This window comes from Cygnus atratus, chromosome 11, assembly GCF_013377495.2.
Source record: "Cygnus atratus isolate AKBS03 ecotype Queensland, Australia chromosome 11, CAtr_DNAZoo_HiC_assembly, whole genome shotgun sequence".
Lineage (NCBI taxonomy): Eukaryota > Metazoa > Chordata > Aves > Anseriformes > Anatidae > Cygnus > Cygnus atratus.
The window spans coordinates 19,958,713-20,028,356 of NC_066372.1; the positions used below are offsets into that span (position 1 = coordinate 19,958,713).

Consider the following 69,644-nt stretch of genomic DNA (forward strand, 5'->3'; position numbering starts at 1 on the left):
GGCAAGAGGTGTTCTTAGAAGACCAGGTTAAAACACGGCAGATGGATGCTGGAGAAGGCCATGTGAAAAGCGATCTCCCAAAGTGAGGCCAGAGCTGGCAGCGGGGCAGGACGTGGGAAGCGTGCCCCGAAAGCCACTTTGTGCTGGGTGCTGCCACAGGGTACAAAGCATCTGCAGCAGCTTCAAGAAAAACCACCATGGAAAGTGTTTTCACCCTCACCATCCACATATATCTGAAATATGTCTGTCTCTATCACGGACGCCGGCTCTTGCTTCAATTTGATGGAGCTACGAGCAGCTCACAAAGGCAAAGCCTCTCGCCACGGTGCCAGCCTCCTAACGCCGTGGTTGGAGCTGAGGGAGGGATGATGAAACGTGTTCCTCTTTAATCTGCCTGGATTAGGTATGTTTCATTGCTCACTGGGAAGAACCTTCAGCGGGATCAGTGATGTTAACAGCAACTAATCTGATGGTGCCAAAGCAAGTTCCTACAAATCAGTCACATGAAGCTGGGGGAAGAGGCAAAGCCCGGCTCCGTGGGGAGGGACGGCGAGCACTTTCCCAGTCTATCAGCTGAAATACACAAACAACACGCTTTGAAAGCCAAAGGCAAGTAGAAATGTTGATAGTGAAGGCACCGGCCAAGCAACCACTTAAGAAAAAAGCAGCAAGTAGAGGTGACCCACCACAGGGTCAGCCGTGGGGTTTCCTAACACCATCGAAAGGCAGCTGCTATGTGGAAATGACACTGCTATGCCTTCGTGTTGAAGGGGATGCTAGCAGAAAATGAAACGTGTAGCTATTGGGGGATTTTGAGTGGAAGAAATATGTTGTTTTAAAAATCGCTGATTTTCAGTCTCGGTTCTATTTTGAGAAGAGGGGAGAAGGGCAGGTGCTACTTAATGGTTTTTGAGTGCTTGGAGTTGAACATTTGGCTTGTTCTGTTTCTTGTTTCACCAAGACACCTGTTAATTTTATAAACTGTAAAAAGGAAAAGGACTAAACCCCTCTGATCTTTCAGAAATCCATTCCAGAATGGCACCTGTACTCGGTGTTCAGCCTTTTCTGTTGGTCTTACAGCTGTGCGTCATTTTTGCGTGCATCCCATTCCAGAATTGTTTCTAGACTCTGCTTTCAGCCTCTCTAGCACAGATGCAGAGAACTCAGTGGCTTCAGGTGTAACTTGGAGCAGGATCTGGCAGGCAGTCTTCGTCCTTTTCTGCTTCCTCGGGAGCTGTGGTGCTCTCTGTAGGTTGGATGCTGCATCTTTCTTCCCCGCTAAGGCCAGCATTTGGCTTGGAACATCCAGAGCAGTTGGGTTTATTAATGGGCTGCTTCTGGAGCCGTAGTGACTCCGCAGAGGGGACTTAGTCTGTGCAAAACAAAACAGGAAAGGAAAACAACGTGCAACCGTCCGGAGGGGCGCTCAGAGGTGGCATTGCTTCACCTCCCCACGCGAAGCAGAGGAGACCTGAGACGGAGCCACCGCTGCTGGAGGAGAGCAACGTGGCCCTCCTCGGGGATGCTCTGTGGTGGGAGAAACAGAGGAGAGGGTTTAGGACTGAAACATGGCTCCTTCTTCACAAAGCGAGGCCAAGGCACTGGCTTATGCATTCAGCAAGAGAATAGGAGGGGGAACTCCACGGGCAGCACCTTGTTCGCGAGGTGAGTGCCAGGCAGGGAAGGCCGGTACCTTTCCAGGCAGGGAAGCTCTTTCCCTCCACAAAAGTGCCCTGTGGCTTTTAAGCACCACTTAAACACGAGTTTTTGTGTGGCTCCTCTGTTCAGGAACCCATTCACTCCTTCTTTGCCCTCTGCCCTTGGTTTCCATCCTTAATCAGCACAGCTCCATTTCCTTGCCGTACTCACAGCTGGTGGCCAGGTACTTGCAGACACCAGGAGACACTTCAGCAGGACAGCAGAGGAGAAGGGCAGCAGGACAGAGGAGAAGGGCAGCAGGACAGCAGAGGAGAAGGGCAGCAGGACAGCAGAGGAGATAGAGAAGAGCCAGGTGAAGACACCAGCCGAGCACCAGGCAGGCAGGCGGCTGTTCCTTCCAGGGAGCGTGGGAATTAACAGCGCCTCTCAGCCAGGAGAGCCCGGGAAGTGGGATGTTGTTTCTTTTTGCCACCGGTGTTGTGTTTTCGTGAGTGGTGATTATGACTTACACGTCTTCTTCCCATCCCGGCTGATAAAGATATGATAAACAGAGAAAGTGGGATTGCTGCAGCTCTCCAAAGTAACCTGGAGCTGTGAAACACCAGAGAGGGTTGTTCACTATAAAAACAAAGCGTGCAGCTTTTCCCATGGCAGGGAGATTTCCCTAGAAATGTTCTTCATCACAAAAAAAACCACCATCATCCGGCTCCTGCCTCTCCCCTCTGACTAAATATAAAATATTCTTCACGTGCCTCGTTCCGCTGGGATTCTGCAGTGGTTTGAGCAGAGCTGGCTTTTTTCACTGCCATATTTCAACATATGCCCCTTATGACAGACAGCAATGTGCCTTTCATCAGTTTTAGCTTTCTGCTTAATTTTGCATATGGAGGAAAAAAAAGAAAAAGCTGTAAACGTCCCTCGGACAGGAGTGCTGAAGTCTGAGACGAGTTTGGGGAACTACAGTATTACAAAATGGCACAGACTTTAGCAAGGTATCCTAATGGCATCTTCAAGATCCAGCAGTTCCAGTAAGGAAGCTTTATGAAAACATTAAATCTGGGATAAGAATGGATTATTGGCAGCTCCAAAGTCTTTGGGAAAAGGTTTGTTCTACTTCTGAATTGAAAAAAAAAAAAAAAAGTGGTTTACAACTTTTCTGGGAACTGAGGGTTTGAACAAAAACGTTTTGGTTGAATGCATGGTTGGATTTGCTCTCAAAACTTTGCAGCGTTTTTAAAAATAGAAAGAAATGTCATTTAGAAATGGAGATTATTTCACCTCAAAGTACCAAAAAGTTTCATTTTGAAACATTCGAATTTTCTTCTAATAGAAATTCAGCATCCATATTACAAGGAAGTGACCAACCTCGGGCTGGTGCATGTCTGAGACAGCTAATTTTGGATCTTTAGCTTAAAATCACTCATCTGGGTGGAGGAGCCTATGACCCATCACCAGCGACGTCTGCGGGAGCGAGAGCTGGCGCTGGGCACCAGGTAGGCTGCAAGGCAAATTAACTCATTATGCCACGGCTCGTCAGCTCATTTTGCTCCCTTTGAACACCATGAGATTCCTCCTTGTTAGTCATCATTTCTGCAGTTGGGCCCAGATTCTTTCTTAAGCATTCACATATTTTATGAAGTTAGAAAGACTTTCAAGTTGCAAAAACCCTGATGTTTTTTATGAGGTTAACAATAAACAGGCCGAGCCCAAAGTGCGCGCAGTCCTCGGGTGAAACCCGCACCAAATTTCCACTGGCCTCAGCACAGAGGATCTCGAAGCCCACACTTTCACTTCCAGATCCTGCAGGGATGGTAGAAAACAGGGTTTGTAATGAAGCTGCACTCACAGATGAAGAGCTGCGGAGTTTTTGGGGTGACTCAGAGCCTGCTGACCCACAGCCTGTCCGCTTGGCCTGGACCTGCTTTGGTTTGGTTTATGGAGGAACTGTCATGCTCCGTGTGTCCTGCTGGTGTCCAGGGCTGCAGGGATCTGGCAGAAACTTCCTTCAGACACCTTTACATTTAACTGAGGCAGCTCAATTTTTACTCAATGAAAGGAGACGCCACCCACGCAGCAGGGGTATCAGCACCGCAGGGAGAGGAGCTCCGAAGAAAGGGCTGGCACTGAGCTGAGGGCTCTCACTCATGCGAGGGCAGAAGGATCCTTCCAAAAGCTTCATAAAACACAAAATGAATCTTCAAGCATTTATTGAAAGCAAAGTTTGAATGTTAATTCCCTCTCACACATCGGCAGCGAAACAGATTCTGGAGATGAGGAAATGAAACCGCAAACCCAGTCAGTGATCTGCCTGGGGCCTCGGCCGTAAATCAGTCTCTGAACTCGAGAGCTGCTCGCTCTGCTCCTCCGGCTCCTCTCCTGGCTCCGCCGTGCCCCCGCGACAAGGCAAAGGGCTGCGCCTCGTGCGCCTTCCCCTGCGCGCGCCCGGGGACAGCAGACACGCTGAGGCTCGATGGCATCCAGATGGTGCTGAGCCCACCACCATTTTCCTTGGGCAGGCTTTCACAGATGTGTTCGTGTTGCCATCCTCGGCATCCCACATGTGCCGGGGTCTGCATCTGCGAGTTTCAGCCCCAGTGCTTGATTCGAAGGGCCGCTCTGAGCCGCGTCCTCCAGCCCCGCTGCGAGTGGAGGGGCACAGAAACACGGCAGCTGCTCCCGGGCATGGCTCAGGAGCTGCGCGGGCAGGCAGTGATTCTCTCACACTCGGGGCTGGATTTCAGGCCTCGGTTGTGCAGCGAGGGGTGAGCCCTGCAGTTACAGTTAGCCCTGCGAGCACCAGGGAGAGCCCCAGATGTCGTCCCGCTGAGCTGACGTGCCCCGTCTTCTGCTTCCAGCTTGTGTTTCCGTGCCCTTATCAATGAAAACACACCGGAATTTAGTTTAGTAGGGTATTCTGTGTGATTACTAGGAAGAAGGATTGGTGTCAGCAGTTGTGTGCTGAAAAAAGAGATTTTTCATCTATTTTTAACGTCTTTCTGATTTTGCCCAACTCTTTTGTGATTTCTAAGCTGGGTGGCCCAAGCCCTATGTGCACAACCAATGCCACCAGTGGCCACCAGTGGCCCAGGAGCCCCGGTTCTCCTCCGGGTGACAAACCCACCCATCTCTACCTCCTTTTGCACCGAGCGGAGCAAACTGGAGAAGCTGAAACGACCCCAGCGTGGGGGCTGGCTCCGTCCCTGAGCCGCGCGGGGCAGATGTGCCACCGGGGCCACGTGGGACTCTGCAGATAACTCGCCTGCGCATTACGAGTTGTTTACCCCGTGCTTCGAGCAGGATGCTTTCCTTATCTGCCAGTGGAGTAAATTCCCCCCAGTGCTGTCATTCCTGGCCCGCTCCTGACTCCGGCGCGGCCGAGCGCTGGCGGTGGCTCTGCGTTATCTCCGGGCTGCAGCGAGACAGACCCTGCCTGCAGCAGCCCCGGGCTCTGCACCGCGAAGCCCAACGTCTTCAAAGGCGGAAAATTGCTCTGTAATTTGAATCTTTAACAGCACATGGAAAAATCTACAGGAACTGGCCTGTATCATGTCTCCGAATGGCTTCATAAATATAACACTGAGGAATTTGGAGACTCTCGAGTGTGTCGGTGATGGATGTTTGCGTCCTGAGAAATGCATTTTCTGCCTTTCCCTATCTCTCTGGAGCAGCTATAACCTACTGTGCAGCTCCTTTGCCCGTCCCCTGGGTACCTCCAGTCCCTGCCCAAGTCACCAGCCATCGCACCAGCACCAGAGGGCAGGATTTAGCCCGTCTCACCAGTTCCCAACCAGCGGGCTCCAGGGGCCCCTCCTGGGCCACCTCTATTGTTGTCAAGCCCCAAGCCCCATCTGCCCGAGCCCCAGAAGCCACATGCAGAAAGTTCAGATACAAAAAAGCTCAATGGAATGTATTTATCTGAAAACAATAGTGTGTCTGGATGGAAAATCAGTGTTTTACACCAGTCATGTGGTTGCTATTAATGTTTTCCAAAACACCCAGAGGTACTTGATGTGTTAAGTACGAGCAGGCAGCGGCATTTCACTTGAGAAGCAAAGCGTGCATCTCTGCACCCAAAACTGCCCTTTTGCTCCTGCCCTGCATTGAGGAATTGCCCGTTCCCCAGATGTGCCGTCGGGGGCTTCATTTCAGAGCTTGATGCTGCCACAAGCCCGCACCGGGGCGTTTCAAGGTTTCTCCTCCGTTCCCTTCCTGGAAGCAGGAGAGCGCCAGGGAAGCACAGACGGAGCCGAAAGCGGAGCCGGCAGCACGGGGCGAGCTGGAGGCTTTGTTTCCTCGGCCGCAGCTCTGCCGCAGCCCCGGGAACCGAAGATCCGCTGATAGCCATCGAGCAAGGATTTCCATTTTTGGTGTGAGCTCGGCCTTAAAATAGACGGTCTTCGGCGAGGAAGAAACTCTGTTGACAGAACATAGGGAACATTCTTGCAGTGTACTTTTGCCGAGGACTATCTCCGTCTTTAATCTCCGTGCCGTTTCCTGCAGGTCTCCTGGGCCCAGCTTCCCTCTCATTGTTAGTGGTGCTGTTGGAAATGACCTCAGGCGGTTTGCAGTGACTGGCGACCCACGGTCAGAATGACTAACCCGGCCTGTCTCCATCCCTTGGACATGTCCCATTGACTAAATAAATGACAGGCACTGACATGTGAATAGAAACACAAACAGCCCGACGAGTGAAATCTTAACTCTTTGTAGCAAAGAAACGTCTGGGAAGCAGAGGGGAAGGGCAGCAAGCCCTCGGCCAAGCGGAGGGGAAGGGCAGCAAGCCCTCATTTGGTGGTCAGAGGGGAAGGGCAGCAAGCCCTCGTCTTGTAGTCACAACTTGGCACGCAGCGGGGGCTGGCTGGCCTCTCCCAGCCACCCAGGACACATGCGGCTGGGGCAGCCAAGCGCCTGGAATATTATTTTTAATTGTTGAAAATTGTTTTCCGAAGCTTTTTATCTCCGCACCGCTCTAATTAAAAGCGCAGCTGGGTGTCTGCCTGCCTATTTGCCTGTCTGGCTTGGGCGTGAATAATTCCAGCGAGCGTTGGCAGCAAGGGTTAACAGCGTGAGTGCGGCTGTGGGGCTGCGACCCTATATTGTACCTACAAGGAGCTCTGCAATTGTACCTACATATATTGTACCTACACATATTGTACCTACACATATTGTACCTACACATATTGTACCTACATACCTCTATCCTGTACCTACAAGGAGCTCTGCAACCAGCCACACGGCAGCCCACTCTGGGGTCCATATGTGCTGATGCCTCTCCTAAAGTCAGGGTCCTCTGACCCCGACTGCACCCCAAACTGGGGTCCCCATGATGGATTTCACCAAGATCCTTCTGGCCCCCAGAGCAGCCATCGCAGCCTGGGCTGGGTTTCGGGCCCAGACTGGCTGCCTTTGAAATCTAACAATAGTCTCACCAATAAGAATAGAATTAGTGTTAATAAGCTACATTTGTGGATTTTTTTGGTCGGAAAAGTAGGAAAGTATTCTCTTTAATATAATCAAAATGTATTTTAAACACGGTAATTACAATAATTAATAATGCTGCTTAGCAGTTATTAGCACTCAGTGCATTGTTAGGATGTCTGCATTAGCTAAGGTTTAATAATGAGCTCTGTATAAATCCAGAAGAAGAAAATAATGATACGGGGAGTGGTTGCAGCACTGTGGTCTGAAGGCTTCTTGCTTTAATGTAAGTAACAAATAATTCCCTCTGGCTCTCAGCATTTGTGGATAAGGCCATAAAAAAAAAAAAAAAGAAAAAGAAAAAAAAAAGGAAAAAAAAAAGGAGGAAACCTCAGCTAATAAAAATGCCACCCTTGCTTTACGACTTTGAGAGAAACGTTTGTTGTTTGGCTAACGACAATATTAATAACTCGTGTTGGGATGGTCGGTGTCATTCCTGAGCACGCATCTTTGGGACGAGGGTGCTGGGGCTGCTCAGCACCCTGCTCTCGGTGCGGGCAGGCGAGGTGGCGCGGGAGCTGCTGGGGGACAGCTCTAACCTGGCTCTGGGAATTTCTCTCTTTATGCAACGCAATTCATTATCTCTCCTCCCAAATGGTTCTTGTCATTAGCTGTAGTTAGGGCACCAACATAGGAGCGAAGGAGCTGCTGCTCCTGGGTCCTGGGGTGGATTTTAGGATGGTTGGCTCTGTTACAGCCAGCGGTGCCAATGACTTCAGGGCAAGCTCCTTCCCTCCCTAATCCCGCTTTCCATTTTCACATTCTTCTGCGTGAGCAAGCCCTGGAGATCCTGCAGCCAGCCGCCAGCAGAGACACTCAAAACACAGCTTCAACACAAAAAGAGATGTCGTCGTGGTATTTCAGTAACGACTGCCTCTGGCTGCCTCCGGTCCAGATTCAAAACAGAGAAGACACTCTTCTCTTCTGCCTTAATGATTTTCGCATCCCCATTTCGAGGTTGCAAGAAATCTGGGGAAGCACCTGAGCAGAGCACACTGGTCCCACAGACCCATCCCAGGACCCCTCTGGAAGCCTGCCTCCTTCTGCCCTTGCTGCCTCTCCGGCCCGTGACTCAGTCCCTATTTCTATTTCTATTCTCTTCCCACTTCTGTTCCTCCTCCTCTGAAGTTTTGGTCAGTGGCAGCAGCTTTTGCTAATGTGTCTTGCGGCTGCTGTCTCCGAGTTATTATTGGAGATGACTACGAAATAACAGTGCTGCTCTTTAAGTCGCTCCTGCACCGCTGCAGAAAATATTTACCCGCGCCGTGGTAAGCAGCTCTCTGCTCGAGTGACTGGCGTCTGCTCTGGAGCGGCCCAGACGCCAGGCACTTCTGCAAAGAGCTGCTGCAACAGGACAAATTGCCCAGGGCAGCAGATCTCGGGAAGGGAGAAAAGCCAGCAGCCCAGCCTGTCTGTCGTTGTGTTTTCTAAGGGAGAAAAATTATCTTTTTACAAGCCTGCCCTAGTTGGCTCTGACCAGCCCTTCCCAGAAAATGCCATCGTAAATAGAAGAGCAAACTATTGCACAAACGGACAGGTTGCCATTTATATCTGACCTTTCTCAGCTCTGCTTTGATGTCTTCGTCAACCTATGCTTCCTCCTCGTCCTGCCACCCCGCGATTTGAGCTCCCGCTGCTAGGAGAGCACCGCTGGGCGCACCAAACCCCTCACAGCCAAGGCTGGGCCATTACCGTCCCTTTTGGACTTCCACCTCTACTGCCTCTTTTATTTTATTTTTTTTGGACCAGCTCCAAAGGGAATAATCTTGTTTTAATGCTTCCCTCCCGGGGAGCTTCCAGTTTTGTGTTTGCAAATTGTGTGGGTAGATATGGATAGGGGTAGAGATATTCTGCAAAGGTGTTGGGCTCTTTGTCCTCCTCGAAAATGGCAATTCACCAAAGCCAAGCCCCAAAAAAAAGTAAAGGGCAGTTTCAGAACTGGGTGTTATCTGCCTGGAAAAGAGTCCAGCAAGGCAGACTGTCTCCACAGGCTGCTGAATAAATGCTGATAAAGAGGACAAACTCCTGTGTTTGTTATGGGTGGTGTGGTTTTCAGACGTAGCCTCTGGTGGGTGAGGGAGGCTGCAATTCCCTTCCTACTGAGCAGAGCATCTGTTTTGTGTGATATTGCTGGGCTCCTACAGCCAGGACAGGACAGGACAGAAGTTCAACGGCTAGCCCTGCTAGCCTCCTTTTATTAGTAGTACCTCCTTTGTACCTCCTGTACCTCCTTTTATTAGGCTGCGAGTTCAAAAGGGCACTGAAAATCACTGTCAATGGCATCAGGAAACACACGGAAAGCTTCGGTGGCAGGTAGATCCTCCCCGTGATCTGCGGTCTGGTTCCAGAGCCCCAGGAGAAACGGCGCCTGTCATCTCCCGCGCCCCACCAGCTCCCCGGCCGCTGGGCGCACGCAGGTGCTGAGCGAGCAGTGGAGCAGCGGGGCAGCTCCTGCGTCCCAGCACAGCCCTCGGCGTCCATCCGAGGGCTGTTTGCAGTGCAAGCCCTCCACATGAATACCGGAGGGGGTATATATACCCCTGGGGGACGGCATCGCGCGGTGCCGGTGCCACCTGCGCTCAGGAAGCACGTCGGCTTCTGGAGGCTGAATAAAAGTTATTGATGTGAAGTCTGCTGAACCTTGGAAAGAGTTTGGCTGGGGTTCAGTTAGATCAGGCGGCTTCTCCTCGTTCCCTGGCTGCCTGGAGCCTGCCCGCTCGGACCTGCCGCACTCGGCACCGCACCCCGGCGGCCGCACGCCCTCGGCCATCCGTCTTCTGCCTTCCTCTGGAGCAGGTCGGCCCGTGCGGTGCAGGGGAGCTCTGCGTGCCGAGGCCGTGCTGGGTTTTATGGAGCCGTCTGCTCGAGCCTGCTCAGAGAGAGGCGATCTCAGCACCGGGGGGATTGGTAGAAGAAAAAAGGGAGGGAGAGAAGCCACGGGGAAGTAAGCATAGTAAAGCAAGAGCAAGTAGGAGAGGTGGAAATACAGCTTTTTTGGATGGGGAATAAAACACCTGTGAAGGCTGGCATTGGGTCCAGATGAACACGGTCTTTCTGTCCTACAAAACCTGAGACACCGGTGCTTGCTTTGGGTTGCATCGGGCTCATTTTCAGTTCATTTTCCTAAAAAAGTGAAAGCAGCAGCACAGGGGATACCCCATACTCATGGCCCTTGCCTGACAGGTGGGTTAAATGCTCCAGCTTCGACTCAAACCAGGGACCCGAACCCAAGACCCCACATCCCAAATGGGCGCTCACATCTCTGGGCTGGAAGTCAGACTCTTCCTCCCTGGATAACTGCTTAATTGCTTACACAAACAGGCCCAGCTCTGCACAGAAGGGATTTAAAGACTGGGCTTCTCCTGGGATGGGAGCGTTTGTATCCCAGTGTCCCCGTGTCCCTAGGTCCCTGTGTCCCAGTGTCCCTGCTGGCAGCCAGGGACCTCTCCAGGGGCTGGGAGCAGTGTGGATGGGTGCCATCACCTGCAGGTGAGGGCCTGTTGGGAGAAGATTTTACCCTGGGGTTTTGACTAGAAATCCAGGCTCAAGCACAGGCAACCTCCCCAAACAGCCCTTCGTGGAAACTGATAGGTTGCTACAAAAAAAAAAAAAAAAAAGAAAAAGAAAAAAAAAGAAAAGAAAAATTTGGTTTTGCCACACTGACATTTTCTGACACAAGAAAACATGTTGTCAAAAGCTTCCCAACCGCTCTGCTGGGAATGTGCTCTTTGCCATCAGTCCCCAAGGCTGGAGCGCTGGGGTGTTGAAATGTTACTACAGCCCTGGAAACTGTGAGTCAGCTCGTCCCACCCACAGGAGATACTCGTGGGAAGGGCCTTGCGGAGCCCGGAGAGGCGGCAGCCGCAGCGCTCGCCTCGCGGAGCTGCCATTAACCCGTTCTCATTAATTGCAGGTCGGGCGAAAGGCAGCGTTGGGCTGAATTCAGTGGAATTTTGTTCTTTTTTTTTTTTTTTTTTTTTTTCCCTTCCTGGTTCCTCACGAGATTTTGCAGCTTCCATCCCAGCCTGCCCCGAGCAGCCTCGCTGCTGCGTCCCCGGGTCACCCTCCGGGTGCCACCACGGCACGGGACGGGGCCACCTGGATGAAAGGCGCCCGAGCAAATTCGCTCTCGGCTGTACCCACGTGCAGGGATTTCCACAATTCCTCATGCCAGGAGGAGGCTGGGGCAGTGCTCTCCCACCTTTATTTACCCCTTTACTCTGCCCAGCCCCTGCATGGGGACGTGGGCACGGATCGGTGCGCACCATCCCCGCCGGCTCCCCACCACCGCGGGTGGCGAGCTGGATGGGATGCTGTGGCCAAAATGGGGTGGAAAGGGTGAAAATAGCAAACACAGGCTCCGAGCCCTGTGCGTGCTGGTGGGCAACAGCCCACGCGTTCCCTCGATGTCCATCCTCTGGGCTGGGATCACATCCTGAGCCCAGAGGATCTCCAGAAGCCGAGGCCTGGGAGAGCCGAGCCCAGCGGTTGTGAAATTCGCCGCAAAGGAGAAGCCTTCAAACGGTTTTTGGGTTGGGTTTATCCAAAGGCCTCGCTCTGGTTTTAGCTTTTTCCATCCTGAAGACCGTCCAAGGTCCTATCACAGTACGTTGCGGCGCAGAATATAACATTTGCAAGAGTAACACGAAAAGTCAGCCTGAGCTGGAAAATCGCGGCGATGTCATTAAAACAAACGAAACGGGACATTCTGGTGCTGTCAGAGCTTTTTTTTTTTTTTTTCTCTGGTTCCTTTCAAAATCAGCTTCCAGCAACACCAGCCTGATTTTACGAGGCCTTGCAGCTCTTGGCAGAGCCCCCTGCTCAGGCGCAGCACTTGAGCCGTGGTTGCTCCGGCCGGGTTCAGGTGCTCGGTGCCTGCAGGCACGGGGTGAGACGGGGCCGCGGGGTGTCCCCAGCCTCTGCTGCCCCCTGCTCGGGCCACCCAACCCTCGGCAGCCAGCACGTGGGGTCCCCACCTCAACCCCATTTTTAAGGCATTAGAATGACCCAAGAACCAAGCTAAGTGTTTTTTTTTGTTTGTGTTTTTTTTTTTAATATATGACAATTTTTCATTTTGTGTTTTAATCTCTGCGCCTTTCTCTTTGACCAGAAAAAAAGAACTGGAGACCAAGAAGCTAGAAAATCGGATATTGCTTTTGCGTACTGAAAACCCAAAAGCTTCCCATCCTCGCCTGCAGCCCTGGGCTCTGCCGTCGCCTTCGACTGCTCCTCCCCGTGCCCTCTCCCTGCTGTCGCCCCATCCCGGCCGTGTTTTGGCTCTCGGAGGAGGTGAGTGCCGGGGCCCTTGCGGCCACCCACGGTCCTCCGGGCCCACGAGGATTTGGCTTTATATAGCACCTGGGAGATGCATGTCAGATAACGCTGGCAGGCTTTCAAAACCTTCTCTGCAGCTTTTGTGCCAAGACCTATAGGACGTGTTCCAGAGCATCTCGCAGGAATGTTTGTTATTATGGCAGGCCAAAAAAAAAAAAGGGGGGGGGGGGGGGAAGGCAGTGCAGGAGCACATCGCTGTTAATTACCAAAAATCCTTTAATAACCGACATTACTATAAATGATGTGTGCGTTATGGGGAGTACAATTGAGGGCTCTGTTTTTCTTGCCCCGCGTTGGGGCGTGGAACAATGTCCCCTTGTTGCCCAGCCTGAGGTGGTGGCACTCCTGGCGAAATTGGGACTTCTCCATCACGTACCTGTGCCCACCATGAAGGCCCCATTGTTCGTCGTGCCATCCTGCACCATGGCTGGGTGGCATTGGCCACGCAGCGACACGTTGCTGGCCGGAATAAGAGCCTGTCCTCGACCCAAATGGCGCTGTATTTAAGATTTATATAGATTTAAATGCTGGTAATTGCACATTTGTGCCATTTTAATTCAGATGGCGGTTTGTAATAAGGTATTGGAGGGAAAAGCGTCAGCTGCTGTCGGGAGACAAACCTTAGGGCCATGCAGGACCGGTCGGTCCGTGTGGATTTTAGGTGCTGGAGCCTCTCCGGAGCAGCCCGGGGACGGGCAGGGATCCGAGAGCCAGGAAATCCCGATTTCTGCCTCCACACCTGAAGCCGAGCCCTTTCTGCAGCCGTCCCGTGCCTTTCCGTGTATCTTCGTCCCACCAGCACGTGGCTGCCCCGGCTGGATGCTGCCTGGTTCCTGCGCGGAGCGATGAGCGGCGGTGCCGTGAGGCTGCTGCTGGGGCACCCGCGGGCTTCCAGCGGGGCCGTCACGCGACGTTACCTCCACGCAAAGTCCGTCAGGACATTTCTGAGGGGTTAGAAGGTTTGCCATTAAAAAAAATGGGACTCCACTGACCCAAAGCTCGCTCTCAGGTGTGCGGGTGCAGCCGGGGCTCGGGAGCACCGCAGGCGCCAGCCTCCAGCTGCAGCAGGAACTGCCCAAAAATGCTGATCAGAAACCTGCCCAAACCGGGATTTACAATATCTTCATTGACAAATTTTATTCATTTCTTTCTTTTTTTTTTTTTTTTTTGCTTCCTGGGGAAGTTTCCCGGTGCTGTGAGGCTGGGCTGCCAGGTGAAGGTGCCCCACTGCCCGCTCCCCTTTGGGGGCACCTTCCCGGGGCACCTGTGGGACCAGGAGCCGCTGCCTCCAGTGCATCCCGACTGCCCGATATCCCCGATAAATCACGGGATAGCCACGGGTTTATGGAGGCATAAAGGTGTTTGGGGGTAAAGGTGTGGGGGGGATTTTTATTTTATTTATTTTATTATTTTAATTTATTTTCTTTTATTAATTTTTCTCTTATTATTTTATTTTCTTTTATGATTTTCTTTCTTTTATTATTTTATTTCCTTTTATTATTTTAACTTATTTTCTTTAATTATTTTATTTTATTAAGTATTCTATTTCATTTTTTTACTTTATTTTATATTACTTTAATTTATTTGTTTATTTATTTATTTTGCTGAAACGCCAAGTTCGTGCGGTGCAGCCCCCCCCCCCACCCCTCCCGGTGCCCCCACCGGGCCCTGCCCGGGGCACGCCGCCCCCCGCCGGCTGCTCGCCCCCCATCGCCCCGCGCCCCGCTCTGCCGCCGGCGGGCACAAGGACCCAGCGCGGGCCCCGCGGCGCGCCTTTCATTCACGGCCACGCCGCGGCGCGCGGAGGGGGGGGGGGGGGGGCGGAGCCGGCGCGGCGGCCTGGCCAATGGAGGCGGCGGGGCCCGGCGCGTACACGCGGCGGCGGGCCAATGGGCGCGCGCCGGCCTGAACTTTTGCCACAGCGGGCGAGTCGCTACAGCGCGGGGGCGTGGCCGCCCGGCGCCGCGGATCCGGCGGGAGGGGGTGGGGTGGGGGGGGTGGGGGGGGGAGCGGCGTTAACCCTTTCGCTGCCGGAGCGCCCCTTTAACCCTTTAAGAGCGCGGCAACCCGAGCCGCTGTTTGCGCAACGGGCGGCGCGGCGCGGGCCGCCGGAGTGTCTAGACTGGCACATGATGGGCGGCAGCCAATCGCGCCGCCGCTCGCCAGGGGCCCCGCGTGCGCGCCCGAGCCACACAAAAGCCAGCGAGGGCGGGCGGAGCGCGGCGGCGGCACCGGCGGCCCCGGCAGCCGGCACCCGGCGGGCCGAGCCGAGCCGAGCCGAGCCGAGCCGAGCCGGACCCGACCCGACCCAGCACCAGCAGCACCCAGCGCCCCGCCCGCCCGCCCCCCGGATCCTCACAGCTGCCATCCATGTCCTGAAGCCGGCGTCTCTAGTTCCAAGCCTTTTCCTTTTTTTTTTTCGCTTTTTAATTTTTTTCCTTTTTTTTTTTTTCCAATTTTTTTCCTTGTTTTTTCACGTTTTCCATTTTTTCTCCTTTTCCCCTACCTTTTTTCCAGTGTTCCTTTTTCCCCCTGATTTTTCCCTAATTTTTCCCGTTTTTTCCCTAAATATCCCCTAATTTCCCCCCTTTTTTCCCTAATTTCCCCCCTTTTTTTCCCCTAAACTTTCCCTAATTTTTCCCCTTTTTGTCCCTAAATTTTCCCTTTTTTCCCCTTTTCCCTCCCCCTTTTTTTTCCCCCTTTTTTCCCCCTTTCCCCCTTTTTTCCCCCCTATTTTTTTTTTCCCGTACCCCGCGTATTTTCCCTTTCGGCTCCCGGCACCTAACACCCCCGGGCGCCGCTCGCCCCGCCGGGCGGCCCCCCCCCTCCCCTCGCCGGGCCTCCCCCCCCCCCCCTCCAGTTTATGCTCGGGCTCCCCTCGGCCCCGTCCCGTGCCCCCGGCCTCGCCGCCCCCCCCCCGCCGCTCCCTTCGCGGCCCCGGCGCGGCGGCCGATGGCGGAGGGCCCGGCGCGGCGGCCGTGAGCCCGGCTCCGGGAGCGCCCCGCGGCGCCGTCTATGCCCGCCCGGCGCCCCCGCCCCGCCGCCCGCCCCATGGTGCAGCCCCGCCGCGGGCCGGGGGCGAGTCGCTGCGCAGGGCTGTGGCGGGGCGCCGCACGGAGGAGCCGCCGCGCCGGGGAGCGGGGCCCGGCCGGGAGGGAGCCCGCGGCGGCGGCGGGGCTGAGATGAGATAGAGGCGGCGGCGGCCGGCCACGAGCCCCCCCCGCGGCACAGGGGGCGGCGAGCGGCGCCGCCGGCCCCCGGCCGCCCGCGCCTCGGCGTATGTTCAGGTCCAAACGCTCGGGGCTGGTGCGGCGCCTCTGGAGGAGCCGCGTCGTGCCCGACGGCGACGGCGGCGGCGGCGGCGATGGCAGCGCCACGAGCGGCGGCCGCGAGCCCGGAGCCGGTGGAGACGGCGGCGGCGACAAGAGCCCGGAGCGGGGCCGCCCGGCCCTAGGGAGCGGCGGCGGGGCCGAGGAGCCGCGAGCCGGGCCGGCGGCCGGGGGGCGCCGCGGGGTCCCCCCGATGGCGGAGCGCCGGGGGGCTCGGCTCCGCGCCCCGCAGCGCCGGGACGGCACCGAGGGACCGAGCCCGAGGCGCGGCCGGGAGAGCGGCGGGCGCGCGGTGACCTGCTGCCTCTTCGGCGAGCGGCAGCCGGCAGCCCCCCGGGCCGCCCCCCCAGGCCCCGACGGCGGCGCCCCCGGCGGGTCCCCGGAGCGGCGGGGCCGCGAGGCGCGGTCGCGGCTGCTGGTGCTGGAGCAGGAGCTGAAGGCCGTCACCTACTCGCTGCTGAAGCGGCTGAAGGAGCGCTCGCTGGACAGCCTGCTGGAGGCGGTGGAGTCCCGCGGGGGCATGCCGAGCGGCTGCGTGCTGGTGGCCCGCACCGAGGTGCGCCTGGGGGGCCAGGCGGCGCCCCCCCACCTCCTGCTGGGGAAGCTCTTCCGCTGGCCCGACCTGCAGCACCCCGCCGAGCTGAAGCCCCTCTGCGAGTGCCAGAGCTTCGGCGTCGCCGACGGCCCCACCGTCTGCTGCAACCCCTACCACTTCAGCCGCCTCTGTGGGCCAGGTGAGCGGCGGGGGGGCGGGGGGGGGGGGTGATGGGGTTTGGGGAGGGGGTCGTGAGCTTTGGAGAGGGGTCCTTTAGTTTTGGAGAGGGGGTCCTGAGGTTTGGAGAGGGGGTCCTGAGGTTTGGAGAGGGGGTCCTGAGGTTTGGGGGGGGGGCCTGAGTTTTGGAGAGGGGGTCCTGAGTTTTGGAGAGGAGTCCTGAGCTTTGGAGCGGGGGTTCTGGAGTTTGGGGTGGAGGATCCCGAGGTTTAGGGATGGGGTCCCGAAGTTTGGGAACCCCCCCCCTCCCCCCCCCCCCCCAGTTACCCCGTGCCCAGCCAGGATGAGACAGGGACCGGCGCTTGTGAAACCCACGCATCAACCCCCTTTCCCCTATTTCCCCCCCCCCCCCCCCCCCGCGGAGGTCCCCCTGCTATTTAGGTGCCGAAGGGGCGATAATGTGCAGTTTGCATCCTGCTGGCGCCAGCCTGGCTCGCCGCTTCTCGGGGCGGCCGCGGAGCCGGGCAATTACCGCCGCGCCTCGCAGCCGCAGGGCCCCGCGCAGCCCCGCCGGGGGCTGCGGGACAGGGGGGGTGGAACCGGGGGCAGCCGCAGCCCCACCGAGCCCTGGGCTTGGCTTGGCTTTGCCCCCCGCTTTTTTTTTCTTTTTTTTTCTTTTTTTTTCTTTTTTTTGATGCGGATGGAGAAACCCCGGAGGATATCGGAATCCTGCTCACGGTCCCCTTCTTGGCAAGAGCTTTGATTTTATTTATTTTGCAATCCGGAATCCTGCCTCGCTTTGCATCACTTGGTTGAAAGAAACTTCTGTGCTCGGCACGCAGCGCCGGCGCGCTGCTTCCCCCAAAGATCGCTAGAGGCTGGAAGTAGCTTTTAGCTTCGATTGGAGGAGATGTGCGTTTATTTTAGAAGCGGCCAAAGTTTCCAAGCCGCTTTCCTGCAGCGATGGCTTTTTCCCAGCGCTCTGCGGCTCCGAGCCCCGGGCGCTTCTGGCGCGTTCCTGCTCTGCAAGGGGGTCCCTGGACCGGGGCCCCCCCAGTTCCAGCTCTGCCTCTACTGGGGAAAGACAGCGGGAGCCCCAGCACGGCCCTGGTGCCACCACAAATGGTGCCCCTGCTCTGGCCACGGGTGCACCTTCGTCCCCAGTTCCCCGCGGGGCGATGTGATGGAGCAGCACAAGAACTCAGCCGTGCTTCGAAGAACCACGCCGTGGCACCGGGTGCGGCTCTGGCAGGGGACCTGCTGCTCCAGGGCTGGACGTTGGCTCCGTTTCCTGTTTGTTTTCTTTTTTTTGGAGGCTGTTAAGAGCCCGCGAGGAGAGCATCTTGCTGCTGGCAGCCTGCTTGGTTAGGCCTTTCGGTGCCTGTTTCAGGATGAGGACGAGGAACCTTTTCTTTTTGAGGGGCAATAAGTGGCCAGAGGCCACGCCAGAGCACCGCAGAGGGGATGCTAACGTCGTTTTCAATGCAATAACTCAATGTGAGCTGCGGTCGTTACACCGAGGGACTGGTCTTCTGCTCAGTGTGGGAGCTGAGGAGCGCACGCTTGTTGGAGAGGCCTGGGGTCAGCGTCCTGCCTCCAAATTTCCAGTGCAGCGCCTCCCCAACGTCAGCCCAGCGCCGGGGCCGTCCCGCAGCCCAGCTGCCTGCACGCGGCTCAGTTGCAGCAAGGCCGAGTTCTAGAAGCAAGCCATGATGGAGAAGAAAACCCCACCTCTACCCCGGAAAGTGATGGAGGACCTTCCCCAGCCCGCCGCGTGGTCTTTCCGCTTCCAGGCACAGCAGGAGCCGGGTCGGTGACCCAGTTCAGCTGGGTGCTTCTGGGGACTTGCTGCAGGCACGTGTCTGTGGATGTGCTGCTGCTGAGCACCGGGCACCTTTGCGGGGCCTGGGCCAAACTGAGGACCACGGGAGCCCCCCGAGCAGCCAGGTGCTGCTGGACACACCAAAGTGACTTCGGTGGCTTTTTGGCCGAAGCCAGCCAGCCCACAGCATCGGGCTGTCTGTGCCAAGAAAGGAGCCTCTCGTCATCACCCAATGCCTGTTTTTCAGTCTTCGTAATGCGGTGTTTGGGGAGCTCTCGCTGGGCCCCCGCACGTGGGTTGGAGCCGCAGTGGTCTCCGGCACCTGGGAGCACCGCAGCCCGGAGCATGGCTCATGCTTCGGTTGGGGTGCCCGGGCTGGGAGGCAGGATGGTGACATTTCCACCCATAATGTCTGCCTCAGGAGGTCAGGGCTGAACCCCTGTTCTGCAAAGATGTGGACAAGGCTTGGTGTAGAGCTCCTAGTGGGTTCCCGTTGCGAGCGGGCGTTATCCGTCGCGTGTTTGCAGCCTTCTGAGTGCTCCTAACTCGGAAGAGGTTTCATTTATAGACTGAACACAACACTAACGCAAACTTTCCTTTTTTCCAGAGTCTCCACCACCTCCTTACTCTCGGCTGTCTCCTAATGATGAGCAAAAGCCACTGGGTACGTGTTTTCCCTCTTTTGATCTCCTGCAGCTCTCGTGGTGCAGCCCCGGTGCTGGTTACCGGCACCTCTCGGTGGCGCGTCGGGCAGCAGGCGGCATCAGGGATTTTCTGCCTGCTCATTACTTCTGAGCAAGCATCGGCTGACGGGTTTCAAGCAGTAAATGAACGCCGGTTTATCATCCCAAATTGCCATGCAGGCGCATGCAGATTTTTCCCAAATGACACGAAGCCCTGTTCTCCGTGGGGGCGTAATGAAGGGTTCTCGGGCGCCGTGTTTTGTCTGCGCGCGGGTGCCGGAGCGCGGGGGGCGTGGGAGCTCCCGGCTGCGCCCCGGCCGGCTCCTGCCCTTCCTGTGCTTATTAACCCGAGACGGAGCCTCTCCGAGAGTCACTGCTCTGTAATTTTGGAAGGGCATTTTGCTGCTCCTAATGGATTAGAAAAGCTTTGGAAAGGGAAAAGCCCACCCTAGCCTTCGCGTCCAGCGCATCCTGCGAAGCAGATTTGCTGGTCATGGGCTGGTTTTGTTTTCCTTCTTGTTTTTTTTTTCTTTGTTAGGTGTGGGAAAAAACAGAGGGGAAAAAAAAAAAAACTCGTCCCTCCCTGCTCTCCCCACTGCGGGGTAATTCCCTTCAGAAACTGCTGGTGCTGCAGGGAGGGATGGTAGGGAGTGACACGTGACTTGGTTAAAACAACAGCCAGGGCCTGAAATCTGCTTCATTGGCTTGTTTGATTGGAAAAATAATAGTTAATCTGTGAGCAAACAGTTGAGCGCTTAATTAGAGGGGTGTAAGCAAGAGAGAATAACAAAGACTCTTAACTTGTTAAAACAAAGTTTCCTTCGCTTCAGCAAAGAGGAAGGAAGGAAGGAAGCAAGAATAAACAGCTTCAAGAATTTTAATGGCGATAATTAAGTATAGTAACTATGAATTGTTTAGAGGCTTAATGTAACCTTATCCAGTAAGCACCAAGTTCCTACTTGTTTGATCGACTTCGCTGCAGTTATTTCTGTGGTCGAAGCGATTCAGACTTTGCACGGTGGAGGTACGAGGTTAAATGCTGCTTTCTGGCCCGGCAGAGAGTTTTTCGGGAGGTATGGGCAGGGGACAAGAAGCAGAGGGGCCCCGGGCATACACGTAGAGCTCGCAAATGCGGGAGGATTAAAAGCTGTGCCTTTTTTCTTTTCTGTCTCTTTGCAGATCTATCGGATTCCACGTTGTCTTACACTGAAACAGAGGCTACAAACTCGCCCAACGTCACGCCCGGAGAGTTCTCAGGTTGGCAGGCGCTTGTGCTCCCGGGGAGCTCGGGGGCTGGAGGAGGAGGAGGAGAAGCAGCAGCAGGAGGAGAATGGGGGTGGTTGTGCTGCGCCCTCCCTGTGCTCAGTATAAACAGGGAGAGCGAGGGGCAGCCGCTCAGGGCGGCTGCTCGGAGACGTCCGGGCTCCGCGGGCTGCGATGAGATGCTGCCGGTGGTGGCACGCGGGGACGCTTGGGTGGTGGCCGTGTGTGGCCACGTGTGTCCCTGGGGTAGGCATGGACCTGCTGTCCCCACTGGGGTGGCGGTGAGGCTGTATCCACCGCGGTGCTGCCGTGCCGTGCTCTCGGGGTCCGTGCAGCACAGCCTGCCCTCCCTGCTGCAGCCGGGCCCTGCGCTGCAAGCTGCAGAGCCGTCGAGGCTCCCAAGCAGAGCTTTGCTTAGTGAGGCCCTGGCTTCGCTCTGCCCCACCCCTGCACCCTTTCTCACGTTTCGTGGTGCGCAGGCACCGCCAGAGGCGGTTTTGCCTTGGAGCAGAGGATCAGGACTTGGATCCGCGTGGTGCTAGGGCTGTGCTTGTTGGTCGACCTTCTCCGGCCGGGGCTGAGCGCCGTGCGGCAGGGAGGAGGCCGGAAGGGACCCGTCCGTGGGACCTGCTTGTTTCCATGCCAGAAAGGACTTGGTGCGAGGCAGGGCCTGGCAGCTAGGGTCGGGGTGCACAAACCCACTGAGCTGCCTGGGGCTGAGCACCCGGCCAGGTTTGGTGCTCGCTGGGGCCGGTGCAAGCAGACGGGGTGGCGGTGACTTGGCTGGTTCGGCAAAACCCACTCCCCGAGGATGCTCAAGCCTTCAGGCAGCGTGGCGTGGTGTTGTTGTGATTGCATGGCACGTGGCCCCGTGGGCATTTTTTCGGGATGGTCCGTATGGGAGGCTCCCCAGTGGCCACAGGTCTTGCCGTGTGCATGCCGGGGTCTTGCCATGTGCGTGCCGCGTGGCACTGCCAAGTGGCCACGGCAGGGGAACAATTGATAGGAGCGAGGTCGGCCGGCGCTGTGCCGCGATAAACGTGTGCTCCCAGCACCCAGCAAACATCTCTCGGGCTGGATCCGTCCCCATGCCCGTGGCTTTTATTGTAACTTGATAATAGCCATTAATTATAGCGGCGGAGTTTTAAAAGCAGGGTTCCTGAGGATGTAATGGTTTAGCTTCTATCACAGCTGAGTTCTTTATGGGACATCTGGTGGGTTTTCTGGGCTGGAAGGGAGACTAACTTTTACTCGAACAATATAATGATAACATGTGACCAGGATCGGGCTGAAATCGGATCCCTGCTCTCCCCCTGCGTGGTTTCAAATGGTGTAACTTTTAATAAGAGTCTGGGGCTGCGTGATTTATTTTTCCCCAGTGCTCCTGATGGCTGAAAGAGGATAAGAGCTTCAGTGAAATTAACCCATACTTGTCATCGCTGCAGAGTAAAAGGGAAAAAAAAAAGCACTTAGGCCGTGGTCTCTGCCATGTTTCAGTTTGTTTATTCTCCATCCCAACTTCTTTAATAGGCCAGTGCAAACGACACACGAAGCACGCGGCCTGCCCTGCCCGTGTTGTGTGTACCGAAGGAAGGAACTGTGCATTTAGCTCCCCTTCCAAAAATAAGGACGTTTTGGATCTAGCATCAAGCCGCTACTATTTATTGCTCCGGCTTTGATCATCAAAAAGGCTTTTCCTCCGAAAACCACAAAATTCAGTTTGGGGTAACAAAGAGCACCATTCTTGTGCTGTTGCTCGTTTGCTTGACGGACTTCTAAACAGGAAGCTTTAGCGTGAAGTAAAAAGATCGTCTCTTCATACGTACAAAAACTAAAAATGCTGTTTGAAGCAGGCCTTTCCATGGTTATAACATGGATCTTTACAGTCTGAAAGGCTGAAGCCTGAGGTTTAGGCCACAACACAGGGTCGTCTGCCCATGGGTAACCCCGTGGAGAGCGGGTTTTGGGAGCGTATGTGACTGGGTTGGGGGCACTCCCCGCCTCTCAGTAAAGTGCAATGGTCAGGAAGGGCCTGGGGTGGTGGAGGAGGCACTTGGAGGTCTTTGATCCCAAGTTTCCAGGAGCTGAAGCAGCATCACGTTTAGGCACACAGGAGTTTGCGGGGTGTCTGCCTCTTGCATGTGTGAGATTTACCGTTGCAGCCGGATCCTGGGGATCCATCGGGGCTGGTCCCCGGGGGGATCTGAAGAGGAAAACCTGGTGTTTCGTGGTCCTGTGGAGCCCCCGCAGGTTTCTGTGGGCAGGCTCGCAGGGACAGGCAGCCACGTGGGGACACCCAGGTCACTGCCCTGGCTTGGGGCTGCCGGCGGTGGCTCCGTGCCACGGTCACCCAGAGGGGGGACGTCCGCAACCCAGCTCACCAGGACGGGGCTGGGGAAATAGCAGGGAAAGGGCAAAATCCAGCGAGGCAGAAACAAAGCTCAGCCCCGTGACTCATAACTGGTGGAACATTTGTAGTAATTTCTCTCTCTTTTTTTTTTTTTTTTTTTTTTTTTCCCCTCTTCCCCTCAGACTTGGCTCCTCCAGCAGTGCCAAGAAGCTGCTGTACCCGTTAGACTCGCCAGGCTTGTAGAGGGCTGCGCGGCTCTGCAAACTGGTTCGGGGTGCTGGGGCCGGGCTGCAGCGGCGAGCAGCCCGGCCCCGGGGGCTTTGCCGTTCCCTGCCTCCCCCAGGGCTCTTCCTCACCCTGAAAGACCCCGTTCCTCGCCTTCCCAGTGGACAAAGCCTCGTAAATTTGTATGAGCAGCGATCCCAAGATGCTGTGGTCTTGTTCATGGTGGCGTCGAGCTGTCCAGGGGCTGTGTTGGAGCCAGGGCAGGAGCAGGGGCAGCAGTGCTGCTTGCCAGGAGCAGTTTATGGAGCAGTTTGTCCATCCTCTGGAGGCCGCGGGAGCGTGTTGGGGCATTGCTTTTCCTTGAGCAGCTCTCAGGACGGGGAGGTCTGAGCCGTAGGAGCAGGCAGCAGCCCGACGATGCCGCGTGCAGCTCCCGCGGCAGCCGGTGCCAAGCCTTTGTGCTCGCTCCTCTCCCCCGAAACGAGCCGCTCGTCACGCCACCTCGCCTCGTGTGCCGCCGCACGCCTGCTCCTTGTTCCTCGCGTAGCCGGGAGCCGTAGAAATGTTTGCGCGGAAAAGTTGCATTGTTCGGAGGGAAAGGCCTTTGGGAATCGGCGCTGCCTGCGAGGCTCGAGCCCCGTGTGTGGCAGGGCTTTGCAGCGGGGAACGGCTCCTCGCCATGCCTCCATGCCTCCCTCCTGCACGGTCCCCTGGCTACAAGCCCTGTCGAGGGCTTGTACCTGCAGCCAGGGGCTTTGCAGGAGGCGCCGGGGAAGATGCTGCGTTAGGTGTTCCAAAACTGGCGTGCTGTTCGGTTCAGAAATGAATTCGCTTCCCCTGTGCTCAGGCTCTTTGAGAGTTTCAGCCCTGGTGGGCTCGCTCGTAGCATCCAAAAGGTGCGGCTGGGACACTGATAAAGGTCTGGGATGAATTTGGGGCATTTGGGAGCCTCGTCCGAAAGGATGGAGCTGGTGCGGAAACACATGAATGGATCCAAAACCTGGAAAATGAAGGGCTTGTGTGCAGAGCTGGGCTCTGCCAAAGGATGCGCTCTGCATTACTCCGACGTTGGCAGAGGACAATCGTGAATTAACAGAGAGTGGAGAAACTGAGACTGAGTGGGCCAGAGCTCATTTAAATCATTTTTTTTCAAGGCTTGGGAGGCCGGAGGAGCTGCTCGTGGTGGCGGTGGGATGCGGGGACGGTGTCCCTGTATGCCTCGGGGTGGCTGAGCCCCCCTGCGGTGATGCCCCGGCTACAAAGGGAGAGCTGCAGGGTGGCTTTCTCTGCTTCCAGCAGCCTTGGGGTGATCTTCAGGAAGCATATTTCCAAATGCACTGAATGGAGAAAGTGAGCGTCTCCCTTCCTCTCCCCCCAGAAATAACAGGCCGCGAGGATTTATGCTAACAAGGAAATTTATGAAGATCCTCTGTGTTAGGGATAGGAAAAAAAAAAAAAAAAGCCTATAAATATGTAAGGCGGATGTGTGTGGAAACTGGGCAAACACTGCCCTTTCCAGACTGGGGGAGAGACTGGGAAATTACCTGCTAATAGAAAACCTGGTATTTTTCTCGTTAGTCGGGTGGCAGTTTCTGCTGGAGGTGATGAGGCGGGGGGGGGGGTTGCAGTGGGTTTGGGAACATTTTGGGGCTGGGGGCTGAAGCTGGGACCAGGCAGCATCGCCGAGCCTCTTCCTCCTGTCTGCCTCCGTCCTGCTACAGCAAACAGACATCCCTCCTAAAAAACGAGCGGAGCGTATCTGTGCATCCAGCTTAATCACAGACAGATGTTTATTTGGGCCAGTAATGGTTTTGGTTTCCTTTTTCTTTCATATTTAACTTAAAGCTCGCTGGCGTGTGTGACTCGGAGCAGTCCATAACAATCAGGGTTTGGCTAAAAGGTTCTCTCGTCGGAGGAGCGCGCGCGTTGCCAAGAGCTACTTCTTTGATGCAAAAAAATACATCCTGGAGGTGCTTTGTCAGATGTTTTTATATTAAACATTTTTCCTCCATAGTTTTAAGTTTGCCAACGGGAAATAAAGTGCATCTATTTTCCAATGTGCTTCAAGAGAGGAATTCTGCGCTCCGCGTGAAGGTTTTCCCCCACGGCCCGTGGGCTGCATGGATGCTGGAACGCAGATCAGAGAGCGCGGCCGCACAGCGTCCTTCCCTTCCCTTCCCTTCCCTTCCCTTCCCTTCCCTTCCCTTCCCTTCCCTTCCCTTCCCTTCCCTTCCCTTCCCTTCCCTTCCCTTCCCTTCCCTTCCCTTCCCTTCCCTTCCCTTCCCTTCCCTTCCCTTCCCTTCCCTTCCCTTCCCTTCCCTTCCCTTCCCTTCCCTTCCCTTCCCTTCCCTTCCCTTCCCTTCCCTTCCCTTCCCTTCCCTTCCCTTCCCTTCCCTTCCCTTCCCAGGACATCGCAACACCAAACCTCGCTGTGGGTGCGAAGCCTCCAGCCCTGCCTGGCCCCGACATCAAAGGCAGCCCCGAATCGCCGAGCGAGCCCCGCAGGGAAGGTGGGGAAGTCCTCGGGGATGGCACCCCCAGCTTGCAGCACTCATCCCTTTCAGAGACAGAGGTGTGCAACAAGTGTCCTCAAGCTCTCTGGGCTGGTGATGAGTCCTCCGGAGCCTGCAGATCTACAGGAGGGTCCTTGTTGGATTTATTACCTTGGGGCTTGCCGCAGCGGTGGCTCCGGTGGCAGCTCCTGGCATGGAGCTGTTGGTTCCTGCAGGGGCAGAAGGGGAACGAGGAGCGGTGCCCGGAGGTGGGGCAGCACGGAGACCTCGCCGGCCTGCAGCTGAACCCATCTGGAGCATCAGGACTCAGCAAACACAGCCTCTGGGGCAAGATCGATGCGTGGAAAAAGCCCTTTAGATCCAGGCTGCGGGGACTTTCCCGCGTGCGGAGCTCCCTCCGGTGCAGCGGGTGGCTCGGGTCGGGTCCCCGGCCCCGTGGTGTGTTTTGGGGTCCGCAGGAGCTCGCCCACATTTTGTTGCCCGTGCACCTTCGTCTCGCCTTGCACACCCAACGCCCCGTGTGGAGCAGTGGGGAGGTGGTGCTGAACCCATTGGCAGGAGGAGGATGAAATTTCGGCGGTGGCCACGCAGCTGTGGAAGGGTTTCTAAGGCGAGCACCACCTGTTTGTAAAAATATCGTGCGGGTTACGAGCTCGCAATGCAAGCCTTTTGGGTTTTGGAATTGATTTCTGAGCCGGGCCAGGTTAGTAGTGTGGGGAGGGGAAATGAATTTCAGAAAGGGTGAGGGACTGCTGGGGAATTCGCTGGAGATGCGAAGAGAGATTTGTGTGTAAGGAAAGGGCAGTTGGCGCTGCGGGCATCCCAAGGAGGGATCTCAGGGTCTGCAGCTCCTGTGCTGTGAGAGGACATCACCGGCCTCCAAAAGAGCTGTCCTCCAGGAGGAAAGGTGTCGTCTGGGATGGAAAATGGAGAAGTGTCAGCGATGCTCACAGGCTCAGTGGGGCAGTGGAGCTGGAATCAGCCCCATCACAGCCCACCATGTGTGTTACTCCACCTGTAAGAGCATCCTTCCTCTTCCATCGGTCCTGCTTTAGCAGGCAGCACTTAGAAAAATGTGGACAATCAGAGCTGTCCCTGCTCCAGAAGAACAGAAAAAATGGGAGCTGGCTGCCAGAGCCCTGGGATCGTTTGTCTACGGCAACACAGCCCGCGTCTTGCACAGCCAGTGGCAGGAGGTTGGGCTCATCGATATTTGGCCCCATGCCTGCTGCGGGATTAAAGCAGCTTTGCAGACGGTGCCTCTGCATTCGGGCATGCACACAGAGCTCCCCGGGACGTGAGAAATCGCCGTGGTGGAGCCGCTAGGATGCTGTAAAGCCAATGTACTGGGGTGCCTGGGGTGCTCTGGGAGCAGCGCCCCGTTGCAGAGGGAACCGAAGGCAGTGCTGGGGATGGGGCACTCGGTGGGTGCCTGGAGGACAAAGCCCCAGAGGTGTTGTCCCTCTGCAGCAGGGACTGTTCTGCAAGGGGACAGCACGAGCAGCGTTTAGGGAGCAGCGTTGTGCTGGGGACGCTGCGTTTTGCTGTGTGTGTTGCAGAGGAGAGACTCAGTCACTCAGTCGCCTCTCCTCTTCCTCCCTTACCTGGAACCGGGCTGGCTTTCAGCAGCTAGCCGAGATGTTTTCAGCATAGACGTTCTTGGAGTGAGTACAACACCCAGATAAAATATGTTTTTGTCTGTGGTTCATTGAGTGGTTATGATGTTTGGCCTTGAATCACAGAGTAATCACATCCCTCACTTCTCCAAGCACCTAAGCATCACACTTGGAAAAAAAAAGAAAAAAAAGAAACATCAGGAAGTAAGCAAGTTACTTAAAAGTAAATTAGTTTAATCTTTGTAGCCAAAACACTACATTCTTGCACCCTATTAGGAGTTGGATACAGCTTTCTAGGTAGTAAAAGTCCTTTTGATGTAACTCCGGTTGTGTCTTTTAAGCAGTGCACATCTGATGGCACGGCTTTGTTTGAACTCCTTCTCTGTGCGTGTTTTACTTCTTAAATGGATTTGCTGAATACTGGACACAGTGTATTGCTGACCTTTGAAAACGGTGAATGTTTTGAAGGGGTATTTTGGCTTCTTGGAGCGACCTGTAGAGAGAGGCTAGCATTCAGAGTTACAGTAATAGATTTTTTTTTTTTTGGTGGCACTTTGATGAATGAGAGGTGTTTATAGGCTTGATTCATAACCGAGTTACTAAGGTTTTCCACGGAAATAACTTATTAAATCTGTGGCGCTTACCGAAACGATTGAAGTCCGTCGATTTGCTATTTATCAAAGGCACCTCCTTTCCTGGACGCCAGTCCCTAACTCAGCATTTTACCTCTGGAGGATGCTCAAATCCAAGCGGGGTGTGCGGTGCGGGAGCTCGAGACGTGTTTAGGTAAGAAAGAGAAAAAAAAATACCCCAAGACAAACTGGAAAAAAAAAAAAAGAAGAAAAAAGACTTCGGGAAAAACATCTCCCGTCCCTCAGAGCGGCTGATGGCTAAACCTGCCTCTCTGGAACACTGCTTATTTGTGTGGATTTCACTTCGCCGCTCAGCAGCCGAAAAGTACATCCCTTTACTGCCTCTGGCCGGGCTGCTGCCGGCTTTGAAGTGCCTCGCGTCCCTGGAACCACAGGTTAAATCTGCTGGCGAAGGAGACTCGGCTCTTTGTCCTCCCAAAGTGCTCGGGATCGGCGGGGATTAGGCACACGGCTGTTCCTATTCGAATCATGGCACGGGGTGAAGCTGCTGCCTGGAGAAGATGCGCCGTGCTGGGAGCGTCGGGCTTGCAGGGTGCTGTGTTTGCTCACCCACCCATTTTGTGCCTTTCCCTTGGTGGCTTCCCCAAAAAGAGGGTGGTTAGCCTGGAGAAAAGCCTTGCTGTAGGGCTGAGAGCACGGAGAGGGGAGGGATGAGACCTGGGCTCCTTGTTGAGCTGGTGCTGGATAACCATCCCAGGTGTCGTTTCTTTCACACCCAAGATGACCAGACCTGAACTCCCCCATGCTACAAAACCCGTTCCTGCCTCTCCTCCTGGGTGCAGACTTGCTCTGGGAGCAGCCTGACTGCCATGCTTTTCATGCGGGCGGTGCTTTATGTTCTGGGTTGTAAAAGCCCATATACAGAACCTGCTAAAAGGTCAAATTCCCAGTGATACAAGAAAGGAGTCAGTAGAGATTATTTACGTATCTATGTATGCATTTATTCATTTCAGCAGTTTTTCATTCCTGGGGGAGCAGGAGGCCTTTCCTGGCTGTCAGAGGGCCCCGTGCAGCAGGGTCGATGTGGTCCAGCCCTGCAGCATCCCCGCTGCTCTCCTCCATTAACCTCGGTCCTGCAGCGGCCTCAACACGGGTCGGGGCGGGTGGGGCCAGGCTCTTCCCTCTGCCCTGGGAAAGCAGGAGGCATCCAGAGGATGCCGAGTTCTTCCCAGTGGTTTTTCTTTGTTTGTGTCCGTCTAGAGGAGGGGAGCCTCCAAACGTGGCTTCTGGCACCTGCAGGGGCTGTGCCACCTCCACCAGCAGCTGCTCCCTTCTCCTTTTCCTTCCCTTCCCTTCCCTCTCAGAGCATGGTTCCCAGAGCAAACCCTGGACCAAAACCCTCGTTCTCTCCCCAGAGTGCCATGTATCTGTGTACCCTGTCTCACATTTGCTGTCCCAGCTGGACCGATGGCAGATTCATGGTCTCCACACTTGGGTTTTGTAGAGCTGTGCCGGTGGCCGTCCTTCCCTTCCTCCGCCTGCGTTGGGCTTTATGGATTTGGGGACGGTCCTTGCCCTACACAGGAGGATCAGGCCGCCCTTCCCTGGCTCAGCTGGGCTTCAGAGGCTGGAGGAGGAGCAGGAGGCTTCGTCCTGCTGCAGGGCATCTCCTGATGCTGCAGTGCCCACGCGCGGTGCCCATGGGGGTGCCCCCATCGCTCCCTCTGTGCATGGAGCGCGGCTCCCAGCTGGGGCTCTGGTTTTGGCAAGGGCACGCTCTTACCCCGTGGGGAGTCAGGAAGAACAAAAGCCTTTAACTTTATGAATCGGTGCCGGATCCAGCAAGCGCCGTGCCGGGGATACCTGGGAAGGATTCCTCGCAGCAGCGCTGAGGAAGGTTCAAGACACAGATGTGTCAGTTTTATCTATATATTCCATTAGAAGGAGCGAAGTGTGCCAGCAGAAAGGCTATTTTTCAGCTCTTTCCATTTATTAAGGTCTCGTTTGCTAAGATTTTTCCACTCAAAGAGCCAAAGAATGTTAAAGACTTTCTTAAAGGAGAAAAAAAGCCAGCTGCTTTACTCTTTCACACATAGTGATGCAAACCGCTGTTGACTATTTTAAGAAAGAAAAAAAAATGGATATAATAAAGAACAAAATGCATTTCCTGGTTCGAAAACCAGCCTGGCAGGCACCTGAAAAGAGGTGTCACACTTGGGGCATCTGCTCGGTGGGTGCTGACAGCGCTGTGCCATCTCCTATGTGTTCACCCTGTCTCTGGAGGGTGGGGAGTGGCAGACGTGCTGCTCAGAGCACGTCGCTTTTCCTTCGTTTCCTTGTTTTTTCCCAGGCCGTTACAAAACGTGGCCAGTTCTGGTGGAGGGGAGAACGCCCAGCTCAGACAACGGCCGCTTGTGAGCTGCCGCGCCGGGCTGTGCGCTGGGAAGAATGGCGCGGTTGATCCGTCTTCCCCCACCACAAGGCGCTGCGATCCCTGACCGGCTGTCCCCGGCGTGCCCGGGCGGCAGAGAAAGCAAACATTGACCGTGGTGGCTGTAAACGCTCCTGGCTCTGCTCTCAGCTCCTTCTGAACAAATGCCATTGTGTCCCTGCTCCTCGCGGTGGCTGGGTGAGCACAGTCACATCTTCCTCGTGCGCTGCAGCTCGTGCCCGTTTGCTCTTTGAGCCTTGAAGTGAGCAGCGTGCGAAAATGAGACAGCTGTATACTTTTTCTCCATTTTTCTTTTTGCAAAAAGGGAACCACAGAATTGCACTGTGTTTTGCCTTGTGCTCATGTTTCTTTAGAGTCTGATGCTTGCAAAAGGGAAACACATGGATGGGGAAGGGTCTTTCCACTAATTAAGTCTAAGCAGTAAGCGTAGCACATGGGAAGCGTCGCACTAAAGTGTTAAAGACATTTTGAAATATCCCACAGACAATTGAATGGGCTGGCTCCTGTAGCGTCCTCCTCTTGGGCTTAAGTGGCTGATGGTGCTCTCAGCTCATGTCCAGGTATTGCGTTGCGTTGCGTTGTGTTGCATTGTGTTGGGTTGGGTTGTGTTGAGTTGTGTTGCGTTGCCTTGCGTTGGGACTTCTGGTGGAGTAAAAGTGGTGTGGCCCTGCTAGTATTAGCCATATGGGAGTATGGCTTTGGCTGACCCTGCTTGTCCAAAAAGAGGAGGAGCTCTCTTCAGGCTCTGAGGAAAGGTCCATGGACAAAGTTGAGCCAGGTCTCGGAGCTTAAAGTTGCTGGTAATTACAAAAAACTCCTGCTCTAAATTTCAATCCGTTTGGTTTGTTTAGTGCAACAGCTTGGTGCGCCCAGCTGTGCACAGAGGGAGCAGGTGCAAAAAATGGGAGTTAAGCGTCGTGTACCCAAACCATCCCTAGAAGATGTCTGTGTCTGCATCCTCCACTGAGGTCTCGAGCTATTTCTGCCACAGGGCTGATAATGGTGCAGCTGAATCCATGAGGTTTTGATTGAAGCCCATTCAAAGCTGGATGACCCCTTCTAGTAAGGTTTTATGAAAGCCTGGAAGCGAGATGCCGTGGCTTGGATGGGCACGTGGGCGCCTGCCCTGGAACACAAGGGGCAGCCCTTCGTGGGGAGTCCTGGGCCTGTTTTCCCCCAAGTGTCTCAGGAAGTGCTTTCTGAGATCTGCAAAGAAACACCAACCAACCAAACAAAAAAAAAGAAACCAACAAAACTTTATGAATCAATTGGGAAGCCAGTAAAAATTAGTAGTAACAAGCTCATTTCAATAGAAATGGGTTTGCTGCTCTGCCGGCTGCCAACCATTTATGAGACTGGCTCAGTGCCGGCGAGCAGGGTCCAGCACACTGCATCCTTCCACCCTCCTGCTGCTGGAAATAATTTGTGACTTAAAAAAAATAAATAACGCTATTGTGGAGCTTGTTTTATGGTTGGGGCCTGAGTTGGGCAAGGGTGACAGCTCCAGCTCCAGAGTTTGCAAAAGCTGGCTGGGGGCTTTCTCCTCCATCTCATGTGGGTTTCTGCTGGGTTTCCGCAGTGCAAGCGAGGATGCTGGTGGGTGGGTGTTGGATCCACGGCACGTTCAGTCGGCTCCGCAAATCCAGGGCAAGGAGAGGAGAGCTGGGGCAGGTGGCCGTGCTGAGGCAAGAGGATGCCATGTGTTGGGTGGCTCAGAGGCACCTAGCAAAAGCCTTACCTGGGGCAAGCAGCCTGGGTTTTGATGCTGGTGCCCCAGACGTGTCTTCTCGTGTCATGTTTTCTGCCCCGTTGGTTCGTTTTTGCTGCAGGGAACCTACTGAAATGCTGCATGCAGGGAAGTGAATGGGCTGGTTGGTCCGAATGGCAGCGATAGCTAACTTGTTGACCTGCTGCAGTCTATAACCATCGGTGGTCGTTGGTTGACGTGTTAGGAGTAAGCCCACCAGAGGACCCCTGTGGTGGCATGGCTGTTGTGCATCAGTAACGGCCCTTGGGAGGTGGCATTTCCTAAAGGCCAGCGTGTTGCAGGCTTCAGGTGGCTTCTAGGGGGACGCAGCCACAGGGTCGCTGTGGTTTTTGGAGACCCCATCACGGGACGGCACCAGCCTGGCTCTTACTCCATCACTTGGCCCCCATCCTCCTGGTTCAGCCAAAGCCATTTCGGTTTGCTGTGTGAGCTCCTGTCCTTGTGGGATGGGTGATCCTGGGACAAGGGGTGGGCAAGAGGAGGCTCAGGCTGGTTCATGTCCCTCGACGAGCTGTAGTATGCTGGGTGCTGGCTTTCCAAGCCCAGCTGATGCGTTTGCCTCATCTTCTGGCAGACCTGAGCACAGGAGGGCTCTGTCTGCAGGACAAGGTGGCTTTGGCAAGCGAGTAGCTCAAGGCTGGGCAGGATGGGGCTGGGGGCAGCCTGGGCTGGTGGGACGTGTTCTCACCCATCGCAGGGGGGTGGATGATCTTTAAAACCCCTTGTGACCCAAACCATTCTGTGATTCTGAACCAGTGACACTGTCCCTCGGGGGGGGGGAAGAGTGTCGCTCGGGCGTCCAGACGAGGCGGTGTTGGGCCTCCCCAGCACCATCTGTTTGCACGGCGGCCTCCTCCACCCGGCCTGCTCCACCCGGCCTCCGCCCCACTGCCTCCCTGCCCGCAGGCAGCTCCGCACCCAGCTCCGGGGCTGGGGGGGCACAGCTGTTTGCACCCCCGGGGCCTGAGGTGCGCGTCCCATCCGTCTTCTGTTAGCCGAGCTGATTTATACCCGGCCTCAAGAGATTTTACGGCCGTCCTCCATAAAAAGAGAGCAGCCCGGTGCCACGGGGCTCCCTGCTCAGGCAAACGGCTGTGACGTGAGCCGGGGATCCGTGGAAACTTCCACTCCGGAGGAGATCAAGGAAATTCCTCTGCGAGTACAAAGTAAGGTAAAGATCCTATGTGCGCGGCGAGTTGCTTTTCCCCCCATTGTTGAGCTATTTTAATGAAAGGGAAATGTCAGCAAAAGTATGTTTAAAAAAATGTCACTCACGCATCGCTGGGTTTAGAGTAAGAGCGCTCTGGGCAGCCTCTTTGCTGCTGAAACAGAAAAATTAAGCTGTATTTTATGCCCAGATGATTACGGCCACGTATTTTGAAATATCCCTGCTCTTTTCCACGTAGAGTCATTGCTGTGGGCCTTGGGAGCTGGACTGAATCCAGCCGTGCTCGAAAGGGTCGGTCATTCGAGACTTCTAGCATTAGAGATCTTTGCAAATCAGTTTTGCTCTCGCTGTACTGAATTTGTGTAAAAAGCCTCGGTGGATTCGGTATGCGTCTGTCTTTGAAGGGCTCTGCTTCAAAGGCTGCTTGCGCTCGGTGTTCTGTATGCTGATACTCGCTGCCCGTGCGGCTCGGCTGCCTCGCCTGGAAAAGCCTCAGATCTCGACTGGGTTAAAACCTGCAGGAAGCAAAAGCCGAGCTTGGGGTTTGGAAGCCATCAAGGAAACTGCATGAGGGAGGGGTGAGCATGCCTACCTGGGCTGGTTTGTGGCTTAGCAGAGATAACGAGCTTTTCTTCAGCACCCAGGTGAGCGCATTGATCTGTAGGAGACAGCACGGGCTCGTCCTGGAGCTGAATCCATGGGGCAAGTGCCCGGTTTGGAGGAGGCTTCCCACAGCTCGTGGTGCTTGAGGCGTGTGAATAAGCTGAGATATTGCTCAGGATGTGTAGCGTGCAGGAGCAGGGGTGAGTCCCCAAAGTGCCGTGCCTTTACCCTGACGGCGAGTCCTCGATGTGCTGCTTCTCGTGGGTGGCACGGGCTCGTACGGGATCAGACTCAAACGGTCTGGGGTCAGGGGTGCGAAGGCAGCGGCGAGCGCTGGCGGTGCCCACCCAGACTTCATGGGTCAGGTCCCCCCTACCTGGGGTTATTTCCGAGGTGACACCCGGCGTGGCCACAGCGAGAGGGAGCGATCTGGGCTGGCCTTTCGGAAATCGGGCACTCGAGCGCTTCCCGAGCGGTGCTTAGTTGCACAGGTGCAGCCAAATGCCACCAAGGAAACATCGCTTCGGTGTCTGCAGGTGGAAGGATCCGCTGATATATTTATGCTCACGGTCCCTTTCCAGCTTGATTTTACATCCAGAGTAACCTAGGAGCATGACCCAATATCCATGGAGAGACGAAGTACCTTAGCGAGAGGTTGCAGGTGGTGATTTCTGTGCCACATCAGTGCTGCCTGGGTAGCAGTCCTCTTACTGAGGTTAATCTGATCTAATATTAGATTAATGCGTAAGTCCGTGTCTGAGCCACTCTTCTGGACTCTCACTGCAGGCTACAGGGAGAAGGAGCCACTTGCAGGGTACCAGGATGTGTCCTCGTGCCCGCCACGCCAGCGGAGGGGATTTAGGTGCTCGTGCACAGGAAACCCAAACTATTTTTAAAAGAGGGAAACGTACCGCGCTGGCTCAGCCCTGCTCTCCCCGAAATGAATGGCACAGTTCTCAGCGCCTTCAGTCGGCGCTGGACGGGGGCCATTGTTTCATAGCAGTTGGGAGCATGATGTCAGGGGCAGAAAATAGCGTTTGTTGTTATCAGAGTAAAAGTTGAATTTCTTGCTGTCTTTTCCCGGGCTGCCGCCCCTTCCAGCCTTCCCCGCGGGAACCCGTGCGCGGCTCCCCGGCCCCTCCTGATTGCTTTTCCAGCCCCGTTACACAACGCGCGGCTGCTTGGCTCGGTGAGCTGGTGGCGAGCAGCGTCAATAGCTGGAGATGCACAGAAAGGGGAACGGGCTTGGTTGGGGTTTTAGGGCCTTTAAGGTGAACGATGCCAAATAAACAGGGAGTTTTGCTGACTGAAGAGCTCATGGGGAACAGCTCAGCCGGGCGCAGTGGCGTGCAGCCACCCGGGGACCTGGTGTTGAGTGGGGCTCAGGGCTCACGGAGACAAATGTCCCCTTGGGCTTGGGGTTTGGGGCTTGAACGATGGATTTATAAAGGAAGTAAGGACAGGAGGGCTGCTAATAGCGCGTGGGGTTGCTTAGCCTTCTGTCCTTGGAGGCTGCACTATGTCGATCAAGCTCTGCCTTAAAGGAACTTCACGTTCCCATTCATCCGCTGCTGCTGCGTTGTCCTCCGAGAAAACCCTTCAGAGCGTTTCTGCTCCAGGTTTGCTCACAGCAGGCTTTCCCCCATTTATCCTAGGTCTCTCCTAGTTGCTCTTTCCTTTAGGTTTCGCAGCACAGGCTGGGGAAGGCGCTGGGCCCCGACCCAACTTTGCCATCACTCTTGCCAGTGGGCATTGAGGTGGCATTTGTGAGCTACAGTCGCTGAGAAGCAGGGAATGGGCAGAACTTCGGTGGCTCGATCCTTCCATTTGGTGTAATTGTATCGTTAGAAGAAGGAATTACCCCAGAATTTTAAGTGTTGGAGCTGTTTTGTGCCACTGATGGCAGAGTTTGTATGATCCAGGCTTGCTTCATAGCCGGTGGCAGCCTGAACAGCCCGGTAGCATCTGAAAAAGATAATTTGAGTGCCGTGGCCAATCTCAGCTCTGAGTTACAGCTGTCTAAATTCAACCTCAGGGTAGTCAGGTGAGTTGCTTTGAATGTCTGGTCAATATTTGGGGCAGAACCTGGCTTCCCCCATGTGCATTGGGGCAGAATTGATTTTAAAAAAAGGAGGAAAATAAGGAAAATAGGTTGGTGGCTGGTGACAGGCTGCTCACTGCAGGCTGGGTGTTGGGCTGCTCCGCTTGCACCGAGCGTGGTGCTTTCCTGAAAGAATTGGTGCTTTGGAAAACAGGTCGCCTCAAAGAGCAGCGGCCGCTTGCGGAGGGCACTGGGTTATGACAATATATAGAAGTGAGTGGCACTTCTAGAAACGCAAGGAATGTGAAAATGTTTAAATGATTTAGTAGGAGAAAACTTTATTTAAACATTTAATCGAAAAGCACGCTTTCATCTTTGAAACATCAGTGTTTGAACTTCCATCCAAGTTTTTTTCTGGGCTTTCCTTGCACTTCATCATACACAACACAAAGCCGTGCCTCGCGAAGTGAATAAACTCCGAGTTCCCCCTTCCCATTTGTTGTTGTTGCCTCAAACACACCTAAGTTACAGCGAGGGAGCAGTTCCAGGGAAAACTGCTGAACAAGTTGATCCCTGCTTTAGTTAGGGAGATGTGCATTTATTTGAAGAATTGGAGCTAGAAGGTCCCGTGTCCAAGCAAACCTCATAAAACTGCACAGCTTTCCGTATGGAAACCGCCCTGGGTACAGATGCAGCTGTCAGCACGACTTTTTTTCCCCATCACAAGCAAAAATCCACCTAGGGGAAGCGCATCTCCGTGGTGAGTGCCCGGCCGTGTTTGGGTGCAGGGGTGCAGAAGGCAGCCGGAAGAAATCCAGGTTCGGGTCAGCCCTGGCACACAGCACTCAGAAGAAAATCGGTTAATCACTTAATTCTTGAAGAAAATCACTTATTTCTTGAAGTGGGTGCTTAGTAGAGGCTGATTTTGGATGGATATTGTTGTTGCCCATATGACGTAAAATCCAGGGCTTGAATTTCTAAGGGCAGAATCTCAGGGCTTCTGTCCAGAATGTGTGGTCCACTGTGTGGCAACTCTAAATTGATTTTTTTAAAACAATGACACTGGAATTATACTTGCTGCAGCGGCTTGGTGGACATACACCTTCCATTTTGGGGTGGACGAAGGGGATCAGCTTCGTAATTATTTCCCGCTCGTTCCAGTGCAAGAAAGCACCAGCACACGAGCGTGAGGCAGGATGGAGCCCGTCATCGAGCTCTGGGAGCTCTGTGCCACATCAGCCTCACCACTGTCACTTCTGGCCCACTGGGTCCAGGATTGGCTTTGGAAATGTCCCCATTTGTGCTCCTAAAAACGTCCCTGCGTGTGCCGCACCAGTGTCCTGCCGTGCTCCGACGTGGAGATTTACGCTTCCTAAGTACATTGTAGAAATTTTCTAAAGTAGCTTAAATATTTACACAATAAGCATTTAAGGAAACTGTGTTATGTCTCTGAAGGAGCTGCTGCTCCTTTGGGCCCAGCAGACCATGAACGAGGTCTTTTTTTTTTTTTTTTTTTTTTTAATTGTCTGACCTCCAGGAATTTCTTTTTTCTTTTTCACCTAACTGTTTTGAAGCAGACAAACAAATGGAAATTCATACACAGGAACCTATAAATAATGTTAATGGCCTGGCTTGTGTCCTCAAACGCCAGGAAATTTAGAGGCACGACGGCGAGCTGGCCCTGGCCCTGGCTGGGAGGGGAAGGTGGGCGAGGGCAGCACGCGTCCCGGTGGTGCCACCCATGGGTGGCCGTCCCCAAGGAGCGACGGGTGCTGGGCACAGCCGGGGGGCGCGTGGGGACCCGCACGTGCCAGGTCTCATCTGGCAGGGAGAGCTGTGACCCTGGGATGCTGAGCATCGCGGGGTTTAGGGCTTTGGGTTTGACATCCTGCTTTGCAGAGGGATGTTGGACCGCGGAGCTTTTTCTGACATGGAGGACGCAGTCGTGGTGCGGTGGTTTTGGGGACGGCGTGAGCATTCCCGGTGCGTCCAGCCCTGCATCGCTCACCACTCCTGGCCAGCCCCAGAAATGCTGTGCCAGGCCCCAGGGCGGGCTCTGGTGGCAGCCACAGCTCTGCCTGCTTTGCTTTGCCCTTGCCCCGGGGTGGACAACTTTCTTTTGCCATCAAATTGGAATTTGTAGGGCTCCAGCGTTGCCGCTCCTCTTCAGCGTGCAGCAGCCTCCGGCTCGCACGAGGCCCCGGTGCCAGCAGCCCCTTGTGGGGGCTCCCCACCAGCACGTCCCTGTGCGCTTCCCGAGATGCACGTTTTATTTCTTTTCCTCTTGCTTGCACGGCAAACGGATGTTTAGATCAGAAGGGAAATCAGGTCGCTGTTTTCTCGGCTCCGCGTGCAGCAAACAGCCCTTCAAAATAACTCCTGCCTCGCGGTGCCAGGAAAAACAGCGGAGCCAAAGCGTTGCAAGCAAAGAATTGCTCCTTCTGTGAGAGTCCTCCTCTTCTGCTCCAAGTCTGCATGTCGGACCCGCTGCTTTTAGGTTTTGTTTTGAGGTTTTGAACCCCGTGAGCTGTTGCTTCCAAAGCGAAGGGATTTAGCACACAGTAGGCGCCAGATCTCGCTGGTGACTTGCTTGGACGGGGCAGCTTTGGGGTGGGAAATTGAATTACGGGTTGTCAATTTGGGACCCAGTGCTGGGACCCAAAGTGCCTGGTGCCGTGCTGGGGTGACCGAGGCGAGGTGGCCCCGGGTGGTGGTGGTGGTGGGGAGGGACAGTGCTCCCCGGGGTGTCCCCGCGGGGCTGGGATCCCTGCAGGGGATTTTGGCCAGCGCTGTGGGAAGAGCGCTGCAGCCTCCGCACAGCCCAGCCCGCGTGAGTCAGCCCGGGCAGGAAAGGAAAAGCTCGGCAGGTTTGGAAAAGCGGCTGGGAGGGCAGGCGATGCCCTGCCTGCACCCTGCCTGCACCCGCACCCCGCTGGTACCCAGGATGGGGTGGGTGCCACCAGCCCTTCCCCGGCTGCTGGCCCCCCAAAAAGCTGTCACCCGTTAGCCCCCGGCTGCTGGGGTGCTCTGGCTGTACAAGAACCATGATTTCGGGGCAGAACCATGATTTTGGAGCCTGTCCCCATCTCACTGGGGACAGGCTCGGTGACGCTGCGGTGACTGCAGGCACCGGTGCACCAGGGCGGTGCTGGGGAGCAGGGGCTTTGTTTTTCGACTTGATTTTATTTTTTTTTTCATTGGGAAATGCAGCCTCTTGCAGTCATGCTGTCACAGTTAAAATAAGGTTTAAATTACAGGGCTGGCTGTGGCTTTTTCCCTTTCTTTCAGAATTTTTGCCAACTTGCAATTTACTTAATGAAATCCTGCTATTTCGTTTAACAGGGATATTTTTTGCAGATGTTGATTTAACCCAGCTTTATAAAATATGTGAACTGTGCAGTTTCTTTCCTATTTTTAACAATTTCAGGATTCTGGTGCAGTAACATGACAGAGTTTCTAACGTCGATAGCGTGGTTTGTTTGTCCCGTGCAAAGGCTGAGGTTTAAGGCTGAGGCTTTCCATGTCGCTGGCGGCCACTCCTCCCCATCAGAAACGGTCAAAATGTTGCAATAATGAGCAAAAGGAATCCAAAGGAGGAAAGCGTCGAGAGTTGGAAGCTCTCTGCTGCTCCGTGCATGCATTTCTGCAAAATCTCGGACTGGGCTTGCACGCAGTTACTCTTCAGGTGGTTTTGAGCAGGGGGTTCAAAAATACTCATCTGTATCTGCTATATAGATGAGCTGTAGGAGAACAGAAAGAGAAACGAGGTTCTCCCCAGTGGTTGACAGGCTGTGTTTTTAATGCATTTCCCCAAATATGCCTCACTTTATTTTTTGAGCTCGGTTTCCCTGGAGGGGAGAGGAATTCGGCATTTCTCCGTTAGCGCTTGGCTGAGTTGGGGGGCGCAGTCTTGAGCTCGTTAGCCGTAACGAAGCGCTCACGTGCTCCGGTAATCTCCCTGCCTTTGATTTACAAAGAGCCCGACCTGCTCTGCCTCCCTCCTGCCCCTCAACGGGAAAGGCACGCACGAAGCATCTCGGGGACACCCCCGGAGGAGCTGCAGCCAGGATCCTGGAACAAACCCGCCCTGGAAAAGATCAGTTTTAACCTTAAATTTCAGCTGCCCCCAAGAACGAGGACGGCTTGTTCAAGGAGGGTGGGAGGGTTTTTAACCCAAACAGAGCCCTTCTTTGCTGACACCCGCTCGTACACCCGGAGCTGTTGGCTGGGTTATGTTGAGTGAGCGTTACTGGAAATGGGAGCCCTGGAGCCCCGTCCCCACTGTAACACATCCGTCCCCTTCCCTTCGAACACCCAGAGGGAAGCAGGAGAATCGGGGTGGCTGGGATTCGTGTCAGTGCGGCAGGACGCGATGCATCCCACTGAGCTGTGCGTATTTTGGTATTTTCCTTTTTATTTTTTTTAAGGAACTGTGGTTTTCAGAAATGAAAACAAACGCTCCGTGGCCAGGGAGGGTGAGGAGCGTGAGTCACCTCCACTCGCCGTGCGCACACACGCGGCGAGGAGCTCTGTTGGCTCGGAGATCATCGTGAGGTGCTTTCGGGGACTCGTGGAGACCCCACGCTGCTGTCCCGTGGGGGCCTGCAAACGTCGTGGGGGTTACAGAAATGCTGCTTTACCTCGTCCCTCCCCTGCTTATCCCTTGCAGAATGGGAGGCTTGGTGGTCACGGCCATCGCGGTGGCACTAGTCCTCCCAGGAGGCAGAAATGGCCAGCGTGGCATCCTCGCTGCTTGGCTGGTGAGGATGAGGGACTGGCTATGGGGCTTGGATCCGGAGAGGCTGAAGTCATTGTTTAGTCTTTGCTTGTAGCGGGAGTAAGAGCCCATGGATGTTGGCCACGAGCAATCGGTGGTGGAGCAAGCCGCTCGCTGCAGGGAAGGGCTGGAATAGCCCCAGAAGATGTTTACACATAAATACATGAAGCAGCTATCGGAAAATCTGGCGTGTGTGGGTGCACACGCATGCACGCAGCCCTCTGCACGTTTGGCCTGGCTGCAGCCATGCAGATGTGTGGGAGCGAGCGGGTGTGGGAGGGCAGGAGCCGTCCCCAGCACCCCGCCACTATCCCATTGCATTGCAGTGCTCTCCACCAGGTAACACCCCCGGGACCTTCCCTTAGAGATGTAGCCTTTCAGCGTGTCTTGCACACAGCGGGGATTGTTTCCTTCCAAAATCCAAGGTCTTTAAATTTCTGCTAAATTTCTGCAAAGCCGCCGCAAGAGGACTCAGAGCGAACGCGGGCGAGCGCAGCTGCGATGCTGCAGCCCCGGGGCTCAGCCAGGCAGTGAGACCGGGGGTGAGATCTGGCTGGAGAAGGGTCCTGGGCTTTGGGCAGTGAGAACAGAGCCTGGATTTCTGTGCTGCTCGCGGCCCCTGCCTGGTTCCCGTATCTGCAAGGGCACTGCAAAAAAAAATGTATAAAGGTGGCTTGGGGAGGATTGGTAAGCCTGCGGGGAGGTGACAGCCAGAGCCCTTTTGGGGAGCAAGGAGGGGTTGGGATGTGGGACCTGCAGCCAGTGCGGGCATCAGGGAAGGTTTTGGGGGAAAACCCGAGGTTTTGGTTCTCCCAGCACTCCCAGGCTGGGATCTGGGGGCTGTGCAGGGCCGGACTCCGCACCCAGGCGGCCAGGGAGGAGCAAAGCATCTTGTTCCCAGCCCCCTTGGACAAAAACACTTGACGGGCTCCTGCTTGTCACCCCCGTGGAGCCTCTCCAGCCTGGCACTCCTCTGTGGCAGCTTGTTTTCCAGGTTGGTGATAGCTCCTGCAGCTCTTGCAGTCCTTGACACTCACCGTTGGGTTGGCATCCAGCCGACAGACATCTGTCTGCAGCGCCCAGTGTCGCAAAGATGCTGCTCAGGGCTGCACGGTGGCCTCAAGCCGGCCAGATCAGGGTGGCCTTGGGTTTTTTTTGCTGTTCTCACGTCACCTGCCCCCTCCAGATCCCCTCCACTTGTTTGCAGGTGTCACAGTAATAGAGAGGAGAGCAGGTGGAGGCTGCGCCTGTGCTCACACTGGAGGAGGTGGCTCAGGCTGTGGTGCGGTCCCAGGCTCTTAAAATACAGCTGGCGGTGGTGCTTGAGTTGGTGTGGCTTGGATTGTCCTCTCAGGGAAGCATCTCCTCTTGCTTTCTGGTTAGGAAATGCAGAAAAGCACGGTGAAACTGGTGCACTCTCATCTGGCTTTGTAGTCCAGTGCGAGCGCTGCAGCCCCAAGTCCCCAGCACTGCTGGGGGTGCAGGGTTTGTGCCTGGGGCAGGGCCCCGCTGGGAGGCACAGAGCTTCCATCTCCTGGACACAGCCAATTGTGGTGGGCAGGATGGAGCCGAGCTGGAATTTGGGGCTAGGACTATGCTGGGGGTGGCTGGAGATGGGGTTTGGGGAGCTGGTACGGCTTTTGCTGCATGCACGCATATCCATGCCTTCTGTTTGGAGGCACTCAGTGTTCTGAATTGTGCAACAAATAGAGTTTAAAAAGGTCTTCTTTTAAAAAAATACACTGTTCTCTTTCTGTGGTGGGTGGAGGGATGTGCGTGTGGCATCCTGAGTGGTCCTGCTGCTGCTGCCGTGGAAGCTTCAGTAATTTTAGTGAGCATGGGGAGCGGGGAGGTTTGAGCATCCTCAGAGGCATCTCTGCCACCGTCTTTTTGACGTTCTCACCACATCAGCATCTGGCTTCCCAAAACTGCTCCGTAACCTCAGCATCGCAGCCCCCCTGGGCGGAAAACCCTCGGCTTAGTGCTGGTGGGCACCAGGCAGGGCTTGGATCTGGACGCGGAGGAGAATTATTCCCATTTCTCTTCAGAGGAACCTAGTAATTAGTTTTTGCTTTTAAAACACTTGGAAGCTCTCAGCTGCAACTGCTCCACAAGCAAAAACTGTTGTTATTTACAAACACCCTTTTCCAGTATGTTTCTTCTACGAGATGCTCCGAGTTGTGTCAGCGTTTCCAGCTCTGGCCATGGAGCAGATGATTTTCTTTCCCGAGAGCATCCCCAGGGATCTCGAGGAGCACCCAGAGCTGCTCTGACATGGCCAGCTCCAAAGCCAGCGGCACAGATGGCTTCAAACGAGAGCAGAGCTCAGCGGCTCCCATGGGATTTGCCACATTTTGCTTACAGGGTCATTTGGAGGAGCTGAAAACTTAGGAGTGCTTGACCTAAAAATAAAAAAAGGGATTTTTTTTTTTCTGCCATTTCTTTCCGGCAGCCTCCCATTGTCTCTCACTACTTCCCTGTGGAAAGCACTCAAGGAATGAGGCTTTTCCCCTGGTTTTAGTGCATTTTGTGCGCCGTGCCCAGCGAACAAAGCTAACCCCTGCTAGGCCCTGGTGGGGAGATTCTCAGCAAACCTCCTGATATTATGGCACATCGGTTAGCGCAGTCCCCAAACCCGGGATTTCGCAGGGCTCGGTCATGCCCAGGGCTGGCTTCCAGGAGTGGAGAAACCTCAGCCAAATTACGGCTGATGACAGGTCTGGTGCTTTCATAATTGGCAGCGACTGCAGGTGATTACGTTCTGGGCTGCTTTTGAAGATGTATTTACATTGTTGTGTTTGCTTCGACGTGCCAGGCACAGCGCGGTTCCATGCACAATGCCCGCAAGAGAAGCTGAGGTTACACCGAGACTGCTCGATTCAAAAAAAAAATCACCCAAATCTCCAAAAACACTGGCCTCGGAAGGAACGCATAAAAACGTCAGTGAAAATACCCGAGTGATGCTTTTCCAGTTTTCTTACTTTTGGGGCTTTTTTCACCCTTGGCTGAAAAGACCTTTGGAAACAATGCAGGGGAGATGGAAAAAAAAATTTCCTAAAATCCCTTAAACAACCGTCTGGACTGCGTATTTAACGGCTAGAGGAGGTACAGCGGAAACAATCCCCTCGAGTTTAGCTTGAAAATAACCCAGCTGATGATGGCTTATGAATTTCAGGGCAGAACTAAACCCGGCCTGCGTTTGTCTTTGAAGGATATCAGAAATCAGCACGAGCTGATGATTTTACGGAGTGGTTCCTTCTATGCACAGAAAATTGTTTTCGTCCTCGTTCTTGGCGTTGGCCGCTGTCCTGTGTTGCTTTTGTTTCCCAGGCTGCCATGGAAATGTCCCCCTTTCCCCCCAGGCCTCTCCACGCGCCTCTTCCACCGGCTCTGTTGCCCGCCAGACCCTATTTTTTGAACTAATTTAATTAATTAACCCAGCGCAAGTGTTCTTCTGAGTTAATCATCTACTGGGTTAACGAATTAAATCGGCTCATGGAGGAGGCTGGGGAGCGCCAGAGCCCTGGTCCAAGGTAAGGGCCGGAGGAGGAGGAGGAGGAGGAGGAGGAGGAAGGTGCCAGGAGCATGTGCAGGGGATGGAGGAGCTGGGACCCCTGGGCCATGTGGCGGTGCCACCAGGCCAGTCACACTGTGAAATCCTGCTTCATACTGCAGGCCCGAGGCGAGTGGAGCCATACGCCTCGGCCTGGCAGGGAGCCGGACGCTCTGCAGCACGGGGAAGGCACAAACCGCGAGGAGAAGGCCGAGGAAGAAGCCTGGGGCTGTCCAACCTCCGCTCCCCCCTTCTCCTCGGCCTAGCCCCTGGTCCCCGCCACAGCACGAGCTTCTTGCTTCAGCAGGGAGACCAAGAACTGAACAGAAGAAGGAATCGGACTGTCCTTGTCCATGTGGGCTCCCCCTGGCTTCTGCTGGGGGCAGCAAAGGGAACCTGCCTCCCTCCACTGGTGGCCCTGGGGCCACCACAGCCTGACTCCTTCCCTCTCCCCACCTGCATGCTGGTGGCCTTGGGACGTCCCCGGGACTACTCCTGGGCCAATGCTGGAGCTGGTAGAGTGGCTGCAGCCCCTCCAAGTCTGGGGGTGTCCCTCAGGACCCCCCCTGCTCCCAGCAAGGGCAGACAGGGCTGGGTGGCACGTCCCCTTTCCCCGGTGCCCACATCCTGCTCCGGTGCTGGCCACAGCGCGCGGGCACTCGGAGGGGGCTGAGTGGCACATTCCAACTGAAACTTGTAAGGCTGAGGTATTTTAAGTATATTGGCTTAACGAAAACGGTTGTGAGCTTTGCTGGGGCAGATTGACAATTAATTTTTTATTTTTTTTGCAGGGCCATAAAAATTCCATTTCTGCCGTGGAAAGTTTTAACCTCTTCCTTGCCCCGGAGCTTGTTTCTGAGGGCATTAATCAGGGATTTGAGCCGACGGCTCCCTGGTGAACTGTTAAAAGCTTTGGGGGAAATGTGTGTGTTCTTTGTGCAGGCTCTTTATCTGGAGCACGCTCCCGGTGCCCTCCTGGATGGCCGTCCCCATCCTGCTGCCATGCCCTGGGTACTGGAAACACACTCCTGGGCTGTGGCACAGGGCAGAACAAAGGCTCAGACTGGGGCTACAGTGGAGTAAAATTGAATGGGAAGAGCATGGCCATGGACTAACAGATGTGATGGAGCTCAGTGGCCATGGGAGCGTTAGGAGCAACTCGGGAGTAGTGTGGGGCATGAAAACGGGGCAGGGGCTGAGTCACTTCTGAACATCCCCCTGCGTCCCCTCAGGACTCCCACCCAGGACCCCTCCAGGTGCTGGATGTGTATTGGAGTCCTCGTCATACTTGCAGCGTGCTATGATTTTATTTTTTTTTTTTATATGTGTGGTCTTCCCTGTGGGTGACCCGCCAACAAGTTTTGGAAAGCCCATGAGCGAGATTTGGGGTTACGCGGTGTAAAGGAGGCTGATGGCTCGTGGGGGGCTCTATGAAAAGCCACCCAGCGTGATTCGGGGCTGTTTCAGGCAGTCAGCGCAAAAATGGGAATATTCCTCAAAGCACGGTGGCGATGGAGAATCACGCCTCATATACCCACCGAGCACCCCTGCGGGCTGGCAGCTGCCATCGCAGGATGGTATTTGGGGAGAAATGGGGGCACCACTCCCTTTTCACCCCATTTCTGGGGCCCCGTCATCACCAGGTTCGGTTTTGCAAGGGGACCCGCAGCAAGGGTCTTCCGTCCCATCCCATCCTGCCTCTAAGTGCGACACCAAGCTGTGGGCAGGGACTGTTTTGGAAAAAACATCTTTCTTTTTTCCCTTCTAATGAACTGCTTTGAACCCTGCTGGCGTAAAGCACTGTCAAATCCCAAATAATGTGAAACCTCCCGTTATTTTCTTTACCTCCACGCTCCGCGGGGAGTGAACACAGTGAGTGCTTACAGCGTGTGCTCTTTGCATTTATTCTCCTACCCGGCTCCCACTTGCCCAAGCCATGCAAGACCATTTTCCCGTTAAGTTCTGGTTTTGATTGTCCGTCTCGCTTCCTATCTTGTTTTTTTTTATCTCAAATTGTTTGAATTTCCTTTTGGATGTGCCTGCTGCAAGGCGCTGCTGCGGCAGAGGAAATGGTGACTGGGAGGAACGAGCCCACGAGTAAACAAGAGCCGGAGTTTCAGCGCGTACGTCTGATCGATGGAGGTGGCTCTGATGGAGGAGATAGCCCTGACGCCAGCCCGAAATGTAGCTGTTAGAAGTTGTAGCTGCCTACAATGATAGTTGTTAAAAATGCGGCGTATACCATCGAGGGAGGCACGGCTGGACTAAAATATTTTCCTTTCTTCAAAAAGAAAGGCAACAAGCACACCTCTGTTCCAGGAGGAGAAGGGGGAAAAAAAAAAGTATAAAAGAAAAAGTGGGTGTTGTTGTCTGCGCATAAAGGGCAGCATGGAAAAAGAGGAGGAAAAATGGAATATTTATTTAAATTGCTTTTCTGCCGGCCGCCCCTGCTGTCTGCTGAGTGGTAGCGGCTAATAGCTGGAGGCGAAACTAATACTTGGCAGCGGATAAGACACAGCACAGGCCCCCTTGTATTAGGGGCTTGCTGAAGTGCTTGCTTTATGTCAGGGCCGCAAGATGAGTTCATCTTTCCAGGGTTTGTTTGAAAGCACTGGGAGATAAAAGGAGGCGCAGGAGCCCACGCGGCCAGGGCACGGGAAGGGTCCTGCGGAAGGCTCGGGGTCAGAGCCTCGGTGCTGAGCCTCGAGGTGTCTCCTCGAGGTGTCTCAGTGTGCCCACGGGCCTTCCGTAAGGCGTCTCGGATTCTAGATGCAGCAAAGCACGAGGTGGAAAAAAAACCTTCTGATTTTCAGCCCGTGCATAGATTGACATTTTTACCCCGAAATGTTTGCTCGTTCCTGGAAAGCAGATGTGGCACTGGGGGTGGTGACACCCAAATCAGCCTTGTGCTGCTTTCCTCCTGAGGTTTGAAGTTATCCCATTCTTAAAGGAAGGGAGATTTGGGGGCTGAGTGGTAATTTTTAATAATTGCGATAACAAACCCTACCTACCCAAATGCTTGGTGGAGGTCGAGAGATGAAACATGCAGGTGATTGCTGCCAGCTTTTGGGCCCGGCAGATGAAAAACTCCAAGCTCGTCTGTGGCCCCCAGCAGCACTTGGATGGGACAGGAGCAAAATTGAGCATTTGTGAAGGGTTTTGGAAAGGTGCTGGGGGCATCTCAGCTGTCTGCTGTCCCAGGGGAGAGGTGGTTGTGACAATTGTGGTGTACCTGCAGTGAAACTCCGCTGCTCGGCTTTCCTTTCTTGGTGTTTTCATCATTTATGAACTACGTGATATTTCATCTCCTAAAATCTGGAATCTCTTCCCTTTCAAAGAGCAAAATCCTGTGATGTCTGCATGGTGGTAGGCCAAGGGTTGTTAGTGCAGAAGGCCAAAAGATTTTTGTTGATGCCAAGCTCTTGATTTCAGGGTTTGTACAGCTGTGGCTGAGGACAGTCTTCCTTCAGGAATGGTTAATTCAATCAGACTGTGTTTGGGTCAGATTTGTGTTAACGCCATGTTGGTTAACAGTTTCTGCAACCACTGCGGACATAGTGCAGAGGTTCTGAAACCTTCTGTCACCAGCTCCATCCAAATCTCTGTTCTGGGTGGAGGTGGAGGGTCAGACGGGCACCAGGGGCCTGGGGGTTTCTGACCCAGAGTTGTGTGACTCTTGTCCTGCTCCCCTCACCCTCCGTGTGCCCATGGCTGGAGCTTTGCAGGCAGCACCAGGCACTTCAGGAGGAGTCGGGTCCAGCCAGTAGTGTGTGGTGGTGAGCGTGGATTTGACACGTTCATCTCGTGGTCACTGGTGAAGTCCCCATCACCCTTTTGGAGTGCATTGGGTTGTTCCTTCAGTTCCTGGGCATCCAGGGGTGGGAGGTCATTTGAGATGGAAAAGCAAATGCGGGTTATCGTCCAAAGAGCAAGGAAAAGGGGAAAAACCTTTGTGTTTGGTGATTTTTGTCTAAATAGAGCCCTTGTCAGGGGCTGTCCCAAACAGGGAGCAAGAAGAGGCACTTGGAGCTCAAAGAGGAGCACAAAGTGCACTTTGGAGACTTGTGGCTCTTTGTAATTGCTCCATCCAGGAACGGGCCGGTGGCTGCGGAGCAGCTGCTTGGTCAACATCTCTCCTGGCTTTCTCCTGCTCTTGCTGTGGGTTTGAAGACAAAAGCAGCCCCAGCTGAAGCGTGTCCCCATTTAGCCTGGCCATTGCCACATCTATAGGGTCACACGCTGCAGGGCCTGCATTTTCCCATGGCTTTAGGAGGCCCAGGACATCAGCTCCAGCATTAGGAGGCACAAAGCTGTTGTTGTGCTCCTCCATGGTAGGTTACCAGAAATGCAGGGAGAGTTTCCTTCCCTCTTCTGGATACAGCACACATCACACCAAAATGGGGTCGTTGGCGTCTCTGTGGGTTCCTATAAATTATTTGAACAGATATGGGGGGGGAAGGGTCTGATCTGTCATTTTGGTGGGGGTTTGGACCATGTGGAGCAGTCAGTGTGAGACGATGAGCATTGCCTGCGGCCAAGGGCATCCCGCTGGCTCTGCCTCCTCCCTGCTTGCACGATTACCCCCATCTCCCTCCCCTTAAATTTGCACAGTTACAACTCAAGTTAAAGTCTAACAAAGCCGCTTAATTCAAAGATCGTTAATGGGGAGGGGAGCCCGTTCCCCTCCGGGGGAATTTGAGCCTGAAAAGAAACGGGGCTGCGGGGCTGTGCTTGAAATCCGGTGCGTCAATGGGGTCTCTGAAGCAAAATAATGGCATCACCCCGCGTGCGAGTTAATCAGACTTGATGGCACGGAGGCGGAGGGGTCAGCAGGCCGCGGGCGCGTGATATATTGTCAGGGAGCTTAATGCCGGGTGCAGAGCAGGGCAGAGCTCCTCGCTTGAAATCCCAGAGCGGTTTTCTTTTACCTGGAGGTAGGAGCAGGGCTGATGTCTAGCGAGAGGTTAATTCGCCCCCTCCGGGGCCCTTGTAGGGCTGAGGTTCCCATGTTCCTTCTGGAGGCATCATAAAAACTCCAGTGAGCTTTGAGCAGATTTCTGGCAGTCTGCATCCCTCCCATCTTCCCTAAATGTAATTCCGAGAAAGAAAAGACGTTTCTTATTGTTCTGGAGAGAATTCCAGTGGCTTTATAGGAGGACATGTATAGTTCAGGGAAACTACTCCCCCTTGGTATGAAATGCCTGCTCAGATTTTGTGTTCCCCCGTGGGAACATCAGCGTTGCTGTTGAAGAATATTACATAGCAGAGCTGCTGCCGGGTTGCTCACCCAAGCAGTTCGTGGACATCCTTGGCGTTTCAGCTCAACCCAAGTTTGCCTTTGGACATGGGGGTGCAGCACCACAGCAGTGCTGGAGGAGCTTGGGGACCTGCCAAGCTCAGGGGTGGCCAGACCATGGTGGGGGTATTGGGGTACATTGTCCCAGCGGGCTCTGGGTGCTGCAAGTGGGCGCATCTTGAGTTCATGGGGTCCTGGCTGCTGGTTGCAGAGCTGAGCATTGAATTAGAGAGAGAAAGGGGTGTTGGGCTCCGTGGGAGCTGGAGGGTGGACCACTGGGGCACCAGCCTTTCCTTGAGCCTTCTTTCCTGGGGCCATTTGACAGAATTGGTTGAAGACAAGCTTTGGGTTAAAGACGAGCTTTGTGTTGAAGAAGAGCTTTGGGTTGAAGAAGAGCTTTGGGTTGAAGCCAAGTTTTGTTCCCACAAGAGCAGAGCTGGTGGGTGGGAAAAACCATTCGTTTGCCCTCGATACTTGTCTTCTCCCGGGTGTCTGCAGAAAACCTGACTCTTGCTCTGCTTTCCCCCACAGATGCCAGCACGTCGCCCGATGCCGTGAAAAGGAGCCATTGGTGCAACGTGGCCTACTGGGAGCACCGGACGCGCGTCGGCCGCCTCTACACAGTGTACGAACAGTCTGTCAGTATATTTTATGACCTACCTCAAGGAAACGGCTTCTGCCTCGGACAGCTAAACCTGGAAAACAGGAGCGAGACTGTGAGAAGGACTCGAAGTAAAATCGGTTACGGGATTTTACTTAGCAAAGAACCGGACGGTGTGTGGGCTTACAATCGCAGCGAGCATCCCATCTTTGTCAACTCCCCGACACTGGACATCCCCAACTGTAGGACTTTGATAGTGCGCAAGGTGATGCCGGGCTATTCCATCAAGGTGTTTGACTACGAGAAGTCCTGCCTCTTGCAGCACACCGCTGAGCTGGATTATGCGGACGGGCCCTACGACCCCAACAGCGTGCGGATCAGCTTCGCCAAGGGCTGGGGGCCCTGTTACTCGAGACAGTTCATCACGTCATGTCCATGTTGGCTGGAGATTTTGCTCAGTAACAATCGATAACGGTCAGCCTCTGACGAAAGGAAAAGAAAAAAAAAAGACACAGACTATCCCAAATATCACCTACCTAGATTTAATATAAAGTTTTATATATTATATGAAAATATATATTATACTTGTAATTATGGAGTCATTTTTACAATGTAATTATTTATGTATGGTGCAATGTGTATATGGACAAAAAACAGAAAATGCACTTTGGCTTATATAATTCTTTCAATACAGATTTAAAAAAAAAAAATTATACAGCAAAAATAGGAGAAAGCCCTAATTTTGATGTATGGTTTTTTTGAAAATATTATTAATACCCAGACAAAAAGCTAATACCAGTCACTCATTGATAATAAAGTATTCGCATTATAGGGGGGGTTTTTAATTGTCTTTTTTTTTTTTTTGGTCTTTTTTTTCCCCTGACTGAAGTTCAGAGCAGCATCTGCTCAGGCTGTGCAGTCAGGAGGGATGTCCAAAGGGGTGACTGCCGTCCCCCATCCCAGCCAGGCCCCTTAGAAAAATGGTCAGTTGCTGGCAGGCTGCAGCTGTGTCCAAGAGGAGGGGAAATGGGGACAGTGTGAGAGTGGGGAGCAAACAGAAGGTGAGAGGGAAATCTCCTGTAGCTGCCCTTGCTCAGGGCTCGCTGCTCTCTGGTAACACACAGCACAATGGGGATGTGGGGACGATGTGTGTGCGTGTTCCCGTTTGTGCAAATCATTGGGTAGCAATGCTGGTGGGAAGAGCAGAACAGAGCATGGCCCTAAAGTCCAGTAGGACCCAGTAGGACCAGTTTACATTATTGACCTTGCACTGACTCCGGTACCTCCCGGATGCATTTGATGGTTGAGAAACAAACGGTGCTTTTGGATAACTCATAGTTGGGTGGCTCCTCCACTGGAGACACCGTAACATGGCCTGAATTTTGGGAACCCCTCCAGCAACCTGAAATAAGGTGGAAGTGAGTTGGACGAGGCTTGTGCAGGTTCGTCCTGTGGCTCTCCCAGTCTCTGTCAGGCAATAAAGCAATACCGAATTGTTTCTAAGAATATCCTTGCTCTGAGAAGCAGTTGCAGCCAGAAGTCCTGGATTGATGAGCTTGTCCCAGCAGAGGTACATTCTGGAAATTGTGGATAAAATCAGACATTTTGTTGACTTCTGCATCAGCTTCGTTGCTCTCAGCGCTGTAGCACCGTGCGCCTGCATGGGCAGGTTGGGCAGTGTTTGGCTTCACTTCGCCAGTAAAATTATTTGCTGCATTATTTATTGCCAGTGACTGGTGTGGCCAAGTCTCAGAGTTTTGTTACAAATCTGTGCAAGTTGGCTTTTCGTGAAGTCCCTGCCTCTGGAGTCTGGTGACTTTAAGGAGCTCCTCAGCTTTCAGTGCTTAGGGGATGGTTTTGTAGCCCTCGTATTTGCAGAGAAAAGCGTGCAACAAGACCTCCTTAATGGCTCCAAACCCAGACAGAAACTAAAACAGGACTGACTTACTATTAAAAATCCCTCCTGATAATACCTGAGGGTTTCTACAGCAGCTACGAGCAGGGATGGGGCAGGTGGGGACCTCATCGTGCCGGGAAAGGCGCAGACCTGGCGTAGATGTTCGAGAGAGACATGAGCAGGGAATGTCGCAATGACATTTCTGCAGCTCATTTTTCAAATTATAACCATACTTGCAATGCTATTTAATTGGGACCACATTGGTTGAGTTCACGCAGCATCGGTACTAATATGACATCATTAATTTTTGTTTGTGTTACAGCCATTGTTGTCAGGGAATGGTGTCAAAACATGTCACTATCATTTAAAGCCAGCTTTCAAGAGCTTTGCAGGGTTTTTTTTATCCTGTTTGGCTTAGATTTGGTGTGTTGTGCCATACCACCTACATCACTCACTGTATCACTTCCATGCACTTGGTTAAAAGATCATTTTTAAGTTTTTTGTTTTTTTTTTTTGACAAAAAGAGGGTTTCGTAAATACTGCCTTCGTTTCAACTCAGAAGAACCAGCCAAGAGCTGATTTGCTTCTCCATGTTTGCTGCCGGTTTCCTTTTCCAGGCTCCTCTTTCCCGGCTCCCCCCTCACCACCCAGATGGCCTCAAACACCCCGCAGTGATGCCAGGGCCCATCCCTGTCGGGATGCCATGTTGTGGGACTCTGCGGACATCCTTAACCATCTTTTGGGGCCCTGTCCCTTGTGCCATCTCCTACACCTCCTCCGCAGAGGTGACAGCATAGCCCCAGGCAGTGCCAAATCTGGCTGCACCCGCCTCTAACACGTCCTCGAGGCAGGACAAGGAAGGACGAGAGAGGATGCCCTGATACTGCCTGCTTTGCTCCTTGCACTGCCATGGTGGCACCGAGCTCCAGTTGGCACCGCTCCTGGTTTGCCTCAGTTTTTGCTTTTCCCTGTGCTGAACCTTGGAGGGTTAAGGTTGGGGTTTCCGTTGTGCAACCCACTGACCGTGCTTCATTTTTCTTTTTTTATTACTCATGCGCTTCCCCAGGCATAAATCTAGAGTTTTATTTCAGTTGACAGCGAGGCTTTAAAGGGAATGAAAAGGATTTTATGGAGAGGCAATGAAATAAGACGTCAAGTATTCTTTGCTGTCCCTTTTCTCCCCTTTAATACTTCACTGTAATCGTTTGAACTTTGGCTCCTTTAAAGAAGCTGTAGGACTTTCTGAGCAGCACTGTCTGCTAAAAGCCTTCCCATTTACGACAAACAACCCTTACTGCTAACTTTAAATACCCCCAAGAAAGCCAGGTGGGCAGGAGCAGGCATTTATCTGAAAGAGAACTTTTCTCCCTTCCAGGGTTTGCAGGAGCAGCTGAGCATCGTTGGGCGCTGCTACGGACCCAATGGGTCCCAGCTGTGCTCTCCCAGCTGCTGGTGTTTGTTCGTCAGCCCCAGCCCCTATAGGAGGGGTAATAAACCCCTGACCAAACCCCTTTTTCCCTCCTGCAGCACCCTGATCTTGGAGTTTGGGCTGGAGAGCTGGAGGTTTGCTGAAAAGCAGCGTGCAGCAGCAGCGTTCTGGTGTCAGAGCTTGGAGGTGCTCACACCACTTGGTGTTCCTCCGTGAAACAGGTGGGTGGGAGCGTGCCTTGGTCGGTTCTTGCAGGATGGGGGTGTTGTGAGTTTGGTATCAGGGCTGGCGGAGCTCCGTCAGCCCTCTGATTTCCTTGTCTATGCAGAGTCTGATCCTGTGGGAGAGCCTGGAAGGAGCAGGCTGGCTCACCCTGGCTGCTGCATGGATTGTCCCCAGAGGTGGTGGGACAGGGAGGTGCCTTAATGGGGTGCTTGGGCTGCAAAACTCGCTGGGCCCCTTCAACGGAGCACTAACAGAGGGGTCTCTGGTTGGTTTTGTGGTGCAGCCACAGCCAGGAGTGTTAATGCTGCCCAGTAATGTCCCAGTGCCAAGAGCACCTGAAGTTGCAGTTCTCCCAGAACTGGGCCCAAGCCCTTGTGAGCTTTGGTGTGTGGAGTGTGCTTATTTGACAAGATCCTCTTAATTTGAGTAGCATCATGTGTTAAAGCTGTTCATGTGTTAAAGCTGTCTGTGCAATGGGCTGATGAGAAGCAGCCAGTTGCTGCTGGTAGATCCTGAAGACGTTCATCTTCTCTGCCCTTGATGTTCACCACTATTATGACTGCAAAATATCTTCTGCTAGCCAGAACGGAAAAGAAATGAATGCTAAAAGGAACCATGCTCAGCTCTTGCTGCAAAGAAAGGCTAAAATCCTATTGTAGCAGTTTTTTGCCACTGTTCTGCAGGCTCTGTCAGCCTTTAGACCATAATCTTCCTTCTCAGTGCTTTATCTCTGCAGTAGAAATGTGGAGGATGTGTTCGATGCATGATTAAAAGCTGAATATTCCCCAATGGCATGTGTTGGTAAGGGGAAAGGTTGGCAAGGGGGAAAAAAAATTGTTGGTGCAGAGGAATGAGCTCCAGGTGATGCTATTTAACTTCATGGTCTCTGTAAAGAATGAAACAGCTTTGGTTCTTGGTTTGGGTTGAAAATCAATATTTTTAAGAGTTGCTGAAGGACTTGGATGTGTACCCACACTTCCCAAAACTCCAGTGGCCCCAGTAGGCTTGGGCTTTGTTTGCTCCTGTGCTGTAGCTGTGCTTGTTGTTGGCAGTGGGTTGGACTGGGGCAGGGGATGAGCTTTACCCACTGCCCAAAGCATTGGGTGGCACTGGGTCACAGGCTGAAGCAGACATGGTTGGAGCTGCTGCTCTGCCTCCAGATGCATGGCCTCAACCGCAGCCCTTCTAGAGGGCAGAAATACAGGTTTGTCTCCATTTTTCCTGACTTGACATGGACTGCATTGATGAATCTAGCAGAGGGGAGGCATGCTGAGGGTGGCAGGGCATCCCAATGGGGTCCACAGCATCACGATGGTGCTGGGGGGGGGAGCATCATGGGCAGCCCTGTCCCAGTACCATCCATGCAACAGGTATGGCCCCAACGTCAGGTCAAGGAGAGCCAGAGATGCTGTGGTTAACTGCGGAGCATCCGGAGTTACTTCCTGTAAATAACTCCTTGTGCTTCCCTCAAAGGCCTTATTTTCCGTTTGGTGTGTGATGAAGCATTGCTTGCTGCTTTGTGGATAATCCCCTCTATATTCCTGATTTATGAATGCGCTGGTGCGATGGACAAAGTAGCATCTGTACTATATACACTGTGGGAACAACCCAAAATTGCTCTGAAACTTCACTGGCTTACAATTATATTGGATTCTATTAAATTAAAACACATAGCACATATATTACACAATAAACCACAGCTATTTCATGGATCAAATTAAGTTTTATTTGGGCAAATTACAACCTTTCTTACAGTTGGGCCTTTGTGAAACCATTCCGTTTTAATAAAAGCAGGCATTTTTGGCAAATGCTCTTAAAGTGTGCATTCCCAATAACTGCTTATACTGTTGCTATTCTTTCTGGGATATATGTGGCTAATTATCTTCCTCTATTTAGGAGAGGCTCAAATGAGTGGAGTGGTATCTTCCCTTTCCTCCCCCCATGCCTCCTTTCTGCTGGAATTTCTTATTGCTTTCCATTTTTATTAGCTTGGCTATGGAAGTCAGCAGAAAAACCTTCTCCTCGTTAAAAGCAGGAGCCTGTTTCCCGGAATTTCTGGGGAAAACGTGACTCTCACAGCCAGCCCTGGTTTGGGGCACAGAGCTGGAAACAGGGCTCTGGGAAGGGGGATGAAAAGCAGTGTGCACATGAGGGAGCTCTCGGGTGGTGGAGGATGTGATCCCCTTTACAGAGGCAAAGATTTGGGGGAAATAAAGGTGTTTCTTGAGGAGGAGGCGGCTTGAGGTGCTCCAGCTGCCATGGGGCTGGGGATTAGCTTTTCCTGCCTGTCTGAGGAGATGCAGGCTCTGGTTTTAAGGCTGGGATTTTGTTGGTTCTTATTTGTTTGGTTTCTACTACAGCTTTTCCTTGCGTAGGGACAGCTCGGTGCATGTGAGGCAGCATGCCAGACCCCGTGAGAAGCCTGTGGTTGCTCATCCTTGCATGGATTTTGTTGAAATTGAGTAAAGGGTTCAAAAACTGCGGGGATGGACAGGCAGGGTGGCTCACTCCCATGTTTCCTTAAAATCTTTGTTTAAAAAATAAACCCAATCAGCTGTGCCTTAGTTTTGAGAAATGTTGCTTGCTGATTTTCCTGCCTCCTGTTTTCTGTTCACTGTTGGGCTGGGATTAGAGCTACCAATATTTTTTGGAAATAATATTTCTCACGGTATTTTCAGCATGGACCAGGAAATAGAGGAAATGTCCAGAGTGCAGTCTTCCTTGAGTAACATCAGTGCGACTTCTAGACCAGTGAGACTGAGATAAACAGCAGAGGAGCATCCAACCGTGTGTAATCCCGAATGCACAGTGCAAAACCACTGTAAGCTTTAAGTTCATGTTTCTTTATACAGCAGCACTCCTGTGTAGTGTTTCCTATGGTTTACAAACAAAGGATACCAAAAGCTGGATGTGCTAGCAAGTCTTTTTGGTGTGTTTTCAGTCTCTGTACTTTAAATCCTGGTAAAACAGAAGTATGGGATGTCTGCTCAGTTCTGGTTGTGTTTTTTTGTGTGTTCAGTTGAGGGCATGGATGGTCCAGTAGCACCTCTGGGTATGGGAAGGATGCTCAGGCTGTTAGCTCAGTCAGATGGGGATTTAGGGAGCACTTCTAGCTGTCACTGTGGAATTCTTGGAATAAACTGTCCTAGGCACATTGCACAAAGCTTCAAAGCATTTTGTCAGAGTTTTCCAAGTCCTTCTGGGCACTATTGTCATAAGATCAAGAACTATTATTTAGCCTCCCAAATCACATCTGGATGTGTTTAAGGGATTGTTTGGCATGATTGCATCTGTGGGAGGGTGTTAGCCCTGGCAGTGGGAACTGGTGCTCAGGGATGTCAGTGCCAGCTGCAAGAGCCCATGGGCTGGTAGCACCTCCCTGTCTTGTTCTCAGCCTGCAGCCCTGGTAAGGGATTCTTGGATCCGATGGTTTCACCACTGCTCTGTATCTGCCATCAAGTGCTTGCTCAGAGGTTCCTCATCTCATGTTGGTGCCACAAGGTGAGGTTGGGTGACAGCCCCATGACACATGTGGTGGGTCTGTCTGCATCTCCCAGAGGTGCTGCGAAGGGTGGACAGTGGCCCACGACACAGGCAGGTAATGGGATTATCCTTTCTCTAGAAGAGTCCTAGGACTGCCTGTTTTACAGACTTTTTTCCAAAAATAAATGAAACATCTGTGACCTGTTGCCTGCTTCCCAGAAGAGCCCATTGCTGCTGTGTAGTGTGATTGTGATCCAGAAGGTTTTGGCACTTTCTCGGTCCCTGGAGCGGAGGCACCAGTGACTTGTGTTGGGGCAGGAACCCGGTGACAGTCACAAACCACTTCTGATGTCACAACAGTGTGGCTGTGTCACTTGGCTGGGGTCAGAGCCCAGCTCCATCCTCAGAGCACACCCTGCAGTCTGCTGGCACTACAGGTAGAGCATGTACAAAGGGAAAAGTCCCCAAAGCTTCCCTTGCAGTCTGGCTGCAGGCTTTGGAGGGAAACTCTTCTGCCTGGTTTTGACTACACCTTGTCCCTGTCTTGTTCATCCAATATCTGTGGCTTCTAGTGTCTCCCAGCTTGGAATGCATTTTTTTCAGCTCAATGCTGCTCCGTCTGAGTCCTGGCCTGAGAAGGGTTGTGGTGTCTTAGTGAAGCCCTGACCTAAACACCACCATCTGAAGGGCTGCATGGGGCAGGAGCCGTGCCTCCTCCTGAGGCAGCAGGGGTATCTGACATGCTGCTGTGCTTGGCTTTGGGATGCAGACCTGCAACCCCAACCAATTCCTGGGGAAATTCATGATGGCTGGGATGTTCCTGCTCCCAAAGGATGCTTGAGGGCATGGTAAGAAGAAAACCCCCACTACCCTCTGGAAATTGCTTTCCTTCCCCTTATTCCACAACAACATACTTGACAGGAATAAGTGTCACAGTGCATTTAGTTTTGAAGGTCTTGTCTGCCAAGCTTGAACACCCAGATTTTAACTGAGCAGGCACCGAGCGCTTGCAATGGTTAATTATTACCCAAATGGTGTCTGAGCGAGTCTGAAAGGGCTGAAGAATTATGAAACTGTAATGAGGGAGGCCCATTCTTGGCAAAAGCTTGAGTGATTCAAATGCTGGGGAATTCAGTGTGTTTTTCTTTCTTCTGAGGACTTTGTGAGCCAGCCGATGGTCCGGATTGCATGGTGGGGATTGAGTAGGCACATCAGTCCAAGGGAGCTGATGGTGTAAGGGCCTCAGTTCTGTCACATCAGCTCTTTAAAAATAGAAAAATAGCTTCGAGTCTACAGTAATCATTTCTTAAAACTCCCAAGCATGTGAGTTTCTGGATCTGCCTGGTGTTGGGTCTCAAGAAGCTCACTTTGTGCTGTTTGGCTGGAGGGAGGTGCAGGTGGGGCCTTGCAATGGCTGGCTGGAGGGAGGTGCAGGTGGGGCCTTGCAATGGCCCTTTTCTCTGCTCACCTCTTCAGGGGTCTCTGTGTAGTCTTTAAGCTCAGAGGTACTGGCAGTTTTCACAGGGAAGAGGTCTGCTTTTATATGGAGTTGCTCTTTGGCCTTGAAAGACCAAGAGCAAAAGTTGAAGCACACTGGAGGTTTTGGCTGGAACTTCTTTGATATTTTTCCTGTTGAAAATCTGAATTCTACAGGATCCTACTTGGTCACCTTCAGCCTATGTGTGGTCCGTGTCCTACCTCTGTTGGATCTTAACCTGTTTGTCTGCCTGAGGAAACAGAAGTTGTGGTGCCTCGAGAGTTGCCTACCCCTCTGACACCATGGTCCATGTTTGGGGCTCAGCTGCCTTCAAACAGGATTTCAGTCCTCAGTCTGGCAAAGGTGGTGGAGGTGAGCACATCACTGGGGAATAGTCCCTGGCATGGGTCTCTAAGGGGGATAAGTTTTCTGAACAGTTTAATTTGAACAGTCCCTGTTTTGGACTACTGTGATCTCTTTCTGAAGCGCAGCTCCTTTTTTTTTTACCAATTAGTTCTTCCAAGTCTCATAAATAAAACTGGAAACTGGAGCATACAATGGTTTAGATGTGGTGACCTGTGTCCTGCTGCTACTCACTGAGCTGCCCCTTAGAGCTGAGGGCCACCCCCAGCTGCTCGTGGATCTTCCCCCTCCTGACTGCTGTGTAACAGGAGGCTCCCTGCAAAGCGCCACTTCTGGGGCTGGACCCTTGGCAGGGGAAACTTTAAAATCTGGTTTTCTCCCTACAGACACTTCACAGATCAACTGAATCATGTGGGAATGCCTTCAGTACTCTGACCCTGGGGGCTCAATGCCCCTTTCTGAAGTATCCCTCATGCTCTTGTTCTTCTGTTCATCTGATTTTTGGCTGTTTCACTTCCAGCTTTTCAAGGAACAGTTGCACATAGATGGTCAACAAGACTCTTCTGCTTTGCTCAAAATGTGTCCCAGGAGGAAAGTCCCCACTGAGCTGCCTTCCTGCTGCACCCTGTTAACTGTGCAGGATTCCCCTGCTGTCATTGCTTCTGGCATTTCATGAGGGCTGATTCTCCTCGTCTGCTCAGTTAAGCGTTTGCAGAGCAATCCTAGGACATATGCTCTGCCCCAGGTGGTGGGTGGCTGGAAGGAGCTTTTAACATCAGTGACCTAGGGTGCTTCTGAGAGCTCTGCTTCCTTGGGGGTCCTTGTAGTCCCAGTGGCGCTGCTCAGATGCCTTCCTGGAGCCTTTGGGCAAGCCAAGGAGCTGGTTCTTTGGAAAAAACACCTTTGCATGGCAGTGGGATATAGAAAGGTTTTCAGGTGCTTGAGCTATTGCTGTGGTGTGGTGGTGAGGCTTTCCCTCTTGTCATGTTGGTGACAAACACAAGCAATGCAAGGGGAAGGGAGCAGCTGGGACAGGAGGAAAATCCACCTGTGTTGTCTGGGATTGGGGTGCTGGGGGTCTGGGGTGCAGGCTGTTGGGTGATCGACACCAGGCTCCAAGGTGTGTGTGGTGATGAGCTGATGAGTGGGATCAGCAAGCTGCTGGCACCACCAGACCTGGATCTAGAGGGCTTTGTGGGGAACTGGAGGAAGGACGGAGGCATCCAAAGAGCTTCTCCAGAGAAAAGACATCCAGAATGCTCCTATGAGCAAAGAACTCCTTTGTCCTGTAACACTGCATTTCTTGTTTTTCCTGCTCATGAAGAAATGTAGAACCTGATTAGTTTGAAGAATGCCCCATTTTGTGTTTTTTTCACCTCCAGCTTAGTACAAAGAGGCAGCCTTGCAAATTGCTCCAGTTCCATTAGATCAGCACTTTCTCATCAAAAAGTGTTCTCACATTTTTTTGCTTGGCTGTGGAGTCGAAATCAAAACAATGATCAGTTGACCTAAAAGACAGATGGGGATTTTTAAGTGTTCTGCTTTTTGCAGTTTCTTCCACTTGTGTCTCTGGGAAAGACCTGTGCATTGTGAGTGGCCCCTTAGAGTTTCTCCTGTTTTGCAGATCAAGTTATTGCAAATCCCAAGAAGCAGTTTAATGGAGATGGCAGAATGCATTTTTTTATTTCTAGTGGATGCCATGCATTTAGTAAAATGAATATATTTGCTTCTATTATGGGAAGGCAGTGCCTTCTAACCTTGCTTTAGAAGTAACTTGTTATACCTTCACACTGTGGCCTGTTGTTTGTGTCCAGGTTCTTCACGTGGCACAAGCCACTTCTGGAGTCACGTTTAATTCCTCCAGGGCATGAGAGCATCTTTCTTTCCTGGAATTTGGGGACTGAGGTGTCATGTCCATGTGGGTGTCCCCTCCCTGCACTCACCCACTGTAGTTGTACAGCACGAAGTGCAAGGGATGCACCAGTGGGACCCGTACACAAACCTCCCACAGACTTCAGAGGGAGAATTCCCTGCAAGAGTGTAGCCCTCCGTCTGTGGGAACACATCAGGAGGCTTATTTTTTCCCAGTTTTACCAATCCTTGAAATTTGATGTAATCCAACTACAGCAAGCCTGTTCCCTGTGCTGGGTTTAGTGGGCAGGCCTTAAATATGCAGGATTTGTGCTGCTGTTGGTGTAAGTAACTTATTAAATCACAGCATGTGTAGAGTAATTTGGGCAGCGAGACTACCTCCTCTGAGATGACTTCAAGTGTGTGGTGCCCTGATGGGAACTGACCTCAATATTTATTTTCCTTTCTAGCAAGACTTGATAGCCATGTCCTTGAATTCTTGTATTAGTAAACATCTCAGGAAAAAGCATATGTGAGCTGGTATCAGGCAATATGAAAAGGAGCCATGTGCTGATTTTGGAGTTGTCTAAGATGCAATTCACCCTGAAACCAGGCAAACTAAGATGAAATTTTCAGAAGGATTACAAGTGCCTTAGCTTAACATTCATAAACTGTGGATTATCAATGTAGAAGAGAGCTGTAAAGCAGTCTTTTAATGGGATGTTGTGAAACATGTTTCCTTTGGGATGAGTATGGGGGGAGGTGGGAGATCAGAGCTGCTGATCAGATCGAGTAGACCATGGGCAATCCTCCTACAACTGTGCTGCCCTGTAATAACCCCACTGTGTCTCTGAGCTGGTTTCAGTAATGGGCCTCAGAGAGGGAAACAGAGCGAAGGCTGGTAAAGCTTCTGGCTGTCACCCCCTAGAGCAGTGGTCCTCGAGTCGATGGAAAACATCTGCAAAACAATCACAGAAGTCTATGCAGGCAGAAAAATAGCATAGGGGAAAGTAGCAGAAACTTTCAAAGCTCACCCTACTTATATGGCTGCAAATGAAAATGACTGAGGATGTTAAAGAGGTTGTTCTTACTTTATATATGAAAGCACCTCTGGGATTATGGTGTTGAGATGAGTTGGGAAACTGTTCCTTCCCTCTCTAGATCTGCTGATGGCAATGTATCCCTCAGGTGACTCACAGTGAGGGGAAGACTTCAAGAGGCTGATATTTATTTAAAACTCTGTGCAATGCTGCAAGGGGTACATTTATGCAAGCCCTGCAGGCCCTATGGTCTGCTCAAACTGGGGCTGCAATTCGGATAGATCTGGGTTGGTCCCGATCCACTGCTGCTGTGCAGTGGTGCTGCTCCATCCTGATTGATAACCAGGCTGATGTCCCCAGGTATGGTGACAGCCTCCGGCTGGCTGCTCTGCTCCTAAGGGGCCACTTGTGCTGAAGTGAGCAGGGAAGCGCAGAAAAGCAGAACTGCTGCTTGACTTTTTTCCTCATTAAAAAGAGTGGGAGGGAGAGAAACATCCAATGCAAGCCCCTGCCCCCACGAAGCCTACCCTTGTCCTGGAGTATTAAAAACATCCTGGAGTTGAGACCATGCTTCTGCTCGTCAGTGCTAGAGGAGGATTTCTGCCAAGACACTGACCCCTTGTGGATTTTGCAAATGTCTTTGCATCTATTTTTCCTCTTCGAAAGGCAAAAATCCTCTTTCAGACTTTTGCTTGGTCCCTTGCAATCCAGAGCCATCGGAAGATTTATTATTAAACGGAGGCTCCGGGGTGATTTATGAAATTACAGCTGAGCCGTATTGTGCACTGGTTACAAATTGCAAAGATATTCCATGGGACGTGAGCTCCAATGAGCCTGGGATATATTACACTATGGGGAAAAGGGGAGCTTAAAACCAGCTGGCTGACTGTAACAACTACAGCCACTTCTCTTTGATGAGAAGATGATATACATCTGGGTTTAATACAAAACATGATGGACTGACACTGGCTTTCGGAATATCTTATACAAACTGGATAATTTTCACTTGTTTTTTTTTCCAGAGCTGTTGCACCACTTTATTCAAAGTTATATTCCTTTTTTCCTGTTGTTTCTGCACGTGTTAGTGACTTCTTGCTCAACTTTCATAAAGGGCTGGGGATTGTTTCCCACCCGTTTCCAGAAGAGTTTCTCCCCACTCTTATCGAGTGCATGCAGTGATGCTGCAGTGCCATATGTGGGATCTCTTGAGCTAAATTGGCTACCTATAAATATACCCCAGATGTTGATGGGGGGAAAAAGGAAACTGGAACACATTATCAGGAAGGATGTGTCTTCTTGGGAGTAAATCCCTCCCATGGAGACCCCTCCTCTAGCTCTTAATGACTGCGCTTCTCTAGGAGGAGTCATCTGAGAGCCCTGTCATGGCGGGTGCATTTTATATATATATATATATGTGTGTATATATAGGACACCTCTTATGGCCCTCCAGTCAGTAGGAAGTCCCAACGAGCCAGATGCTATAGGCTGTAGAGCTGTGTAGTTGCTCTGAAGATGAACCCAGTGGAGCTATGCTGATTGACAACATCTGGTCTAAAAATCTCCTGCCATCTACAAAGGCATGTCCTGGTCAGGTCTTGGTAATGCAGGAGTGGGAGGAATTTGTGAATCGACTCCTCTTCCTGAGGTTTTCCATGAGCAGATTGCTCATGCAGAAACATTACTTTCAAACACTTCAATCCAAGAGAACAGCAATCTTCTACTTCAGCTTGTTAGTAAGTCACAGTATTTTTATTTAACTCTCTTGTTTGGGTAATGTATCACTTAGCTCTGATTTTGTCTGGCCTGTGTTAGTGTAGCTTCGATCTGACTTTGTGAATATTTAATGGTAAGTCTAGAGTTTCTTACCTTTGGGGTTTAAACTGACTGTCATGAATAATCCTAACACATGCCCATTTCCAGTAAATAATTCTCAGAACCTGAATGTGACTAAACTTGCCGCAATCTTTCCAGGACTTTTCAGACTGTGTCCGTGGTTCCCTGCCATAGTGCTCCTGGGAAGTACCTGTGAATATCCTGGGGTATAAATCCTGCTTTCCATCAGTTACTGACAGAAGTACTTGTGTTCCCCCAGACCCACCTCTGGTCACTGTTTGGTACCATCAGGGAGTGGGCTGCATCCTTCCTGCTCCACCTCAGCCTTCTGCACCTACAGGGGCCACAGCTCAGATGTTGCAACCTCCCAGGCTCAGCTCTTCACCTTTGGGCTTAAATGGATGAAATTTGGGAAGGTTATCCCCATGTTTTCCCTGCCCCCAGCTCTGGGAGCTGCTGGCCGTGTACTTCATACTTTGTGGAGTGACTTGTGGATGGCGAAGCCCTTACACCTCCATGTCAGTGTGATCCTGCACCACCAGGGTGCTGGCTGTGGGTCAGGATGCTCCAGCTCCCAGCAGATCCCACCCGCAGTCACCTTTTTAGGCTTCTCTGGACCAAGCTGTGCTTTCATGTCTGGCAGCGTGGCCCCCAGAGCACCCTGTGGTCTGGCCTGGGGGAAGTGCTGCGAGGAGGATGGAGCATAAACCATAAATTCCTGCAACACCAAGCAGTCCTGGCTGAGCCTGGCTGTCCTAGCGGGGTTACGAAATAGACATGGCTTTCTGAGATACTAATTAGGGATGGACAAACCAGAGGGAAGAAAATAAGAAATCCCTTTGCACTCTTTCTGGGGTTAAAGAAAGTTCAGCTAGCTTTCTGCCTCCCCCTGTTATTTTTCCCTGTTGTGCAGGCTCTTCTCATCCAGGTTCCAGCAGGGCTTGGCTGCGGAGCTGCTGGAGCGCTGGGGGAGGCTGTAGCTGTCGCTGCAGGATTTCCAAACCGGGCTGAAAGAGGCCGGTAACCTCAATATGTGACTGGGAGCGATCCCCCTGCTGTGGTGCTGGCTCCCCAAAGAGGGAGAAGAAATCAGGGATGTGTCATGTACCCAGCAAAGATCTGTGTATTGCTCAGGGAGCTGATAAATGTTACTCTATCTCCTACAGGTGGGGAGGGTGCTTGGTCTGGGGCTGTGCTCAGTGCTGCAGGATTGCTGAGCTCTCCAAGGGTCTGGCTGGGGGCTGGAGGTGCCCATCCTCTCTGCCAATTCAGCTGCTGCTCTTGCTAAACCCTTCCCATAGTGTAAGGAATGCTCATAACCCTGTTCTGTGCTGCCAAGTCGCTCTGCAGCTCACTGGGTGTCACAGGAAAGCTTTCTGAATAATAAACAGCAATGCAAGTGAACTACCATGCATCCATGCATGCGTCTTTTGGCTGTGCTCTGCTCATCTCATTTTCCGCGGGAGCCCCTCTCCAGCTCTTTGTGCAGAGCTCCCTGCCACGGCGTGCTCTGCAGCGCTGGCTCAAACCCGTGGAGATTAAAACCATGCAATCACAACGCGTTTGTGTCTGGCTAATGAAGCCCTGCATCCAGGGCAGAATTCCTCTAATGCGTTAGGAAATAGTTATCATTTTTCTTTGGCACCGCGTTCCGTGTTTGATAAGCAATTGCCTTTGGCCAAAGGCAATGCCAAGATTTTAGTGCTTGTTACAGAGCTAAATATGTGATATTGCAACACATGTAATTGGGATAATTTAACACCCCATTAACAGAGTGCAGGAATGACCTCTTCTCTTACCATTGTTTGGGTACATTTTTTTATAAGTCTTGCAGCCCTTTGGGAGAATATTTTTTCACTGAAAAATGGAGATATTCCTCACTTTGGAGCACTGAGCAGAGGCTTTATTGCAGATGCTTATTTGCATTGGGAAACCTGGAGTCAGGCACATTCCAGTTGAGTAACTGGGAACGAGGGGTTCGTGGTCCCCAATCCTACTTCTGGCTTCAGGCACGTTGCTGCCTTGCAAGGGACTGTAAAATGAGGGTGATACTCTCACTTTTGATCTCTGTGTGGCTCTTGTGATACCCTTGTTGCAAGGCAAGAGATACCTGGAGGTGACTTGTGCTGGGGATGGGGGCAGTGACTGTCCCTCCTCTTGCCTTATGGCCTCTGGGGGAGGTGAGTGCATTGGTCTGCAGATAGGTGAAGTCCAAAACCAGGTCTTCTGCAGTATTTTCAGAAAAGTTCTTTCAGAGCAATTCCAAATTGTGTTAGAAGCAGGAAAGACTGGCTGTTGCAAGGCATCTCAGCTTGTAAAGCTGCATTTCTGGTTGAACCTTGCTTTCGAGCTCTGGGTGATGGGGCTGGCTCTATTTGCATCAGAATAGCTGCTTTCCTGATCCTGAGCAGCATCTCCAAGTCTTTTTATCTTTGTGAGCATATGCATGTGAGAGGTGGACTCAGCCAAGCCGACTGGATGTGGTGGTGCACTGGGGAGCTGGCAGTAACAGCCCAACCCCAGGAGCTTGTCCCAGGTCTGTAATTAAACCTGTTAATCTTCTCACAGTGGTTGTGGTGTGTTCAGGTGAAATCTCGCTGAATTTTAGTGTGACAGCATGGCTTGCTCCTTTGTGGGGTGAGGCAGAAGGAGTTAATATGGGTCCAGGCTGGCCCTTCTCCCTCCTTCAAACCTGGTGGAAGCCCAGGCTCATGGGGCACCAGCACCCTTTTGTTCTACCTCCATCTCCCTTCCCTCTGTACCTCTTAGATTAAGAGCAACTCTAGTTTTAGGGCAGCCCGTCCCTGCTCATGCATTTTTCAGAAAGTCATTTTGTTGCTGAAAATCTGATTTCATTCAATTAGCATCCAAAGGCCCAGCAGGGTCTGAAGGCAGGGGAGCGCCTGGTGCTCCTGGAGAGCCAAGCCAAAGCCACAGACAGCAACCCCCAGCCATGAGGTCCTGCTTTCCTGCCAGCTACACTCCACTAATTGAAGGGACAGTTTAATTTTAGCCTTTCTGGTGATGCTGTTCCTTTCCTAATTAGATCCAGCCTGATAGAAAAGACAAAAAAATTAACTTTAAACCTGCTGGAGGGTTTCGCTCTCTCAGCTAGGCAATGCTGGGGACTGGTTTTGGGTCTTGAGGCCAGATAGGGCTGCTTCTGATTAGCAGGGGAAGGCTGCTGGCAAGAGCTTTGCTCTCATCCGCTGCTGGTGGGTGTCTGTGAGTGCTGCTCTGCCCAAGCCCTCTCCCAGCAGAGCAGTGAAAGCCAGGGAGCTTTTGCATGGCTCTGCAGTGTGGGGTGGCCTGACTTGTCATCCTGCTTGTGTTCTCAGCAGCAAGTAAATAAAAGGCAGCACAAATGACTTTAAAATTCACATGTACTGCTCTTTCAACTTGCATCTTCCCTGTTGGGCTCCTTCCTCTTAGAAAGGTAAGACTGTCTTTGCAAATGGGAAAGCCATTATAAGTAAGTTTAACTTTGTTATGATGCCACTGAAAACTTGTGTACACTTACTAGGATGTCGTCATACTCAAAAAAAAAAAAAAAAAAACAAAAAAAAACCTGGCCCAAAGTACTTATCCAAGCAAGCATGGTGCTTTGCTCCCGTGGGTGCATGCGGGTGCCTGCCCTGTTTGTGCCACGCTTGGGCCATGCTGCGGCTCTAGCTCTGCCTCTGAACGTGAGTTCTGAGCTGAAACCAGGTGTCCTTGGTCTGTTCCACAGAATGAAAAGTGCAGATGAAAAACAGAGTACTTGACATAAGTTGGTCCAGTGATTTTTTTTTCAAATTCAAATCCTCTTTCTCTCTTGAAGCACTAACATTTTTCAATAGTGTCAGATTTTGATTTAATCAATTACCTTTGAGTTGTAGCAAGCTGGTTTTTTTAAGTTAGTGTTTCCTAAAAGCTTGTTTTTGAACCTTGAGTCAATTCTTTGCCTGGCATGGTATGTTGCAGATGACTTCTACCCCATCAACAAGGGATTTTTTGAATAATTCCCCCCCTTTTTTCCTAAATGCTTTTTGTTCCCAAAGGGAAAACTGAACTATTTAGAAATCTTAGATTTTTAGGGTAGAAGACTGAAGCAATGCTTTGAAGCAGAAATCTTCTAAAACTTGCAAACTATTTTTCAGAGCTGTCATGTGCTATGGAGGGAACTCCTGTCCTGCTGGCCACATGGTGCATGTGTACCTGAACGACCAGCTCCTGTTGAGGGTTTTAATTTTGCTTTTGCACTTGGTGTTCATTTTTGGTGTAGACAGGTTAGAAATGGTTAAGGTTTTGCTTTGAGGGGCTTCCTTTGATGTCCATGGTGCTGCCTTATCCCTTGTATGGTGGGACCTGGGACGTGGGCAGTGTGCTGTGGGTGCCTGTGTCCCGACATGTCCTGTCCCAACCTCCTCCAGCGAAACCCTGGTGGGCTTTGTCGCTGTCTGGAGTGCCTGCCTGACAGGTCCTGTGCCCTTGGGTACCTGGTGACAATATAAAATGTTGTGGTCTTGCCCCGAACAGGTTTAAAACAAGCTGAGTGAATCCAGTCGGATGTGAGAGCGATCCAAACGTGCGGGGAGTGTCACCAGCTCCGTGCTCGCTTTCCCCTTGGGGCAGTGTCCTGCTCACATGAACAGGGAGCTGGTGGATCAAGTGCTGTGGCTTGTTTGATCTGCAGGGCTGCTCTGCTTACACATGTCCTCTCTGCTCTGAAAGTTCTGATTTTTTTTTCTTAGTTTGCATCAGAAGCACAGGCTCTGTGACCTGCAGAGCCCACCAAGACTCCCATCCCTGACATTTTAAAAAAAAAAAAAAACTTCCGAAGAGCTCAGAGGACTCTGAGGGCTACTCTTCTCCTAAAAGCAGAGTTGCCTGTTGGTTTTGGAGGCCTGCGTTCCCCCTGGCAGCTTTCCATGGATATTTTTAGAAAGGAAGATCATACCTTCCGTCTCAGAAATAACCCAACCTGGTGACTTAGTTTAGAGCACAAAAATGCAAAGCTCTCTGCTGCTTCCTTCCACGCGGTGCTGCTCGGGCTCCTGCAGCCTGCTGCTTGGCCGTACCTTGGTCAGCTTTGGGCATCTCACAGCTCTTTGGGAGCAGGAGTGTGCTGGACCACATGGACCTGTCTCCTCTCCACCAGCGGTGGGTGGGTGTCCAGCTGCCAAACTTCACAGCAGCATCTCTGCATTGAGAGAACCAGGGCACCAAGTCTTGTTGGAGACCTTGCTATTTCTAGGGGAGAGGTGGCTGTCAAAAAACACCCTTTGTAAGTCTCTTGACTAATGTAACTTAAAGGTTTTGTAGGTTTTTTGGGGGCACCATCAGTTTTATTTGCATGTTACAAATAATAAATAGGAGGAAAACCTGTGTAATTGCATCCAAGTGAGAGAGATCCCATTTAATGGTTCCAGTTTGGCCCTTTGCTCGCACAAACAGCACCTCCAGCAGTGCCTGTTCAGGTGGAGCATGAGGAAAGCCAGCTTTGAGCCTCGCAGGGGCAGGATGTCCCTCCTCACCCCTGCTCTCTGAGCAAGGCTGACCCAGCTGCTGCCTTTCCTTGTGCCTGCATTTATTGGTAAAGCTGGGATAAGCCCTGAGCTTAGCACCAAAATGGGGCTGCTGATTTTTTTTCCTCTCCCTGCTCAGGTCTTGTGCATTGCAAATACAAAGTGTAATATTTAATGAGGGCACTGGGGTGCTTGAGCTCGTTTGGCTGCTGGTAAAGCACCTGGAGACCCGCAGCACAAAGGTGCTGTGTGCTGCTGTGATAATCGCTCCCCTTCCCCTTGCTGAGGCTCAGCCTTACCCACAAGTGCTGATCACACTGCTTTTTATTTTTTTCACTTGCCCTATCAGCTGTACTATCTGGAGTGTGCTCTGAGTGATTGCAATGTTGAAAGGCCCCAGAGTTAATTGGCATTAAGAATGGTGTAGTATTATTAGGTGCGCCTTAATGTAACAATCTCCATTTTCTTGTATTTACGCTGTACTACTGAGTAAACGCAGAGATAAAAGAAGGTGGAATTAGCACTTCTCTTGCTTGCACTAAAGCCAAGTCGCATTATTTTCTTTTCTGTGGGTTTATGCCTAAAAGTAGCTCAGGTATGTGCAAGTTTAAACAAGACAAGCCAGGGCCCCATTAAAAATTACTCTCTCCTGGATAATATTCAACACGGGATTAATAGTAAAGGGTCTGATGTCATCCGAAAG

General features: G+C 52.8%; 1 protein-coding gene across 1 annotated transcript; it reads left to right on the forward strand.

The window, feature by feature from the left end:
* The first annotated feature begins 15,750 nt into the window (after positions 1–15,750).
* SMAD6 (SMAD family member 6) lies at positions 15,751–50,667 on the forward strand. Its single transcript, XM_035569439.1, has 4 exons — positions 15,751–16,534; positions 18,942–18,998; positions 20,197–20,274; positions 49,767–50,667. Exons 1-4 carry the CDS (start codon positions 15,751–15,753, stop codon positions 50,306–50,308), a joined length of 1,461 nt encoding a protein of 486 aa, XP_035425332.1. The 3' UTR covers positions 50,309–50,667.
* Positions 50,668–69,644: the final 18,977 nt, after the last annotated feature.

Excerpts from the sequence above, each read along its gene's own strand:
- SMAD6 (XM_035569439.1), top strand. The coding sequence starts at position 15,751 with ATGTTCAGGTCCAAACGCTCGGGGCTGGTGCGGCGCCTCTGGAGGAGC. Across the intron at positions 18,999-20,196 it reads TGATGAGCAAAAGCCACTGG|ATCTATCGGATTCCACGTTG; the intron begins GTACGTGTTTTC and ends GTCTCTTTGCAG. Across the intron at positions 20,275-49,766 it reads CACGCCCGGAGAGTTCTCAG|ATGCCAGCACGTCGCCCGAT; the intron begins GTTGGCAGGCGC and ends TTTCCCCCACAG.